General features: G+C 43.1%; 1 protein-coding gene across 4 annotated transcripts; it reads left to right on the top strand.

Moving 5' to 3' along the window:
* Nucleotides 1–3,631: 3,631 nt before the first annotated feature.
* LOC310843252 (potassium channel, subfamily K, member 16-like) lies at nt 3,632–28,889 on the top strand. Of its 4 annotated transcripts, none has more exons than XM_083736276.1 (6): nt 3,632–3,861; nt 13,963–14,163; nt 15,413–15,533; nt 20,947–21,110; nt 24,361–24,523; nt 28,350–28,889. In XM_083736276.1, exons 1-6 carry the CDS (start codon nt 3,730–3,732, stop codon nt 28,604–28,606), a joined length of 1,038 nt encoding a protein of 345 aa, XP_083592402.1. In that variant the 5' UTR covers nt 3,632–3,729; the 3' UTR covers nt 28,607–28,889. The 4 variants fall into 4 exon arrangements, with proteins under 4 accessions (XP_083592402.1, XP_083592401.1, XP_083592403.1 ...); XM_083736275.1 differs by lacking the exon at nt 3,632–3,861 and adding an exon at nt 4,342–5,190; XM_083736277.1 differs by lacking the exon at nt 3,632–3,861 and adding an exon at nt 10,057–10,214.
* Nucleotides 28,890–62,438: the final 33,549 nt, after the last annotated feature.

Below are 62,438 nucleotides of genomic sequence, written 5' to 3'. Positions count from 1 at the left end.
GAGCCGTCTTCAAATATCTCAAGGGCTGTCACATGGAAGAGGGAGCATGCTTGCTTTCACCTGATCTGGAAGGGAGAACTTATACCAATGGAGATTTGAACTAAACATCAGGAAGAACTTACTGTCAGAAAGAGCTGTTCAGCAGTGGAACAGGCTCCCTCGGAAGGTGGTGGACTTTCCTTCCTTGAAAGTTTTTCAGCAGAGGTTGGATGGCCATCTGTCCTGGATGCTTTAGTTGAGATTCCTGCATTGCAGGGGGTTGGACTAGATGACCCTTGGAACCCCTTCCAACTCTGCAGCTCTATGATTCCATGATTCTAAGGGGCATTTTCATCCAACATCAGGACAGACAAAGGGTCCCCATGTAAAGTGGGAGGGGTGGTGGAATTTTCTGGCTTGAGGACCACACTGGCTTCTCCCTTCCAGTGGGCACTGCACACCCTCACATGTGTGAACGCCTACGTGTACACACACACAGGCACAGAGACACAACCCCCCCCCCATGAGAGCAGTGGAGACCAGCTTAGGTGGAGATGGTAACTGCATGGGCATTCAAACTCCCCTCTCCCAGGACACCCCATCAGGGCGCTGAGCCGCACTCACTATTTAAATATATGTGGCATCGCCAAAAACAGTAGAGGGTTCTGAAGGGCCAGAAAAAAATTGTCTCGGGGCCAGATCAAGCTCCCAAACTGGGAATTGGCCACCACTGAAGTATAACCGTCCCTGAAATATGGAATTGCAGGAGAAAGCTCTTGGAACATTTTGAGAGGAAAGAATGTCCTGAGGTACTGCCAAGTGAAGTGTGTGTGAATGCATCTCTGGGGAGAAGGGATCTGTGCTTTTGCTTGGATCACTTTTTCCGTTCCACGGTATTGACTGTCCAGCCGCCACCAGAAGGAAAACCCCCTTCTGCGTATGCCTACCTTTTCCACCCCACTCTTTTTCATCCCTGAATTCGCAGCCTTTTTAGGGTCATAGTATAATCGGAGCGAAGTTGAAAATGAGGAGGACAGCCAAGATCTCTTGGCACTTGTTTGGACAAAGAGTGGGGAATTCTGAATGCTTAAGACCTCAGGCCTCCACTGGAAGACAAAGAAAAAAGCACACCATAAAGAAGATAGTCTAAATATAGCTTTGCTAGGGAGATATGCGCATATATGTGCACAGGTGGCAGCAACAAACGCTTCGTGCAGTAACAGAAGATGCCCCAAATAAAGGCAATTTAATAACGTGCACACAATCTCACAACCCGCTTGTGATGTGCCTAGCATGGCCAGGAGATAAAGGCTTGTCAAAGTTGGACTTTGATTTGAAAATGGTGCCAAATGTAATTTCTATACAGTAGTACCTCTGGTTGTGAACGGGATCCGTTCCGGAGTCCCGTTCACAACATAAGCAGAATGCAACCCGCGTGCGCGGTTCGCGATTCGCTGCCTCTGCGCATGCACGTGATATCATTTTGTGTGTATGTGCATGCATGAGTGCCAAAACCCGGAAGTAACCCTTTCCAGTACTTCCGGGTCACCGCGGGACGCAGCCTGAAAACGCTCAACCTGAAGCAATGCAACACGAGGTATGACTGTAATACCCAGAGAAACACACAACAAAAACATTCTATATGCATAGATAAAACATACTTTGCAGATGGAAGCCATTGTGGATGCTGTGCTAAATTGTTTCTTCTTTTTCCCCTTGAAAAAAATATGTGTTTTTTGGGGGGGGGGAGAGTTCTAATTTATTTATCCGGGTAAGGAGAGAGTTCATCTCAACCCAATGCAGAATTTGAACTATGTTCTGTTTCAACAATATTCAAAGAACAATGGTCCACAATATTGAGGGAACTTGGGCAAGTTACATCCCACATTATTCCCAGCTTCTTGGTAGCCTGCTGGTTCTTAGTGAGACGGAGTCACTCCCATACTCTCCAGCTTTTCTCCAGTGAAAATAGGGACATCCTAAGGATCATATCAAAAACAGGGATGGAAACTTGGAGAGTCTGCATCCCTTAACAAATGCACTCCATTTAGAATGCTTAGGAACACAGGGAGCTGTGTTACACAGAGTCAGACCAGTGGGCCATTTGGCACAATACTGTCTAGACTGACGCCAAGGAGCAATTCAGAATTTCAAGTAGGAGTTTGGAAATGCTGGAGGATGGACTCAGGACTCGCTGCCTGCTAAGCAGATGTTCTACCACTCAGTTTGGGAAAGGATAGAGTCTTCCATCTCAATGCTGGTGGTTGTGTAGCACCCTGCTTGTGGTTAACGCTTAGCTGGAATGAAATATTCAACGCAGCAATAGAGAAATTAAAATAATAATTTATTTGTCAGACAAATAAATGAGAGGCACAGTGGTATGGTTACCAAGCTCTGGCCTGGCCTCCTGCCATTCTGGCCAGCACTTATATTTCCTTAATCCAGCCCCCTTGCTCCTCCTGTGGCTGCCTCTGTCCAATCAGCCTGGTTGAAATTCCTATTGGCTGTTTGCTAGAACCAATCACAAAAGATACACCCACTTCCTTCTGTCCTTTTATGGAACACAAAGAGCTATATATTCTTCCATCTATAAATGACAAATAAGTAGTAATATATCTTACATGTGTCTCAACAAGGAATCTTAATTACCAGCTCACCTCTTGCCCTCCTTGCCCTATTGCCTTCCAAAACAGATAGTTAATCTTGAATTTTTATCTTCAACAGATGTCAAGGATCTTGAGTTCACATCAACATTGAAAGATCTCCTTCATTTGAAGGTTTCTAAACAAAAAGCCTGACAACTATATATCAGGAGTGCTCTATGGCGTCTCCTGTCTGGCAGGGGGCTAGGCTGGTGGCTGCTTAATTTCAGGATAGTTAAAACTCTTACAACTATATGAAATAAGAATCTAGCATTTCTTAAATCCTTTGCATAATTACATTTAAGCCAATATATTTAATACATTATCATAGGTAGCCTTTTAAAAGGAATAAGGCCTTTGTAAAGTAAAAAAGGAACTCAGTAAAAAAAAACAGCTTCAAAAGAAGCCTCTTCAGTTTACACCCCTCCTTTCACCCCTCCTTTCCAGCCAGCTGCTTTCCCATTAGCTCTTCCCAACATTTATTGCCCTTTAACTCTCTCAGTTTAAAAAAAGAAACAGCTTTAAAAGATTTCCTTAAAATGCTCTCTTTTTCTGCCAGCTAGATGCCTCTCCATTGCTCTTGGCCTTTTTAACCTTAGGAAGAAGATATGGCTCATTTTACTGGGAGGCACATGGTATCATTTTATTATTTACTCATTCCTAATTATGTTTATCTCTGCTATAAATCAGGGGGCCCCTTGTCTAGGAGGAAAAAACATTGCCAAGGCCTTTTAGGCAGCTGGTCTTTTGCCTGGCATGAAACATTTGAAAATCTTTAAGATACATGCCCTGATTGAAATATATAAGCTTTGATAAAAAATGCAGGCTTATGATTAGATGCCTCAGTTGAATGTTCAGCTGGAAGCACTCCCACAACGGCAACAAGGGGCTGTAGCCAACTAATTATTATTTTTCATTCTTTATTAAATTTATACACCGCCTTTCATTTGAAGGTCTCGGGGAGGTTCAGAAAAAAAAATACAGGGTAAAAGGACAAAACAAATAGTTAAAACAAAGCCCAAAACAAAACAATGCCCTCCACTCCCACAAACACATTTAAAAGGCCGTAAGAAGAGGCATACTAAAAATAAATAGATCTGAGTTCGTCATGCCCCTTATTGCAAATATTGCCAATGTATTTCACATCTGGCAACCAATGTGCTCCTCGGGTTTCAGATACAACACGGGCAGACAAGAAACAGTCTGGGACACAAATTTTCATGGCCCCCTAGCGGCTAAGGTGGCTCATTTACCAGAAGTAATGTAGTTTGTAGTTTGATCAGCATCGAGTTGTATATGGAAAATACTGACTGTCACTCGTGATTCATTCCCCATTGGGGATTTCACCTGAGGGAAAGGGAAACAGAAGGCTGGCGCAGCAGCACCAGGGAGAGAGAGAGCCATTGCGCCGTTGCATATTAAGTAGGGTCAGCGCTGTGATACGAAGTTAAAAACCCCACAGAAACGTGCAGATAGAGAACATCCAGTTTAATAAAGTACTGAGGTTATTTTATTGAAAGAAGAATTTTTTTCTGTCAGAAAATGGCCAGCAAGCACCAGGCAAAAGAGACTCGGGATGACCCAGTACAGGAAGCTGTTGCATCTGAGGAGAATCCTAATACTGAATTAGAAATGCTGAGGCTAGTATTAGAATTGGCTAAAGTTGAAGCAAAGAAAGAAAGAAAGACATAAAGTTGAAAGAGAGAAAGAAAGACATAAGTTGAAGCAGAGAAAGGAAAGGAAAAAGCAAAATTAGCAGCTGAACAGGCCAGAATTGCAGCTGACATTCGGTCAGCACAGATACAGGCTGAGAGAGATATGGCAGAGAGAGAGAGCAGATTAGCTCATGAGGGAAAAGAAGAAGAAAGAAATGCCAGATTAGCCCAAGAAGAAAGAGAAAGGGAGGCCAAGATGGCCCATGAAAAATACATGTTTCTTTTAAAAATGGAGGAAATTAAGCTGAGAGCAGAACTGCCACATCCACTGGTAGGGGTGGAGACTTTACCTCAGCTAATGTGAAGAGATTTCCCTAAGTGTGTCAAAGGCATTCCTGCTAAGTTTTGAACAGACCTGTAAGGACTTAAATATTCCTGAGGAAAACTGGATGCTGTATTTACACCCACAGATATGTGGAACTTTGAGTGAAATATACTCCGATTTAAGAGAAGATGAAACCTCTGATTATCTCACATTCAAAGAAAGAATGAAAGGGTGGTTTGTTTTAACTGCAGAGCAAAGTAGAAAATCCTTTCGTGACATTAAAAGAAAACCAGGAGAGACTTATGCCCAGCTGAGTATTGATAAAGCTCTGGACGGATGGGTGGAAGGAAGTAAAATCAAAACCTTGGATGAACTTAAACAGTTGATCAGTTTAGAGCAATTTTATAGACAGGTTCCTGCACACCTACGCTGGTTCCTTAAAGATAAGAAAGTGGAAACAGTAACTGAAATCTCTATCTTGTTAGATGAAATCAAAGGAGACTTAGGGGGAGCACTAGAACCCAGTCCCTTCAAGAAAAATAATGACTGGAAACCCAGAGAGAAAGTTGGGACTCAGAACGACAACCCTGTAAGGCGGACCGCTCCTACACAATACAAACCTAAAGGAGTAGTTTGTCACCACTGTCAGGAGGAGGGTCACAAATTTTCACAGCCTTCTAGTGGCTAGGGTGGCTCATATAATAAGTCAATCCTTTATTAGGCATAGCAAACCACACATTACAGTGGTGCCTCGCAAGACAAAAATAATCCGTTCCGCGATTCTCTTCGTCTAGCGGTTTTTTTGTCTTGCGAAACAAGCCCATTGACAGCTTAGCGGATTAGCGCTATTAGCGGTCTAGCGGCTTTTAGCGATCAGCTGTTAAGTGGCTTATCAGCAGATCAGCTATTAAGCGGCTTAGCAAAAGGGCGAAAAAAGCAAAAAAAACCCACGGGAACTCGCAAGACATTTTTGTCTTGCGAAGCAACCCCATAGGGAAATTCGTTTTGTGAAGCGCCTCCAAAACGGAAAACCCTTTCGTCTAGCGGGTTTTCCGTCTTGCGAGGCGTTCGTCTTGCGGGGCACCACTGTATCAAACAAACACCGTATACAAATTGTGCAAAATACGAGCTCAGCATAACAAGGTTTGTCCCAGTCAGATCTTTAACGCCAGAGAAAATCAATTTGCATAAATAATACAATATAACACTACCACATCACCAATCAATTAAGAACCACTAAATCTCTTTATAATGGCCTAGCCTTTCTACATGGACAGCACTCAAAAATTCAGCCACTAGTAAAGTAATTTGATCATTCCTGTCCGAGAGCAGGTCCTGAACCATTGGTGGCATAGAATTGAGCCTGTTGAGTTGTAAGGCCTCTAACAATTGTCTTCTGGCATAAATGCCAAAATCACAAGAAAAGAAAATATGCTCCACAGTATCAGGTTCCTGTTTACTACATTTGCAGAGATGCTCTGCTTCTGGGAGAGCTAAATATCTTCCTCTTACCTTGTTTCATGCTGTTAAGGTGCTGCAAGGTTCCTTGTTGTCTTCCCTGGAAACAGAATGGGGAAGCAAGCCATCTTGGGGTGTCGATGATGTTCTTAAGAGTACAGCACAGCACTATTTTCATTAGTGGGGTAGGATAGCTGAAAATAATTGTCAGGGACGTGGCTGAATCGAACGCTTGGGAAGAGTCAAACTCTGAAGATGAAGGAATGCCAGTACAGAGAGAGCCAGAGTCTGTCTCTGGAGACGACAGAATGCAGACAGAGCAGGAGTGAGTTAGCTCTGCACCCCCTTCACCAAGAGGTCCCAGACTCAGATAGAGCAGCAGGCTCAGACAGCTCGCAGGCAGGAGGAGGGGGAGAGATAGATGGCATTGAGGGGGCTGCTATGCAACCAGCAGAGAAACAGCGTTCAGTGGGCTCTTCTGAGAGCGGGAAGGAATCTACCCACCTTCTCCCCGAATCAGAAGGGCTGAAAGGGTTTAAGTGCAATAGAAGTGTAAAAGAGGAAGGTCTGGACTTTGGCACCCTTCGTGGTGTGACCGGAAAGGAGACTCAAAGTGACCGACTCGTAGCAAAGAGCGGCAGGCTCAGAGCCGTGCTCTGGGTATAATTTGTAAATAAGCGTACCATAAAACTGCCAGAGAGTCATAAATTTTTATCGGGACTTGCTTACCTGCCTGAGATCATTACAATAATATGCAGATATATTTCACATTTGGTAAAACTTGGGTTTCAGATGGGGGGGGGGAATTATAAGTTATTTAGGAGACCACTGTAAGCAGATGGAAACATTAGTAGAATTTTGATTTCACTTGTAGTGTAACAATTACTATGGATAATATGTTTTGATATAAAAATTTGAGTATGGAAGACTATATAGAAATAAATGTTTAAAATGGGACTCCATGGAGGGGGTGCGGGGGAGTCCTGAAATTTGGGAGCCAGAACGTTTAAGTTTCAAGGCGTTCGGCTTCCGAAGTTCCACTGTACTTCACTGGCCCCATGAGACCTGTCAATCCTAGTTATTAGGGAAGAGGATGGCATTGCTGTTGTTCCTTGCCTTTTCAGAGGCATTTGTCTTTAAACAGCTACCCAAATGCTCCTCTCTTCCCAGCCCTCAGATATAGAAAGGTTTTAAATGAGAGTCATAACACAGCGCAAGAAAAAGGGAGGACTGCTGTTTATCACAGGGATGGTGCTGCCAGGCCACACAGCACTTCATTAGTGCAAAGCAAGTTCAAGCTGGGTGCATTTCACAGAGATCAAATGCTGTGGATCATATCTGGGGAAATGCAATTGACCTGCAACAAGAGAGGCTAACTGGAAGAAAGATGGCTGTACCTCCCCTTGCAATTTAGAAACACCACAGTATTCCTTCTGGGAGAAACCGATTGCCTGGAAAGGCTCTGAAGGCATAATCCGATATTCAAGAGATGAGGAAGGGTCACAGTTTAGTGACAGAGAACATGCTTTAAATGCTAAATGTTCAAGACTCTATCTGTAGCCCCTCCAGGTAGGGTTGGGGAAGACTAAAAACCCAGGAGAGCTTCTGCCGGCCAGTGTAGCTGATGCTCATCCAGACGAACCAATTATCTGACTTGATTTAAGGCTGTTTCCTATGGTCTGGCAGCTGATGGGATTTAGGACAGTTCTATGAACTGGAACGTGTCCAGAGGAGGGCAACCAAAATGGTCAAAGGCCTGGAAACGATGCCTTATGAGGAATGGCTAAGGGGGCTGGGCATGTTTAGCCTGGAGAAGAGGAGGTTAAGGGGTGATATGATAGCCATGTTCAAATATATAAAAGGATGTCACATAGAGGAGGGAGAAAGGTTGTTTTCTGCTGCTCCAGAGAAGCGGACACGGAGCAATGGTTCCAAACTACAATAAAGAAGATTCCACCTAAATATTAGGAAGAACTTCCTGACAATAAGAGCTGTTCGACAGTGGAATTTGCTGCCAAGGAGTGTGGTGGAGTCTCCTTCTTTGGAGGTCTTTAAGCAGAGGCTTGACAACCATATGTCAGGAGTGCTCTGATGGTGTTTCCTGCTTGGCAGGGGGTTGGACTCGATGGCCCTTGTGGTCTCTTCCAACTCTATGATTCTATGTTGGTTGGGTCCTCCTGAATGTGAAGATGGTTCTCATATCTCCTCTTGTTCAGAATAAGCATACCCAGCTCCTTCAACCGTTCCTTATCAGGTTTGGCTTCTAGACTCTGGATACCTTTATTACTTCCTGTGATGTGGACACTATGCTTCTGTTGATATGTAGCCGAGAGTCACTTTGGAAAATAGAAGACACGGCGGAAACTGTCAGACTTTAAGAAATAGGGTTTATTCAGCTATTTAAACCTTCAGTCTGCATGGAAGGAGTCTAGATCTTATGGCATGTTCAGTTCAAGAGGCAGCAGTACAGGCATACAGCTTCTCTCTCCAAGATGGATCTCTCCTCCCCCCCTCTTTCTTCCCCCCAGAGACCCCTTGTCTTCCCCCAGAGCAGGTACCCTGGCAACCTACCAAATCCCCAGTCTTTGTTCACACCTAGGGTCAAGAGGGAAGTTCCCTTGTATTGTTAACAACCCCTATAGTACTCTTGATAGCCCTGGGTCAGCCAGGTTGATTTGCATAAACTGGCCCGGGAATTATCTGTCTGGAACAGCTCTGCAGCTTATGTTCTAATTCATATCCCAATTCACCAAAATCCTAGCATTTATTCATTCCGAGGGTTTAACAATAGCATTAGCTTTGCTGCTGCATCACACTATTGTCTCATGTTCAGCCTGTGGTCCACCAAAACTCGTAGATCCTTTTCACATATGCTGCTAGTAAACCAGATTACCTCCCCCCCCCCCCCTATATTTGTGCATCTGGTTCTTCCCATCCTAAGTGCAGAACCTGACTGTTAAAGAAGGACAGAACTTTTTTTATGTATGCCACAACAGCAGCAAGAATACTCATCGCAAAGCATTGGAAGACACAAGATCTACCCACCCTGGAAGAATGGCAGATGCAAGTAATGGATTACATGGAAATGGCGGAAATGACTGGCAGAATTCGAGACCAGGGAGAAGAGTTGGTGGAAGAAGATTGGAGGAAATTTAAAATCTATTTACAGAAACATTGTAAAATTTTTGAATGTTGATGACATTGGAATGAAATGAAGGGGTTCTAGTAATAAGGTAAAAGATTATGCAAGAGTGGATTGATATTAGATGAAAGTTTAAAGTTAAATATGTGAGAAAAAATAATTAAGGATAGACCAATAGGATGAATTTGCTGAACCAAGTCTCTAAGTGGAATACAAAAAAGGGAGGCGTGAGGAAGTCAGGAAAATAAGTTAACCAAAGAAGAGAGATAAAAAAAAAGAGGGATTTTTTGTTATTCTTTTTTCTTTTTTTCTTTCTATTATGTTAATTGTTTGTATTTTTGTATTTTTTGTATTTTTGTGTTTTGGTATTTTTTCCTGTGTTTTTTCCAGTTATTGTCTTATTCTGAAAACTCTAATAAAATATCATTATAAAAAAAACACTAAGTGCAGAACCTGACATTTGTCCCTATTGAAATTCATTTTGTTAGCTGGGGCTCAATGTAGGGTTGCAAAAAAGAGGACACATTTGTTGACTTCTGCTTTTAACTATGGATCACTATGATGACTCTGCCTATAAGGACAAATGCCCATGAGGACAAAGAGGACAAATGGCAACCCCCAATCCTGATTCTTTCTTCTGCGGCATTAGCTACCCCTCCCAGTTTGGTGCCATCTGATGAGCATTCCCATTGCTCAAAGTAGCAATAGGTCAAATTTGGCCCCTGTACATTTCTAAAATACTGTGGTCTGATCTTCCTACCAGCCTCTCAGACCTGGAGGCTTTCAGCAGCCCAGCAGGTACAGAGGGCATGACCTCACAGAGGACCAGGTAAGCCAGTCCACAAAAGAGAGTAATATACCCATGACCTCATAGAGCCCATGAAGGTGTGGTCAGGCTGCTCCTACCAAATAGCTACCGAGTGAAAGGAAAGCACTGAGACTCTCCCATCAGATATTGGAAGTCAAAGAAGTGGATCATTTAAGAGGATTTGGAATCGAATGTCCCTATCAGGGTGAGTGATGAGCCAAGCAAAGACCTCTCTCCTCCTTTCAATTCCCTCCTCCAAATGACCCCGGGGCTGGTTATGGATGTGGGAAAACACATTAGCTCCAACATGACAAAACCTCCTGGTTTTCTTCCTCCATGTTTCCCAATGAACTGTATTTCTTAAAAAAACCCAAACCAAACCAAACCTGGGAAGAGAAAGTGGAAAGTGTGTTTTGACATGCAGTATCCTAACACTCCAACCAACTTTCCCAAGAAGTAATTGAAGCAGTTGCTTTTTGCACAGTCAGTATAATCTTTTATTTTAGACACCTATACGACATGAAGAAGATTTTTTTTCGAGTTTTTCTAGCAACATATTCACATATGGTCATCTGAGAGCTTCCTTGCAATCATTTTCTAGAGACAATTTTTTTAAAACCATATAGAAGGCAAAGTAAAGAGGGGAGAGAGGAAAAACAAAACTGTATCCTTTACAGAGTTGTTATTCTAATTCACCAGATCTTAACCTACTACGTACAGTATTTGTAAGAATGGATTCAACATATCATTGAATTTGTCCACGGCAAGTCTGCTTTAAACGCAAGTTGCTCATATGTTGCAAGTTTGTATGTCTTAAATCCAATAGTGGAAGGGAGCCTCACTTTTATTTTTCCATTTCATCAGTCTCAGTCTTTTTAGTGATACAGTCCTAAATCTGGGGTCCCAAATCCTCCTTCCTTTATCAATATTTGATTTTTTTGAATCAATATTCTTGGAACTGAAGAGTCCCAAAGGCATTTTCTAAATAAATATTTAATTTTGTGAATTGGAATTCCTCTTAAGATATAAACTAGTCTAGGTATTATGTTCAGTTTAAGAGCATTGACTTTCCCCCACAGGGTCAGGTTCAATGACTGCCATTTCTTGATATCCATTGATACCTAATAATAATAATAATAATAATAATAATAATAATAATTTATTTATATCCCGCCCTCCCCAGCCAAAGCCGAGCTCAGAGCGGCTAACAACAGTAAAATAATACAGCATTCTAAAATCAATTCATTATAAAATCAGTTTAAATCAAATTAATGGCAACAATTGGGCTAGAGTTCTGTGAGGATTACCAAAGCGAGAGCCTTGGCCACAGGACTGGTGAAACAGCTCTGTCTTGCAGGCCCTGTGGAAAGATGTAAAATCCCGCAGGGCCCTAGTCTCTTGTGACAGAGCGTTCCAACAGATCGGAGCCACAGCCAAAAAAGCCCTGGCTCTGGTTGAGGCCAGCCTAACCTCCCTGTGGCCTGGGACCTCCAGGATGTTTTTGTTTGAAGACCATAAGGTCCTTCGTGGGATATACCAGGAGAGGCGGTTCCGTAGGTATGAGGGTCCTAGGCCGTATAGGGCTTTAAAAGTTAAAACCAGCACCTTAAACCTGACCCTGTATTCCACCAGGAGCCAGTGCAGCTGGTATAGCACTGGGTGAATGTGATCCCGCAGCGAGGACCCCGTAACGAGTCTCGCCGCGGCATTCTGCACCCGCTGGAGTTTCTGGGTCAGTCTCAAGGGCAGCCCCACATAGAGTGAGTTACAATAATCCAGACTGGAGGTGACCGTCGTGTGGATCACAGTGGCTAGGTCAGGGTAATAGAGGTAAGGAGCAAACTGCTTAGCTTGGCGGAGATGAAAAAATGCCACCTTTGTTATAGCCTGCAATCTACGCCTCCATGGAAAGGGAGGTGTCGAAGATTGCACCCAAACTCTTAACGGACAGTGCTGGCACTAATTGTGCCCCCGCAAGAGATGGGAGTTGCCCCCCCAAATCCCATATCGTCCTGACCCAGCCAAAGTACCTCTGTCTTCGAATAATAATAATAATAATAATAATAATAATAATAATAATTTATTATTTATACCCTGTGCATCTGGCTGGGTTTCCCCAGTCACTCTGGGCGGCTTCCAACAAAACACTAAAATACAATAACCTATTAAACATTAAAAGCTTGCCTAAACAGGGCTGCCTTCAGATGTCTTCTAAAAGTTTGGTAGTTATTTTTCTCTTTGACATCTGAGGGGAGGGCGTTCCACAGGGCGGGTGCCACTACCGAGAAGACCCTCTGCCTGGTTCCCTGTGACTTGGCTTCTCACAGCGAGGGAACCGCCAGAAGGCCCTCGGTGCCGGACCTCAGTGTCCGGGCAGAATGATGGAGGTGGAGACTCTCCTTCGGGTATACTGGACCGAGGCCATTTAGGGCTTTAAAGGTCAGCACCAACACTTTGAATTGTGCTTGGAAACGTACTGGGAGCCAGTGTAGGTCTTTCAAGACCGGTGTTATATGGTCTCGGCGGCCGCTCCCAGTCACCAGTCTAGCTGCCGCATTCTAGATTAATTGTAGTTTCTGGGTCACCTTCAAAGGTAGCCCCACATAGAGCGCATTGCAGTAGTCCAAGCGAGAGGTAACTAGAGCATGCACCACTATGGTGAGACAGTCTGTGGGCAGCTAGGGTCTCAGCCTGCATACCAGATGGAGCTGATAAACAGCTGCCCTGGATACAGAATTGACCTGTGCCTCCATGGAGTCCAGAATGACTCCAAGGCTGTGCACCTGCTCCTTCGTGACACAGTTACCCCATTCAGGACCAGGGAGTCCTCCACACCCACCCGTCTCCTGTCCCCCCAAAACAGTACTTCTGTCTTGTCAGGATTCAACCTCAATTTGTTAGCCGCCATCCATCCTTCGAAGAATTTAACTTCAACTGGCTCCCACGTAACCATCCAGTCACAGCTTCCAAACATCTGATCAGTATGTCTGGGGCCGAGTCAGGATGGCCATCCATCAACAGATAGAGTTGGGTGTCATCAGTGTACTGATGGCAGCGCAACTCAAAACTCCAGACAAGCTGGACGAGGGGGCGCATAAAGATGTTGAAATGCATCGGGGAGAGTATCACACCCAGAAGCACTCCTCACACCAAGGAGTGGCGCGATGACAATTCCCTTCCAAGCGCCACCCTCTGTCCCCGACCAGAGAGAAACGAGCGCAGCCATTGAAGGACTGTGCCCTGGATCCCCACGTCAAAGAGGTGGTCATCCAGGAGTTTGTGATCGACCATGTCGAAAGCTGCTGACAGGTCTAAAAGAATCAGCAGCCCCAACCTGCCTCGATCCAGCTGCCTACGGGGATCATCTGTTAGGGAGACCAGAGCCGTCTCGGTCCCATGACCAGCGCGGAAGCCGGATTGGAATGGATCCAGAGCCAAGGTTTCATCCAGAAACCCACCAAGCTGTTCAGCCACCGCTCTCTCAATCACCTTACCCAGGAACGGAAGATTCGAAACTGGGCGGTAATTGGATAGATCTAAAGGATCTAATGATGTTTTCTTTAAGAGTGGGCGCACTACTGCCTCCTTCAATTCCTCTGGGAATGTCATTTACGTTTTGTTGATGTTTAACGATACTAATTTAGATATTAATAACACACGGTTGACTCATGTTCAGCTTGTGGTCCACCAAGACCCCTGGATCCTGTTCACATGTACTGCTACTTAGCCATGTGTCCCCCATCTTCTATTTGTGCATCTGGTTCTTCCTGCCTAAGTGCAGAACCTTACATTCTTCCCTGTTGAAATTCATTTCATTAGCTTGGGTCCAGCTATGGAGAGTGCCCAGCTATGGGGCTATACTGTTGAGTCTGGGTCAAGACAAATAAGGACTTACTTACTAAACTATAGTTGCTCTTGTGTCTGCTTCTTCCTTGGCCCTCATTCCCACACAGGACAAGATGCGTGTCAGCAGGAAGCAGGGCATACTACTGCTGGCTGGCTACATGACTTACATAGTGATGGGTGCCCTTGTCATTGAGCTTCTGGAGAACGATCACCACGAAAGACTAGAAGAAGCAACGTTTCGCATGAAAGCACAATTCTTTTCGAACTACACCGCTCTCAGCCCAGAAGAGGTGGAGGTATTCATACAGGTAAGGCATTACTTTAGCAAGACTGAAATGACAGACCGTGGCAGGACACCAGAGGTTAAGAGGTCAAAAAGTATATATGGGGGGGAATACAGTTTAGGAGGTGGGAATTGAGGTGGGGACCGAATCAGTGGCCAGCATAGGGCCATAAGGACTCACCCTTCCTTCTGCATGTGAAAATTTATCCCCATGGAGGATTAGGCAGATTGTTGGAGGATAAGACAAGGAATGACTACTAGACATTATGGCTGTGTTCTGCCAACACTGTTGGAGGCAGCATGGGCTTCTCCACACTGAGCTTTCCTCCACTCTCTCCAGGCCTGGCCATAATTTAAAGCTCCGTGTCTGAGCACCATTTCGTTACTCTGGGGCTTTCCACATGAAAACCAGCTTGTGAACAGCAATCATTGAAAACCCAATTTGACGTTTTCTCTGATTCAGTTATAAGGAGCAGGTTTTTGTTAGCATTTGTACTGCATTAGTTGGGAAACATATTTTGCAAAGAATATACAGTGGTACCTCGGGTTACATATGCTTCAGGTTACATACGCCTCAGGTTACAGACTCCGCTAACCCAGAAATATTACCTCGGCTTAAGAACTTTGCTTCAGGATAAGAACAGAAATTGTGCAGCAGTGGCAGCAGGAGGCCCCATTAGCTAAAGTGGTGCTTCAGGTTAAGAACGGTTTCAGGTTAAGAACAGACCTCCAGAACGAATTAAGTTCTTAACCCGAGGTACCACTATATTGGGGAAAGGAGAACATACGTCATATAGCAGTTGCAAAACAGGTGACTCTGTTCAAGGTCACAGAAAAGCTGAATCATTGTCTGGTTAACTGCCTTGAAAAGTGTGTTTGTGCCTTAGAACAGAGGATGGGAGATGATGTCGTCTCACCATTGTTTTGTTGACTGAGAATATGGGAGAACCAATACTCCAAGCAGACTCTGTCCAAAAGAATTTATGAAGACAGGCAAGTCAAGCCATTTATGCATTGCTACAAAACCCTCTCTTGGGTTCAAGGGAGAGAAACCTCCCTCATTCCCCTCTAACGGCAAAGGCTCCTACTTGAGAGGTGCCAGAAATGAGTTCCAGAAAGTTCTGGCTGAAAGAAATGCCATGGTTGCTCGACGGATCCAGAAGAACTTCCCTTCTGAGTGCATAGCAATTTGGTTAGCAGTATCTAGTGATAATCAGAGGAGGGGCTATTCTTATTGTTGGAATATTCAAACTGAGTCTTGCCTTCAATTGCAGAAACTGGTAAAAGCTGTTCGGTTGGGAATAGATCCAATAGGAACCAAACCTCATGATAAACACAGCAGCTGGGATTTCGCTAATTCTTTCTTCTTCGTGGGAACTATGTTAGCCACAATAGGTACTGTCATTTGGTTCTGGCTTCTCCCCGAATATAGTATGCAGGGCATTCAACTGCTCTTGCTTAGATAAATTGTGTTAAGGTGCAGGCTTTGGTTTTGCTCTTTCATCATCCTTCACATCTCATCTTTGCCTTGCCCTTTCTGGCCAAATAAATAGTTCATTTATTATATGCCCAATGAGCCCATTCCCTGATTAGTTATTTATTCCCCACCCTTCTGGGGTCAACCTATTATTAAAACCACCGTGTGGAAAGTAGTTGGGCTAGCGAAACAAGTTCAAATCCCACCAGGTGAAACTGACCCCATGACAGTCTCCCAATGCAAATTACTTCTTTCAAGTAAGCTACAAAATACACTCAAGAAACCACACACCCTTTATGTCTAGATGAATGCCTTCAATGCAGAAAACCATGCACTGAATGAGTGGGCGAACCTACCCTTTTAGCACTGTTTATTCCTGAGCTTTCAAAACTTTTCAGGTTGGTGACACAGTTTTTATACATGCATCAATTTGTGACACAGTAATTGAGTTTTACTAGCAAACCGGTAGAGGGACGCAGGTGGCGCTGTGGGTTAAACCACAGAGCCTAGGGCTTGCCGATCAGAAGGTTGGTGGTTCGAATCCCCATGACGGGGTGAGCTCCCGTTGCTTGGTCCCTGCTCCTGCCAACCTAGCAGTTCGAAAGCACACCAAAGTGCAAGTAGATAAATAGGTACCGCTCCGGCGGGATGGTAAATGAGATGAGCGCCACAACCCCAGAGCCGGTCATGAATGGACCTAATGGTCAGGGGTCCCTTTACCTTTAGCAAACCGGTGGTTAAACTAACCCCTTTCCAGCATTCATACGACACACTTACACACTGCAGCCAACACACTAACTTGTCGCGACACACCATTTGGAAAGCTCCGGGTAAGCTTTCTGGTGTGAAGCACAAACTGTTGATTCAAGTGTGCTAGGGATAAAATAATCCATTCTTCGAGTGCAGGCCATAAAGCTGCGGCTTCTGAGACCCGAGAGAAGGGCTTATCTGTTTCTCAGCCTTTGGACTTGAGGTATCCCAGGAGTCTTCATTTCTTGACTCTTTCCACTTGCAAATTTCAATCAGTAGATACTATTAGTCTTCTAATTGGGTCTCTGATTATTCCGAGGTGCTTGGCAAAATCTTCATGGGATCTCAGCTGAAAACAACTCAAGTCTGGTCCTTACAAATGCATGGAGTATGTTGGTTATATATTTAAACTTTTCAGCATACAATAAAAACCAAACTAAACTCTTGCAATTGCTTATGCAATAACTGTGGGATGATACTAACAATCAATGGTGTGTTCAGCTATGTCTTTGCCATATTGAGTTCTGTTCATCTCTCCCTTAGCAGCCTCTGCTTTGAAAACTTGTGTCTGTCCCTTTAAGTAAACAGCGCATTCCATTCCAACGGTTTGAGGCTGAATCCAGACAAGACTGAAGTATTGTTTCTATGGGACAGGGGAAGCCACCCAGAGTGGCTGGGGCAACCCAGTCAGATGGGCAACACATAAATAATAAATTACAATTATATTATTATTCCCATGCTAATGGATTTAATCTCACTGAAGGAATGGAGAGTTAAAAGTAATATAAGATGAAGATTTTAAACTAAGCAGATCATCCTTATCCATTGGTAAACGTTATTGAGCATCGATAATTTAAGATAAGCTTTTTGCTTTGTTTTTCAGCCTCTTAATTAATGCCTCTTCTTACACCAGCAGCCAAATTGAGTTCTGTTTTTTTTTTAGATATAATTTTTATTAATTTTCATTAATAACACTCCAATATGGGCCACATTATTATGATATCAAATCATTGTTGTTTAGTCGTTTAGTCGTGTCTGACTCTTCGTGACCCCATGGACCAGAGCACGCCAGGCACTTCTCTCTTCCACTGCCTCCCGCAGTTTGGTCAAACTCATGCTGGTAGCTTCGAGAACACTGTCCAACCATCTCGTCCTCTGTCTTCCACTTCTCCTTGTGCCCTCAATCTTTCCCAACATCAGGGTCTTTTCCAGGGAGTCTTCTCTTCTCATGAGGTGGCCAAAGTATTGGAGCCTCAGCTTCAGGATCTGTCCTTCCAGTGAGCACTCAGGGCTGATTTCCTTAAGAATGGATGCGTTTGATCTTCTTGCAGTCTATGGGACTCTCAAGAGTCTCCTCCAGCACCATAATTCAAAAGCATCAATTCTTCGGCGATCAGCCTTCTTTATGGTCCAGCTCTCACTTCCATACATCACTACTGGGAAAACCATGGCTTTAACTATACGGACCTTTGTTGGCAAGGTGATGTCTCTCCTTTTTAAGATGCTGTCTAGATTTGCCATCGCCTTTCTCCCAAGGAGCAGGCGTCTTTTAATTTCGTGACTGCTGTCACCATCTGCAGTGATCATGAGCCCAAGAAAGTAAAATCTCTCACTGCCTCCATTTCTTCCCCTTCTATTTGCCAGGAGGTGATGGGACCAGTGGCCATGATCTTCGTTTTTTTGATGTTTAGCTTCAGACCATATTTTGCGCTCTCCTCTTTCACCCTCATTAAAAGGTTATTTAATTCCTCTTCACTTTCCGCCATCAAGGTTGTATCATCTGCATATCTGAGGTTGTTGATATTTCTTCCGGCGATCTTAGTTCCGGCTTGGGATTCATCCAGCCCAGCCTTTCGCATGATGAATTCTGCTTATAAGTTAAATAAGCAGGGAGACAATATACAGCCTTGCCGTACTCCTTTCCCAATTTTGAACCAATCAGTTGTTCTATATCCAGTTCTAACTATAGCTTCTTGTCCCACATAGAGATTTCTCAGGAGACAGATGAGGTGATCAGGCACTCGCAATTCTTTAAGAACTTGCCATAGTTTGCTGTGGTCGACACAGTCAAAGGCTTTTGCATAGTCAATGAAGCAGAAGTAGATGTCTTTCTGGAACTCTCTAGCTTTCTCCATAATCCAGTGCATGTTTGCAATTTGGTCTCTGGTTCCTCTGCCCCTTCGAAATCCAGCTTGCACTTCTGGGAGTTCTCGGTCACGGACTGATCTTCTCCAGTCCTCTGGCCACTGCTGAGTTTTCCAAATTTGCTGGCATATTGAGTGTAGCACCTTAACAGCATCATCTTTTAAAATTTTAAATATTTCAGCTGGAATATCATCACTTCCACTGGCCTTGTTATTAGCAGTGCTTTCTAAGGCCCATTTGACTTCACTCTCCAGGATGTCTGGCTCAAGGTCAGCAACCACACTACCTGGGGTTTGCGAGACATCCATATCTTTTTGGTATAGTTCCTCTGTGTATTCTTGCCACCTCTTCTTGATGTCTTCTGCTTCTGTTAGGTCCTTTCCACTTTTGTCTTTTATTCTGGTAATCTTTGTCCATGGAGTTTTCTTGGCAGGGATACTGGAGTGGCTTGCCGGTTCCTGCTCCAGGTGGATCACGTTTGGTCAAAACTCTCCACTATGACCTGTCCATCTTGGATGGCCCTGCACGGCATAGCTCATAGCTTCTCTGAGTTATTCAAGCCCCTTCGCCACGGCAAGGCAGTGATCCATGAAGGGGGATATCAAATCATACCAAATCATAATACAATTTATAAAACCCATTATACATTCCAAATTAAACACATTAGATGGCTTCCTGTGTTTTGATCTTTTGGAGATAATTTATTCCAAAGTCCCACACATAGTCTCATATGTAATCCAAAAATAACAATTCCTATCTCGATCCCTTCTTCTGTTGTTGTTTTTTTTGCAGCCGCCAGTGTAACAACGTCACTCGTATTTTGAAAAATCCATATCCATTAACTTGCAAGCGGCATTTAAAGCTTATAATTTTCTGTGTAAAATACTTTTCTTTTGTACTTCTTTTCATGTTATAATGCATCATCCTTTTTCCGCGCTGTCTCCCTTCGAGAGCGATTTTTCAAAGTGTGTCAGAGCCAGCACAGTCACCATCTTGTTTATCTGAACCAAAAGCATACTGGCATCATGCCATGATCCGGGTTGACATCTAGCTCTTTGTTCTTAATCTTCCCAACTGTTTTAACAAGCTGATGTCTCACCAAAGCAGTTGTAGATCCAAATTAACACTCTCCATAGAAGACAGTAAGGACGTGGGTGGCGCTGTGGGTTAAACCACAGAGCCTAGGACTTGCCGATCAGAAGGTCGGCGGTTCGAATCCCTGTGACGGGGTGAGCTCCCATTGCTCGGTCCCTGCTCTTGCCAACCTTGCAGTTCGAAAGCACCTCAAAGTGCAAGTAGATAAATAGGTACCGCTCTGGCTGGTAAAGGGCATTTCTGTGCACTGCTCTGGTTCACCAGAAGCGGCTTAGTCATGCTGGCCACATGACCCGGAAGCTATACGCCGGCTCCTTCGGCCAATAAAGCGAGATGAGTGCCGCAACCCCAGAGTCGGTCGCGACTGGACCTAGTGGTCAGGGGTCCTTTACCTTTACCTATAGGAGACAGTGCCACAAAGCATCACAGTATTTCACAGTCTTTCATTTGAAGAACTCTGCAGGCAAATTCTAAAGTCTTTTTTTTTAAGTCCCTGTTGCATTCCCTTTATAGTTGTACTCCAATAATAAACTCAGTCCACTAATAATTTCTTAATATGTCTTTAGTGAAGGTTTGCTGGATCATAGATCATCAAATATAATATAAATATAAAAAGAGAACAAAGGGCTCCCCTTCACTTACATAATAATCCTGTTATGGTGAAGTCCTCTCCAGATCAAAACCTTGGCACTCAATGGCTGATTTCATTTAGCAGGTTCCCATGTCTCCTTGTTCCAAAACATGCCTGTTCTTTAAGTGCCCCGGCCCTCGTATTCCGTCAGAACGAGATACAGTTAATGGACAACCTGCAAGTGAAGGCTCGCCCCTCCGATTGGGGGGGGGGGGTGTTTCCAGAAGGATAATTACTCTCATTTTTATCCTTGATTAAGTGCAGAATCGGGATCCGCTATTATGGGACCGCTGCACACCATGGCATTCCGTGCGGGAAGTCCCAATTTACATTCTGGATAAGAATTATTTAATAAGAATGAATTGGCAGATAGATCAGCCAAGTCATAATTGAGTCCATTCTCAAAATAACCTAAAAGGGAGGTTTGTCTGAGCAGATGCCCTGAAGGCTTACACTGAGGGCTATTATGGGATATCTGGGCACGATGGTGGTTCCTCTATCTAAGATGCTCCTTGCATGTCCAATTTCATCACCAAAGACATATCATCAAATACACTTCTAAATTTATCCCAAAAGAAGTAAGAATTTTGTAATTCGTTTTTTAATCCAATAACTGTGTCACAAATTTTGAAGAACTGAAAAATCTGAAGGTAATTGGCAAATCGACAGTCGCTGACGTCCTTTGCAACCCTTTCTTAATCTTTTAACAGGCTATGGAAACCTCTGTCCCCAAACAGCAGATGGTCAGATCTTTTGTGTTATTTTTGCTCTCTTTGGAATCCCCTTCAACCTCATCTGCTTGAACTATATTGGCTTTTTTGTCTCAAGAATCTGTGAAACCTGTGCAGAGAAAGTGTATTGGAAAGAAAACAAGGTAATTCATCTGCAGATAATTCTAATCTTACCAGTCACAAGACTGAGGGTGACATAGACTGCTGCTGCACTCAAGTCCTGTATGCAGGGTTCCTGTGGGTATCTGGTCAGCTTCGATGAGAACAGGATCCTCGACCAAATCCTTGCCTGATCCAGCAGGGCTCTTCTTCTATTATATTGCATATACATAAAGGTAAAGGTAAAGGTACCCCTGCCCGTATGGGCCAGTCTTGACAGACTCTGGGGTTGTGCGCCCATCTCACTCAAGAGGCCAGGGGCCAGCGCTGTCCGGAGACACTTCCGGGTCACGTGGCCAGCGTGACAAAGCTGCATCTGGCGAGCCAGAGCTGCACACGGAAACGCCGTTTACCTTCCCACTGGTAAGCGGTCCCTATTTATCTACTTGCACCCGGAGGTGCTTTCGAACTGCTAGGTTGGCAGGCGCTGGGACCGAGCAGCGGGAGCGCACCCCGCCGCAGGGATTCGAACCGCCGACCTTTCAATCGGCAAGTCCTAGGCGCTGAGGCTTTAACCCACAGCGCCACCTGCGTCCCTATTGCATATACATATGCATATATGATTAGCTGCCTCTATAATAGGAGGAAGACAAGAATAAATTAGACATGTGAATTATGCCCTCTAATTAAGTGAGGAAGATAAACTCTCGCTCTGCCTTCAAATAGGAATGAGAGAAACTCCCCAAATTATTTGTTTTAGCAGTACATATTTTTTGGAACACAGCTGTTTGCCTTTAGTGAAAATGGCTCCAGTATAAATTTGCAAAATATATCTTCTCAAATTCATGGAATTTAATGCTTCTTAATTCTCCAAAATGTTAGTGGGTGTGAGGGTGGGTGCAAAAATTGCTGAACAAAAATTGAATTATCACCTTTTGAAGCATAAACGTTAACAAAATGTACAACACAGGTTGGATATTACAAACTTGGAGATTACTTTCCCCTATAGTTCCATTTTTTTCAATGTTTAGAAAATCAAGTTTGCCAAGTAACACGGGTTTACGACAGACCAAGGCTTTTAGATACTTGCTTGTTTCTAAAATGAAGGTTTCTTATTTGCTTACAGCTTGTGGTTTGTCTGCAGGCACAAACAATGAGCCTGAGTTTGTATAAACATGCTAAGCCAAACCATGCCTTAGTTTGTGGCCAAAGCAGCCACCATCTCCTCTCCTGGAGCCTGTCTTGGAGAAATTTAAAAGGAGGTTCCTCGACTGTAGCTTCCCCACAGAGCAACCCAAAAGAAAAGGATGCAACCTCCAAGTGAAATGATAGGCCTTTATTGAAAAAGAAATGGGCATAGGGACAGCCTCACACATAAGAAGAAGGCTGCAAAGAACCACATCCAAGGCCATGTTCTTTATACATTTCTAGATTACACACGTTATGTTTATTCACCAATCCAAGGATCACAGCAATCTTAACAGGTGCAACCCCATGTTGTCATCCCGAACCAATTCAAATCATTTGGTTTATCAGATCAGCCCTCATCATAATGCCGTGTGATTACATACAACCATTTTTCTTTTCTTTTTTTTAAAAAAATAATTTTTATTAACAGGCCAATCAAATCACATTAATTCCAAATCACATTAGTTCTAAATTATACAGCAAATTAAAAAAAAAAAATTGTTGGGGGTACCCATACTTCGAGCTCCAAAAGGGATCCAAACATCACTCTTGCTGCTGCTTTAATTTCACAGTTCTGTCCAGATAGTCTCTTTATTATTTTCCTCATCTTCTTGTTGTTATCATATATTCCTTTCTTTGTGATCTCTGATAATCTTCACAAGCGGGTTGAAAACAAACATATCCTTTGTGGATTTTACACTCTCCAAGAGCCATATCACATAAAGGACAGACGCCATTTCCACACCTCCGTAAAAAACATTCCCACAGTCTGTCCGTTGATTTCCACAGGCCTGCCAATCTGTATCTCAGGGGGCCCTGCCAGGTCAAATTCACATTCCGATAACCATACATTCACATTCCAATGACCATGGTCCTCCTCGTCCTCCTGTGGGCAGGCCTGTCTTGACGCATCTCCATTTGTAACTGCGTCACAAAGCTTTCTTTCCATTCCCGATGTTCCCACCAGTCCTCTCTTTGATCAGTAATTCATTTCCACCCAGTTCTTAATCTCCTGCTTGTGATTAGTAATTTGCAACGATTCTTTCTCTCTGGGGGGGAGGGTTATTGGGTACTCACATAAGACCAAAAAAAAGGAAAAGTTTTTACCTCCCCCCCTTTCCGTTTCACTCCGACATACCGATCTTTTAATGATGAGTCTTCACTTGATTTATTGTCCAGCCCGTCACTCCGCATCACAGAGATCTCATTAATCAGCAGTCTTTACTCCCGATCTTCACTTGAAGTGTGTGCATTTGCTTCTTTTCCAATTATATATTTCGAGCTGATGCAAACCAGTGCGCGATCAGAGACAGTGTCCGGGAGAGCCGACCTCACCCGAGGGCTTCGTGCCTAGTGCCCTCACCCCCTTCTTTCGAATCCGGGGGTGAATTATGGACACAGCAGGCAAGGCAGTGCCCCCCATTCCCTTGGGGGGCAAGGGAGGCTGCATACTCCCATATCAGCCTCTTAATTACCTTGTGTGGGTCGGAGAGATGTTATTGTCGGCCATCTTTCAATGCGCCCCCTGGTGGCCCCCCACATACAACCATTTTTTAGTGTCTTTCTTTCTTAAGACTTTGACTAATTTTCCTGTTCATTACAAGTTTTCCAATTTCTTCCTCTTTCATTTTTTTTTTTTTACAAAACAATTGCCATGCCTAGCTGATTCTTGTTTTAGGCATACAGTGGAACCCATAGATTCTAACAGTGTTTGAGAACGGACATAAACTATGCACTTTACCTCAAAGCAGGGTAGTTCTGTATTGTAAAAGTTCTGTACTGTACTAAAAAGGCAGGTACAGGCCTTTTTAGTTCAGCCAGGCCGTAGACTCAAAAGAACATGGAATGATCAAAATACAGTTTTATTAAATTATTATTTTATCCAACACTTGCACCCTTGCACTGCCACACTAAACCGTGGCTTGGCTTATGTGTCATATGGAGAACTGGGTATTGTGCTCCAGATGAAGTCTAACTAGGGTAGAATTATTACTATTTATTTGTTAATGCAGCCTAAAATCCCAGTGCATGGCTGGAGGCCAAGAACACTGAGCTCTGTTGCATCAAACCTACCTTTTAAATTTTCTTTTTTGCTTTATCTTTCAGAAAACAGCAAAATATCTTTTCTTCTATGTGGTTTTGGGGATTCAAATGTTTCTTATTTTACCTTCGTTTCTCTTTCAATGGATGGAGGACTGGACTTATAGTGAAGCTGTCTATTTTACATTTATTACACTCAGCACCATTGGTTTTGGAGACTATCTAATAGGTAAGGCTTTCAAAATACTTTCATATTGTGGGCTTCACTGTTGTGCTGAAGAATATGAAAGCTCAGATCAGGTGTCATACAAAATGATGGTTGGCAATGATTATAATTTGGAACCCAAACCATATTTTAAGTTTCTCAAGTACAGACCCTCGAAGTATACCTATTTTCCAGGACCAGTTCCGGATTTACAGAAGCCATCCGAGTTTCTGATTTGATCCTGGAATGTCCTGCTTTCCCTAAGACGTCCCTATTTTCATTGGAGAAATATTGAAGGGTATGGAGATAAGTAAACTTTAGAAGACAACTGAAGGCAGCCCTGTATAGGGAAGTGTTTTAAAGTTTACTTTTTTATTATGCTTTTCTATATGTTGGAAGCCGCACAGAGTGGCTGGAGCAACACAGTCAGATGGGTTGGGTATAAACAATAAACTTATTGTTACTATTGTTACTACTATTATTATTAAGGACATCCCTATCCTAGAACAGATAATTCAACATTTGGTCTGTGAGCATTTAGAAAAGGATGCTGTGATTACTAAGACCCAACATGGGTTTCTCAAAAATAAGTCATGCCAGAAGAATCTCATTTCTTTTTTTGATCAAATTACAAACTTGATGGGTCAGGGAAATGCTGTGGACATATTATACCTTGATTTTGGTAAGGCTTTTGACAAAGTACTGCATGATTTTCTCCAGAGGAAGCAGGTAACATGTGGGTTGAAGAAGGTATGCGTTAGGTGGATTTGTAGCAGGCTGACTGACCGAACCGAAAGAGTACTCGTTAATGGTTCGTTGACATCCTGCAAAAAAGGGACAAGTGGGGTGCCACAGGGTTTTGTCTTTATAAATGACTTGGATGAATGAATTGAGAGGATGTTTATCAAATGCACAGACGACACCAAACTGGGAGGGATAGCTAATGCCGCAGAAGACAGAACCAGAATTCAGAATGACCTGGAGAATTGGGCACAATCTAACAAAATGAATAGATTTTGCACCATTCTAGCAACTGCAACCACTGCTGCCTGAGGCCAACAACTGGAACAAACTGTTGCCAACAAATGTTGGATGGAAATAATAAATGTTTCTACATTTCTATTATTATTATTATTATTATTATTATTATTATTATTATTAACAAGAATAATGTTATACAAATAAGTACACCAAGTTTTCTCATGTCATTTGTATATCACAAAAATAGCATAATAAATGTGGAGTAATATCTACAACGCATGGTTCATTTTACAGATAGGTAGCCGTGTTGGTCTGCCATAGTCAAAACAAAAAAAATTCCTTCCAGTAGCACCTTAAAGACCAACTAAGTCAGTTCTTGGTATGAGCTTTCGTGTGCATGCACACTTCTTCATTATTAGTGAACCAATTTCTTAGTTCGTGAATTGGTATTAGGAAGAAAAGAGGGGGAAAGAGGTGGAGGGAGGAATGGTAAGTGGGGTTGGGTGGGGTGGTTATACTTCTAGTCAAGTATGTTTCTGAGCACAAAAGTGTTGGTGCTGACCTTTAAAGCCCTAAATGGCCTCGGTCCAGTATACCTGAAGGAGCGTCTCCACCCCCATTATTCAGCCCAGACACTGAGGTCCACCTCTGAGGGTTAGGGTTAGGGTTAGGGTTAGGGTTAGAACCACAAAACCTTTAGAATACATCTGAAGGCACCCCTGTATAGTCAGATGGTTGGGGTACAAATAATAAAATTATAGTCAGATGGTTGGGGTACAAATAATAAAATTATTATTATTAATATCATCATCATCATTATCATTGAGCAGGAAGTTACAGGATGTGCACTGATTGGAAATTTGGTAGTGCAACCACACCAAAGCCTTGACAGGCTCAAACATCATCATGAGCCTAAACCATCACAAATAGTTCCAGTTACAGATAGGTAGCCGTGTTGGTCTGCCATAGTCAAAACAAAACAAAATTCCTTCCAGTAGCACCTTAAAGACCAACTAAGTCAGTTCTTGGTATGAGCTTTCGTGTGCATGCACACGAAAGCTCATACCAAGAACTGACTTAGTTGGTCTTTAAGGTGCTACTGGAAGGAATTTTGTTTTGTCATCACAAATAGGACATTGGTAGTTTCCTATGTGTAGTGGTAGAAATGTGTTTTAAATGTATGGTGTGAACATGACCTAACGAAGTTTAGATAAACTGAGTTGGCGAGTCCTTTCTCTCTTTTTTTGTAAAAATTTTTTATTCATTTTCCAATTAAAAAACATTATTAATAACAAATCAAACGAAATATTTCCACATTCAAAAACAAAATAGGAATTATATAATCCGAATTAATAAATTTCAATGGGACTTCCCGTGTTCTGGATTCAAGAGCTAAATGTCCATCCTTTATCTTTCTGCTGTCTTCTTTGTTACTTCACAATTTTCCAGTCCTGATATTGACAATTTCCTCTCTCGATCAGTCAGCCGCTGGTATAACTATCTTGTTTTATTTGACCATTCCTTATTTCTATAATCATGCAGAGGGCTTTTTCCACATTGTTCTCAGTCTTAATATTTTGAAGCACAGTCCTCCTTCGATGACCCCTCCTTTTTCTGCTGATTGTTGTTCTAACAGGCTCTGGACTTCCATCCAAGGTTGAAGTTCATTAGCGACTTCGCACTGTCTTTTGATCTTTAATGTTTCAAATGTATTGTAGGAGTGTACTTGGCAATCAGTAAGTCACACAAAGATTGTTCCGGTTTTCCCATAAAAACCCACGCCAGCTCTCCAGGACCCTCGGACAGCTGGCAGGCATCCAGAGTTCACCGCCACTCTCTTCTCAAACAGTAATACAGTGGTACCTCGGGTTACAGATGCTTCAGGTTACAGATGCTTCAGGTTACAAACTCCGCTAATCCAGAAATAGTACCTCAGGTTAAGAACTTTGCTTCAGGGTGAGAACAGAAATCGTGCTCCGCCAGAGCAGCGGCAGCAGGAGGCCCCATTAGCTAAAGTAGTGCTTCAGGTTAAGAACAGTTTCGGGTTAAGAGTGGAGCTCCGGAATGAATTAAGTTCTTAACCCGAGGCACCACTGAATTCCATGCAAGTAAATGCATCCTCTGTAAAGAACACCCCTTTTGTAATTCCAATAAAAATATATCTCCAATCTCCCCCCATTGAAGGAGACTTTTTCTGATCATATCCTTTTTCTTACTGTGTCAGAGCTTCTACTGTCGCCATATTTCCTCCTCATCCCGAGCTGATCTGGTCATATCTGATCTTGCTCTGCCAATTTTGATCAGGGCTCTTCGTTGAGGACTGCGATAACGCCAATAAGTCCAATTATTTTACGCCTCCTGCGTTTCCTTTGGGTAATTAATTCTTTCTTGGTGGGGTTCGCCAAGTCATGAAATACCAAATATAAAAGTACGGCAGCCGCTCACCTCATTCAACAAAACGACAAGAAAGGAGTCTTTTTGAAGTCCGAAACTTGGCCCCCAGCGACTGTGTAGTTTAGCAGATTTTTCTTTTAACTCGTTCCATCCATAACACGCCTGGATTTTTTTGCCAAACCTTTTAATTTTTAGGAAGCAGGAACTCCCGGCTGACGGGGCTGACGTTGGAGAGTTGCTAAATTCGTGCCTTGGACGCAGATAACCTACGGTCTGCGGGTGGTGCGGCGCAGCTCCCCCCTCCCCGGGATGTGTGGGTCAGGGTTAATTATTTAACCCTGAATTACTGGCACAGCTGTTTGTCTGATCTCTTGGGAGGCTGCCATATCTCATCGTCGGAAGCCGGAGGTCTGAGTTGGCGGGTCCTTTAAATCACCTCCTCACACTTTACTGTTGCTTTTCTCTGTGTCTCCAGGGAGGAAGCATGACAGGACATATTTTGTGGGCTACCGGCTCCTCGCAGCCACTTGGATCGTCATTGGTCTGGCCTGGATAGCTGTGCTGTTTGACCTTGTCTCCTCGTTACTTGAACCTCCAGCTCCAGTAAGAAGAAGAAGCAGTGCGCGAAGAGAGAGTAGTGGGGACAACATAACACTGTCCCAGAGGGGTCAGTCTGTTAGATTTTCAGTGACGGAGAGTACAAGTACATCATTGCAGGCTCGTGGAGATTGACATAAAAATCAGTTGTACTCAAGAACTTCCATTGAGCTTTTTATAATTATATGCTATTGTGACATTCTGCGTATTCCTTAAAAACTCACTAGTTGCTCTTTAAGTTATGCAGTTCCTAATAAACTGTGAAACAGCCATGTTTCGGCAACCAAGGGAGGGAGGGTGGCTATTACATAAAAATCAGTTTTATATACTGCTGTTTTTATGTTTACTTTTGGTGTCATCTTTTTGGAAAATAAATTGTTATTAAAAAAATTACATAAAAATCAGCTACACGCAAGAACTTCCGCTGAGCTTTTTATAATCATATGGCATTGTGACTTCAACTGATTCCTTAAAAACTGGCTAGCTGGTCTATAAGCTAGTACCATATTTTTCGCTCTATAAGACGCACCAGACCATAAGACGCACCTAGTTTTTGGAGGAAGAAAACAAGAAAAAAAATATTCTGAATCTCAGAAGCCAGAACAGCAAGAGGGATCGCTGCGCAGTGAAAGCAGCAATTCCACTTGCTGTTCTGGCTTCTGGGATAGCTGCGCAGTCTGCATTCACTCCATAAGACGCACACACATTTCTCCTTACATTTTAGGAGGGGAAAAGTGAGTCTCATAGAGCAAAAAATACGGTAATTCCTAATAAACTGTGAAATAGATGGGTTTTCTGCATCAGATTATAATGCCTCTTCATTACAGGATATGTATTGTGTTTTAGCAATAAGGAGAGAAAGGAAGGGTATTACTTGGTTTCTCAAAACTGGAATGTGTGCAGTGGAGAACAAGCAAGATGATCAAGGGTCTGGCAACCAAGCCTTATGAGGAGTGGTTGAAGGAGCTGGGTATTTTTATTCTGGAAATGAGGGGACTGGGAGAGATATGAGAGCCGTCTTCAAATATCTCAAGGGCTGTCACATGGAAGAGGGAGCATGCTTGCTTTCTCCTGCTCTGGAGGGGAGGACTCAAACCAATGGCTTCAAGTCACAAGAAAGGAGATTCCAACTAAACATCAGGAAGAACATTCTGACAGTAAGAGCTGTTCAGCAGTGGAACGAGCTGTCAGCATCGCCCTTGAGCCAGTGCCACTAACTGGACTCACACACTTCAGCCCCGACTGGGCTAGGCGAGCTGGGTAGCACTTCCAGAGACCACCTTCTGCACAGGAACAGGTCAAAGTGCTGTGGACTCACAGCTTAGACTTGTGAGCACCGGATTCACTCCAACAAGAAGACAGTCGTCGCACAGCAGAGTACAGCAGAGTATAGCAGAGTATAAACGACTCGGAGAGCAGCTCTTCTTTATTCTATCTACAACTATTATACAACTATATACAGAGCTTAATGAGGTCTAAGCATAAATGAATGCTGCACTACACTGAGTGTCTGCGGCTGCTCTTAGCAGCAACCTTATCTATACACACGATCTCTAACACTCAGTCTCTCTCTCTCCGACACACTGACTGACTGACTGACTGTTTGATGTGGTGCTGGAGCTGAATAAGTAGAGAGTAGAAAACTGCCCCTCCTCTCTGGAGAATCAGCAGAGATCATCAGGAGATTCTTGGATATGGGAGGGGTGAAATCTCCTCATCTCCTCACGAGCTCCCTTGGAAGGTGGTGGACTTCCTTGGATGGCAGAGGTTGGATGTCCATCTTCCTGGATGCTTTAGTTGAGATTCCTGCATTGAAGGGTTGGACTAGATGACCCTTGGAATCCATTCCAACTCTGCAATTCTATGATTCCATGATTCTAAGGGGCATTTTTATCCAACATCAGGAGAGGCACAGGGTCCCCACGTAAAGCAGGCGGGAAGTGGTGGAATTTTCTGTCTTGAGGACCACACTGGCCTTTGCCTTCCAGTGAGCACAGCACACCTTCACGTGTCCATGCCTGCTTGTGAACACACACAGAGACACAGAGTCCCCCCTCTCACCAAAGCAGTGAAGACTAGCTGAGGTGGAGGTGGCAGCTGCACCCCCAGTCATCAAAAGATAGATGGGCGTTCAAACTCCCCACTCCCAGGACACCCCATCAGGGCGCTGAGCCTCACCTACTATTTAGGTATACATGTCGTCACCAAAAATAGTGGAGGGTCCTGAAGGGTCAGAAAAAAAAATGTCTGGTGGCTAGATTAAGCTCCCAAACTGGGAGTTGCCCACCCCCTGAAGTATAGCCTCCCCTGAAATATAGGATCGCATGACCAATGTTTTATTTTAAAGCCCTATACAGTGGTACCTCAGGTTACATACACTTCAGGTTACATACGCTTCAGGTTACAGACTCCACTAACCAAGAAATATTACCTTGGGTTAAGAACTTTGCTTCAGGATGAGAACAGAAATTGTGCGGTGGCGATGTGGCGGCAGCGGGAGGCCCCATTAGCTATAGTGGTGCTTCAGATTAAGAACAGTTTCAAGTTAAGTACGGACCTCTGGAACAAATTAAGTACTTAATCTGAGGTACCACTGTACGGCCTAGGACCCTCGTAACTACGGGACCACCTCTCCTGGTACGCCCCATGGAGGACCTTACAGTCTGCAAATAATAACACCTTGGAGATCCCGGGCCTCAGAGAGATTAGGCTGGCCTCGACCAGGGCCAGGGCCTTTTCGGCCTTGGCCCCGGCCTTGTGGAACGCTCTGCCACAAGAGATCAGGGCCCTGCAGGATTTGACATCTTTCCGCAGGGCCTGCAAGACGGAGTTGTTCTGCCAGGCCTTTGGTCAGGGTTTGACTCCCCTTCTCTTTTTGTATAAGAACTCGAATAAAAGAGGCCTCCCAGCATTCTCACAGCCCCATCCATATAAGATCAGCGTAAACAGTTGAGCCATTTACTGTTCCCAACCCTAACCCTGTAGAAAGCCATCTAATTAGACTTTCATTTGATTTGACCTGTTTTTAGGATGTAATTTAATTATTGTTTGATTTTATAAATAAATGTTGTTGTGTTTATTATTATTATTATTATTATTATTATTATTATTATTATTATTTATTGTTGCATGCCACCCCAATCTCCAAGTGCTGCAAGCTTCCAGGGTTTCCTTACCTAGAGTTTGATGTGCAGCAGTCTTTGGTGTCTTCAGGATATATGGCTTATTTACACATTCTTCTGCTTCGATCACTCCTAGCAGAGTAAGATTGTCTTCCATAAACACAGTTTTAACAATGAGTCCGTAAGTGACTATGGAGGCCAGTTCAGGATCCACACATCCTTCCACAGTGGGGACATGGGTTTCTGGGTGGGAGTTGATCACGGTGTGGATTTGCTAAGCGTGCCTTCCTCTTAGCACGTTTCTCCCTTGCGTCCTGAGTTCGAGCGTCTTCAAAGCCCATGAAACCTTTGGTAAAGGCTGTTCTCCAACTGGAGTGCTCGCAGGCAGGTATATACAGCAGGTACCCCACAAGACGAATGCCTTGCAAGACGAAAAACCCGCTAGACGAAAGGGTTTTCTGTTTTTCAATGCGCTTTGCAAGACGAATTTCCCTATGGGCTTGCTTCGCAAGACGAAAATGTCTTGCGAGTCTTGCCATTTTTTTCACTTCCCCCCCTTTTTCTAAGCCGCTAAGCCTTTAATAGCCGCTAATAGTGCTAAACCGCTAATAGCGCTAATCTGCTAAGCCGCTAATAGGGTTGCTTCGCAAGACGAAAAAACCGCTAGACGAAGAGACTCGCGGAACGGATTATTTTCGTCTTGCGAGGCACCACTGTAACCTGAGGCTAAGATGGAGGGGCTCACAGCATCAACGCCCCAGAAGGTCCTGTTTCTCTCAGTCACAGACCAGAAATCAGACAGGGCTCTGTCTCTCACAACTCTACTGCCCCAAATTTTGTCTTACTCACTACCAGCCAGGGAGGGAGGGAGGGGATCCATTTGTTCCCCCTCACAAAGCCACATCCTTTGTCATACTAATGTCCATACTCAGGCCCATCAACTCACCAAGATGCTGGCCTGGCTAGTCTACACTGGAGTCCTCCCTTAGATTTTAACCGGGGGGGGGGGGGGCTGGACTGGACGACCCCCTCAGAGTCTCTTCCATCTCTTGCTGGAACCACAACCCAAGGAATTAGATGCAGATATATAAAGCTGGCAAGACTCACAGCATTCATAAGGGAACGATCGGACCAGAAATTATTAAAAGAATGGGGATGTGCTAAAGAGTATATGAAAAAAACATTGTTCTGGAGTAAGCATATCGGTATGTAATGAATGATGCTTTGCAGGGTTAAAGAAAGAGAAAAATGGTGTAAAAAGTATAAAGATAGAAGTAATCCACATTAGACTCAACAATTTAGAAAGAGTAAAAATTTTGAGGTCTTAGAACAGAGGAAGGAAGTCAATATGTGTATATGTAATGACTAGATTAGAATGAAGATATGGTTTTATTTGTAAATGTGTGCTTTTTCTTTTGTTTTTCTTTTGTGTGTTCTGTTTTTCTTTCTTGTTTGTTTAGTATTATTTTGGATACAATGTTTGTAATTTTTGTTGTAATTTTGCATTGAAAATAAAATTTATTTATATGTATATAAAAAGCAATTAGATGCGACTCGGGCATCATATAGACTAACCTGCTAAACTCAATGTATTCATGTGATTTGCTTGCTCAGGACTACGTGTTGCATATAACCCTTGCATTTTGAAAAAGCTCCACCAAGTCTTTGCCGTTAAAGTTGAATGGTTATGAGCCATTATGCATAACAAGGGTCTAAACCTAAGGCCCGGGGGCCGGATGCGGCCCAACCGCCTTCTCAGTTGGGCCTGCGGATGGTTTGGAAATCAGGGTGTTTTTACATGAGTTGAATGTGTCCTTTTATTTAAAATGCATCTCTGGATTATTTGTGGGGCCTGTCTGGTGTTTTTACAGGAATAGAATGTGTCCTTTTATTTAAAATGCATCTCTGGGTTATTTGTGGGGCCTGCCTGGTGTTTTTACATGAGTAGAATGTGTCCATTTATTTAAAATGCACCTCTGGGTCATTTGTGGGGCCTGCCTGGTGTTTTTACAGGAATAGAATGTGTCCTTTTATTGAAAATGCATCTCTGGGTTATTTGTGGGGCATAGGAATTCGTTCATTTCCCCACCCCCCCAAATATAGTCCAGCCCACCACATGGTCTGAGGGATGGTGGACTGCCCCATGGCTGAAAAAGGTTGCTGACTCCTGTTCTAACCCAATGCCTAATTTCTGACTTGTCACATGGGGGTTACTTTATTGGCCCGAATATAAGCCACACTCCCCACCCCCCAAAAAATTGCGACCACGAAAAGTTAAAGTGTGGCTTATATTCATGACCTTACGGTATGCAGCCAGGAGAGCGGAGCAAACAGGGCCAGGACTGGTGAAGCAGTGCTGCCCCACACGTTATTCCCCCTCCTCTCCCCCAAGGCCAGAAAGGGAGAGAGCGAGGAAGGGGAAAGGCAACACAGTATGCCCCCCCCCCCTATGCAGCCAGGAAGGGAGTGGCTTATATTCAGGTATTTTTTCTTTCCCCTCTCCAATTTTAAAGCTGCAGCTTATATTCGGGCTAATACGGTATTCTCAAAATTCTGCTGACTCCTAGATAGTATATCACTACTACAGTGAGTTCTTGCACAGACCCCTCCCCCCATCCCTGAAAATAGTCAGGTTTCATTTAAGATGCATCCCCCCCCCTTACCTGGGAGTAAGCCCCATTGAATCTAGTGGGACTTACTTCTGAGTAACTACCGTATTTTTCTCTCTATAAGACGCACCAGACCATTATGTTAATTTGGAATGTGCAGAATATATATAACAAAGAAAGGGAAGGAACTCAAGTTTTGAAATGTTAAAATGATTGTAAAACTATTGAAATGTATAAAACTGAAATAAAATCATTAAAAAAGAAAAAAAACTCTTTTGTGTGTGAATTGTCCCCAAAACGTAGCTCAAAAGCTTCATCTTTTTTTCAGAGCTTTTGCAAAAAAAAAAAGCTCAACAAGTGTCCAGATTTTCACTTTTTAAAACACTATTTTATATAATAACGATAATAATAATTACCAATTTCCCAGCTGAAATCTCTCTCTTGTACCAATGCACTCCTGAAACTAATAACCTGTTATTAGCTCTGCTGGGAAAAATAAGAGGTATAATATGGGTCCTTGCCTTTTCTGCCTCCGTGGGACTATCAGCAGCTTAATGAGGTAAGGGACTAATTCCCTTCCAGAAAGCAGCTTGGGCGAGCCAAGGGTTAACCACCTCCCTCGCCAATTTGGTCCTCCCCTGCAGGTGATGTGAAGCTTCATTGCTATTTAAAGGCTGACTTCCCAAACTGCTGGCCTTCACTGAGATGGGCAAAGGCTTGGGTTGGTGGGGTGTGGATGTTGCGGGCGGAGGGTCCCTCTATGCAGAAATCTAGACAACATTTATAAAAGCACATAACGCTACTGGTGGTTCTTAAAAGGAAAGGGCTTTTGACAGAGCAGTGCTGCTTTGCTGCCTGTGAAATTTTTGCTTTTAAAAAAAATATATTATTTTAATTCTACTAGACCTCGCTTGCTTTTGAGCTTTTCTTTCACGTTCTTAGTTTTTTAGGTTGGTTTGTTTTTTTGCAATTTATCTGTTTTAATTTGCCTAAGCTGCCTTGAGCCCCCAGTGTGGGAAGAAGGTTGGGATATCAGTATAAGCAACAATTATAATAGATGTGAAGATGAGGGAAGCTTTACGTTTATTGTTTATTTAAGCATCTGCTTTGAATGCAGAAGGTTTCAGGTTCAATCCCTGGTATCTCCCAGTGAGGTTAGGGATCTCCCTTGTCTGAAATTCTGCTGTTCCTTCCAGTCGGTGCAGAAAATGCTGTTTTGAGTGCATCTAATTATTATTAGTTGAATTTATATACCTCCCTATACCCAGGGGGTCTCAATGCTTCTAACTGAGAGCACAGGAAAATGACTTATTATACAAAGTTTGCTGGTCTGGCTTCTCTTCAGTTATACGGATTTTATTTTATTTTTTAAAGAGAAACCATTATTCAAGTGAGCTCTGCAATTTAGGCCTGCAGGAAAGCCCCAAACTGAGGCAAGATTTGCTGTGATGTTAATGTTCTGAGCTTGTCCACCCTCTGTTTAGGATGTATATTAAATAAAACTATATAAAGACCAAAATAATAATCTAGCATGTAAAAGAGCATGACCGTACCAAGTCTCATCTTATGTTTCCGAGCCTCAAGTTTGAAGTTGAATTCCAGAATACAAACCGACCTCGCTAGTTTTAGCTAACAAAGAGAGGGAGGGCAGGGCGGGGTGGGGGGAACCCACCACCCTTCAATGATATAATTGCATTTATTCATGTCTGTGCAGAAGCAGGTCCCCATGAGTTCCATAGGACTTACTTGCAAGCAACACAAGTGCAGCCTCTTTTATGTGATGAAACACAGTATTCCTGTGGTTTCAGATTAACGCAGGATGTTTGCAGAAACAGCCTTCTGGCAAACACATTTTTTTCCTGCAGCAGATGTGTTCTTGCACTATCTTGTTTGCATTATTTTGCAGATAAAATGCAGTCTGGGCTGCAGCCTTGAAAAACACAAGGTGGGTGTGGAAATGGCAAAGGAAGGAAAGTAAGAATAAAAATTCTGAGGAGGAAAGCTTAAGAACAGTCTGGCTAGCTCGAGCAAGATCCTGCATTTTCCAAGAGTTTATTCAAGTGAATCGGATGAGGAGGGAGGGCGGTTTTCATCAGTTTTCACGTTGCTAAATGCAAGGTTTTGCAACTAAGGCTTTTGGGTGGAGGAATTTTTAGCATTCAGTCTCATTTTGAAAGTTATTGGCTGCAGCTGCTTATTGCAAACAAAACACGAAAAACACACCAGCCGAGGCATTTGTAGAGGGTGGAGAGCACAAAAAAGAATTTAGTTTGGGAGGATCTATGAGGTGTGTCACTTCCTAGGCAAACAGCAGAGAGGAATTTGAAGTTTGCTACAAGAATATTGGGTAGTGTTACAAGAAATTAAGCAATAATTGCTCCCGTTCTTTATGCTGTAAAAACTCAACCGTGTGATACTGTTAGCCACACAGGATGGCTAACATTGGTTTGTGGGGCTCAGCTTTTTGAATGGTTTAACTGGTCTTTGAAGGGCGGGGCTGGTGGGGATACTAGTTTAGCACGGATTTATTTCCTGTGTCCTCTCACCCTGAGATTGTAAACCATTCCCTGGCTTGGAATCTTTGGAAGGAAGCTGAAAACTTCGTAGACTTTTAAAACCTTGCAACCCTAGATTATTTTCAGAGTTGAGATTTTCCTTTTATCTCATTTTTATTAAATCTCCAAAACATTTATTGTCTTATAAATTCCCCTCCTCAACAAAATTTTCTTTGACTTCCCACCCTTCTTTTCCGATGTTTGCTTTTTGTTAGCTGTTTTACAATACATATGTTTTTATTACCTGGACTTCACTATAATTCAATCTTTCAGTAATCAGTGGGAGATCTCCCCATAAAATTAAAAACTGTGTTTAAGTCATTTTGCGTTTCTTAGGCTCTAACCTACTTAAGGAGGCTGTGTACCTCTTACCTGTGTCCAAGAGACAGGTAATTTAATGCTGTAAATCGATTTTGTGTTAAATTTGCAACTTGAGTGTTGAGTTTCCTAAATTATAGCAAGAAGGTAGTGACTGTGTTAAAATCCAGTGAAGCTAAAATCCATTTGGATAGATTTATTCGGACTGTATTAGCTAGGGGAAATGCCTAAATGAATCTTGGGCCAGGAAAAATAGAATTTGTGTTGAATACCAGTTACATGCAAACATTACAATATGCAAGATTAAAATTAACTATAATTTGACCAATCCTGAATCCTGCATTGGTCCACTGGAATTCCCCCAGCTGTTTTAGTTTAAGAGAAGAACAGAACTACCAAACCTGAGTGAAATTGCAGGACGCAGCCTCTCATGGTCTTCAATGCACATTGCATAGATCAATTTGGTGTCAAGCATATGAGCCAAGAAAATCCAAACAAAAAATTATTTCTGGGGGGAAAGTGGGTGAAATTTTAAGACTTGCCAAGGAATAGGCAGAAAACATTATTTGCATATGAAATAAAATATATATATATGCAAGAGTGCAATCTTTTCCAAGTGGTTAATAAGCTGGAGTTTGAGCCCTAAACAACTGGTGCAGAGGAAAATTGCCACCAAAAACTTCAAACTTGGAAGGGGGGCGGGGACAGGAAAAAGAGACTTAAAACAACAATCATGTTCCATTCTTTAAAAATTTGGGGGCATGTCCACCACATGTGGAATAAGGTTCCTTCATTTTGTTTACATGTCCAACACATATTGCTGTTATTTATTTTTGCTAATCTGGTTGGGGTCAGGTACCATCTGTAAATCATTTTCCTGGTTTTCTTTTATCAGATAGTATGTGGTGAATTTTAAGTCTTTTTTCCATAACTCTTCCCATTTTTCTGTCTCAGATGGATAGCCAAAATCATTCTATTATCACCAGGTTGTGCATTGCTTTCCTTTTGGGTGAAGACAGAGGCAAAAGTAGGTGCTGAGCCGTTTCATCCAAGAGCATTTCTTTATCTTCTCCAAGCAGAAGACCTACCACTCGCTTGTTCTTGCTTTGAACATAGCCAAAGAAACTCTTAATTATTGTTTGTAATCTCTCTTGAAAGCCTGAGCTCATTCTGAGCTTTAGCCACCCTGGCACTTGCTACTTCCACGTGATTCTTCAAGATTTCCCATTTCTTACACATTCCCTTCTTAACTCTCGGCTTATCTGTAAGCTCCTTATGTGCTGGTGGGGCATAAATAATAAAAAGGATTTCTGACCATGGGATCTGTAGTAATGCTCCGGCCACTCGCCTCCTCACCTGTCCTACCACCCAGCTGGATCAGGTTTAGAGAAACGGCGGTCGGAGGCATATACTTTTTACAGGACAAAACTCACCAAAAAAGGTAGTTGCTGCCACCACTCCCTTGTACCAGGGGTACCAGAAGGCTTCACCCAAGGGAGAAGGTTATCCTTCCTAGTTACCGGCTGCCCCACCCTTCAGTTGCTTCCACAAACTGCAGGCAGAAATTCAACAAATTCAGTAGGTGGCTGATTAGTCAGGCTCTGGATTCAGGCTTTCCCTCAGAATGGCACACAAGACAAAAGAAAGTTCTCTTTTTAATTTTTTTTTTTAAAAAAAACAAGATTAAACATACTTAAAAGCAGGCACATCTCTTATATGTTTCAAACAGGAAAAAACAATAACATTGTAGAATATGGCTAGCTAACATACTTAGAAAGTGAGAACAAAGGCAAAGTTAGAATGGTTTTAAAGTCCTCAGTGGAATCCGCATCTCAAAGATAGTAAGAATCTTCATCACAAAGACACGCATGTGAATGCAACAAGGCGACTGTCAGGATGGCAACTGACAGAAGGGCGAATTGCGGATTGCAGAGAGTGCCTACAGCTTCTTTCCTAGGGTCTTTATTTCTAAAACCTCACGTGGAAACGGAACTCAGATACAATCAAAATTATTATGTTTAAATTCACCAATGGTCAGCTTGTTGTTTAGTCGTTTAGTCGTGTCCGACTCTTCGTGACCCCATGGACCAGAGCACACCAAGCACTCCTGTCTTCCACTGCCTCCCGCAGTTTGGTCAAACTCATGCTGGTAGCTTCGAGAACACTGTCCCACCATCTCGTCCTCTGTCGTCCCCTTCTCCTTGTGCCCTCCATCTTTCCCAACATCAGGGTCTTTTCCAGGGAGTCTTCTCTTCTCATGAGGTGGCCAAAGTATTGGAGTGGGGGGCGGGGCGGTAGGGAGTCCTTTATTTTTCAGTTTTACAGTTGCATATTCTTTTCCATACTATAATGGAATAATCCAGCATTTCATGTCAGTTTTTTATACATCTTATTTGGCTGCATATACATGGATTCCTTCACCCAATTTCCCACTCTTTATCTTTCATGTCATCAGCTGTTGGGTCACAAAGTACCCCCTACCTGAAATGTATATTTAAGGTGCAATTTTTATAAATATTCCCCTAGGTACTCCCACTCACTGCTTGTCAATTTGTTTATTTTAATGTCACACTGGCAAGCTCTGCATATTTAATTAGTTTGTATAGTAATTATTCTTTCTCTGGGATTTCTCTTAATTTCCAATACCTTGCATGTACTATCCTTGCTGTTGCTGTTGTGTATAAAAATAGGTTGTGGCCTTTCTTAGGTATTCATTCCCAATTACACCTAGAAGAAATGCTTCTGGTTTCTTGGGAAGGATAAGTTTGAAAGTTTTCAACTCATTGTACACCATCTCCCAAAATTCTTTTGCCCTTTTCCATTTCCACCATGGATGAATAACGGAACCCTTTACTTCCAGACATTTCCAGCACATTGCTGATTTTGGGGGTACATTTTAGCCAGTTTAATTGGTGTCAAATACCATCTATGCTTCATTTTATACATATTTTCTCTAATTTGGTAACATGCTGAAAAGTTCATTGTTGAATCCCATAATTTCCCCCACTGATTCATTTCAATATTATGCCGAATATTAATTACCCATTTGGTCATTGTTTAAATTTCTCAACTTCTCTTTTATGTCTATCATAATTCTAGAAAAAGCCAAGAATTAAACATAAAATTAAGAATCCTGCTGCTGCAGCTTTTCAGATTTCTTTTTCTCCATGGAGGAAGCTCCCCTTGCTTTAGTTAGGTTAGACTCCATTTGTAAAGGCTGGTCCAAAGTCCATATAGTCCAGAATCTTTGTCAATTCCTATTCCAGTCACGAGCTGACTAGGTCATATTTGCCATCCTGTTTTAAAAGCTCAAATTCGTCTTGCGTGTTTCCCACACATTGTGTGACCACCCAGAAGCATTAATGCTCTACCTTTCACCTGGAGGATTGGGGCACAGAAGAGTAAGCTAAGTCCCAGTGCGACACTGTCGGAAGTAATGTTAAATCCTTTGCTACTCTCCTCCCCCTGGCTCTCACTTAAGAGAAACCTAGATTTTGCCCCGGTTTGAGGGTCACATGCCTCTCGCGCGGTGCCTGGCCTACACTTGTGTAGACTGACTGACAATGTGGGGGCTCCCCTGCCCCAATGAAGCGGTGACCAAAAGGGGCTGACCCCGTAAGGTGGGCTGCGTTTCCTCAGCCAACAATCAAACACTACCCTCCAACCTTCAAACAATTCCACAAAGAAAAAAGTTTGAACTGCGAGTCCACGCGCTAAACTCTGCCCCTGGAGCCTACCCCCCAGAAATGAGACATGATAACAATGTATGGGTTTAAATTAGGCCACAACTTTAGTTAAGTTGTGGGTTGACATAACAGACGACACAGCGATTTCTCCAAGTAGCTCTTTATTTCGTAAGCTGGAATAGAACTGACTGCAAACAGCTCAGCCGGCCTGCTTTTATAGGCAGCCGGCTGTCAACATTGTAGCAACAACAGCCCAGAGTTCCTGCCTAAAATAACTGACGTGGACCTGAGTGAAAACTATCTACAGACCTGAGTGAAAACTATATACAGTATCCCCCTGCTGGCCCAGGGTGAAACTTCACTACATAACAACTTTATTAAATTTCAGGTGTAGGAACCTTGGCTTAGGCCTTGGAAGGTATTCCTCTCAACCCAACAGGGGCTGAGGAAGTGCAGGGCACGCAGGTGCAGTGGGAGGATGTTGCGAATTCTTTGTGGCACTTTAGCAGAAATGCTCAAGAGTTCCAGATTCTTCAGTGCAGTATATTAATTGTGAGATTATATATATATTATATATACAGGCTATATCTACAGGCTGTAATATATATACAGGCTATATCTACAGGCTGTAATACACGAGCAGTTCATACAGTCAGAGTACCTGGCTGCACCTTAAGGCAAATAGGAAGACTCTCTCTTTCTGACCACACGCCTCTACACCACCACCTTTACTGCTGGACCTCTTAAACCGATGACAGACAATCAACTGTCAGCACCTTACTGCTGAGTCATTCTGACCCAGCAGCTCCATAGAAAGTGTTGCAGGCTGATTTCATCAGCCAGTTGCATCAGCTAGCAACCTCAAGACTGCAGCCTTACTATCTCACATAGCATTCTGTGGATCCCAACAGAGGGGACTGTTATGGAAAATCTAGGTGCGAGGCTGCTCTGCCACCTAGCTCGTCGGATTAAGTCCACGGCTTCCTGCGGAACAAAGGGAGCGCAGCCAGAAACCGGAGCAAGTTGGAGAAGATCCACATTTATTGCGCAACAGGTTCAAGGCAAGATTGAACTCCGAGGATGGGGTGTCAAGAACTTTTTAAACTTCCCACCATTACCCAAGATACAGTTCAAAAGCATCATCACTACATCACAATTACATCAGAGACGGGGTGGGTTATACAGGATTAACATATGGGCAAGGGAGGGGGGAAACATGCAGAGTTGGAACATGTATTGAAGGGCACATTTTAAGTACTGACGATAAGGAAACAATGGATCTTAGTTTACATAGTCTGCCACCTGGCCCAGCCTGGAGGAAGGGCTAGGTTCGGGTGATTTGGCATCAATGAGGTCCTTCCTGTGTGTACATGACCTCCCGCTCGAAGGATTATGGAGGGCACTGGGTGGTTTCAAAGTCCTAAGGAAATGGAGCAGATTGGCATTGGAAGCAAGAGAATCGAAGGTTCGGGCGATTTTCTGTGAATTTTTATGTATTTTAGCCCTTTAAAACAGTGGCAGTCCATTTTGTATCAATTTTGATTGGCTTAGCAAGTTTACTAGGTGTCTGTCCATTATTCTCTCTCTCTTTTTTTACAATAATATTTATTAGTTTTCAAGAAACATAATATACAGCAACACAACAACATAACAACAATATAGAAATAAAAAAGAAAAAAGAATAACAGACTTGACATACCTAAACAGAAAAAAAGAATCAATTATTTAAGATCCGTTTTCATAAACATTTTAGATGACTTCCTCTAATCTCCTCCATCTGAATTTCCTCTTAAATCGAATGTGAGTTTCCAATATCATTATTTCATAAAACAATATTACAGTTATATTCCACTTTCTTTATCTTTCTTATAGTGCATTTTCTTAATTATACATATAAATCTAATTTTGTCCTAGGCCTAGTTGGTTCTTTCAAGTAGTTGATTTATAATTTGAGAAAATTGAATCTGCAAGGCTTTAATTTCTTTTTGTATCTGTTGGCTTTTAGGCTTTGATCTTAATTCCTTTTCTTTCTCATTTATTTGGGAAAGAATTTTTTTCTTTTCTTCCTTTTGAATTTTTTTCCTTATAGCATTCTGTTGTATGAGGAAACCTCTCATAACAGCTTTGCTAGCATCCCAAACGACTCTTGCTTCTACCTCTGTATTTATATTTAATTCAAAATAATCCTTTAGAGTCTTTTGGGCCTTTCCCACCACCAAGTCATTTCTCAACAACCCATCATTCATCCTCCATCTAAAAGAACCCCGCAGATACAGTTTCATTTCCAATAACACTGCATTATGATCGGAGCATGTCCTAGGACATATTTGAATTTTGGATACCCTTGGAACTATATCTCTAGTAGCCCATATATGATCAATTTGTGAAAATGTTGGGAAAAATTTGAGAAAAATGTATAATCTTTTTCAATTGGATTTCTTAGTCTCCATATGTCCAACAAGTCATATTTGTCCATCATCTCAAAAAACAATTTTGGGAGTCTGCCTGCATCTTGTACTTTTTGTTCTTGTGATTTGTCCATTAATGTGGAAACTACTCCATTCAAATCTCCCATCAATATTATTTTATAATCCAAATATTTGTTAAGCTTCAAGTCCAAATTTCTAAAAAAAGTCCACTTTTCCGTCATTTGGTGCATAAATTCCCAATAAAAGGTATTTGTCGCCTTGTGCTGTAATTTCAACCGCAATGTATCTCCCCTCCTCGTCCTTAAACAAAAACTTGGGGTTCCATTTTTCTTTAATGTAGAACACCACTCCTCTTTTTTTTTTTTTTACCTTTTTTATTCTGTAAAATTTTTCTATGTAATCTAGTAACATGAGTTTCTTGTAAGCATATTATATCCAAATTGTTTCTTGCCAAAATATGAAAAATTTGGCCTCTCTTTCTTGAAGAGTTAAGGCCATTCACATTCCAGGAATAAATTCTTAAAGACATCTTGATTTTTTAGGGTCCTTTAGCCTCTGCACCCAGAGGGAGAGAACTTTCCAAACCAAGCTCTTTTGCGTTTTTCTCCAAAAACCTCTCCTTCTCTCCTACAGTTCTGATCCTCCTCTGCTTCCTCCCTTGAAATTTGAAGGAGAGTCCCTCTGGAAATTCTCACCTGAAGAAGATATTTTTCTTCTTTAGAGTCGTTGTCAGATCCGAATAGTTGCTCCTCAAAGATAAAAAGTATTTTGGGATTTATTTAAACAAAATGACAGCCCTACCCTCTGTCTTTAAGCTTTTTTTATAATGATGTCCCAATATTGTGTGTTTTTGTTCCTTTGTTTTGAAAATCACCATGCAGTCATGTGTAATTTTAGAATCCTTTTTAGGACCAAATCTGTATGCTTTATCAATCCACAAATTCAGCTCTTTTTTTGAAATCCCCCAATAAATTCAAAATTCCCCAATGAGCCAAGCCTTCAAGTTGTCCTGTTCTTTCTGGGCTTCCTTGTCTTTTAGCTCCAAATACGCAATCGAAGTTAATGCCTGTTGCTGAACAGACTAATTCCCGTATTTTTACTGTTTCCAGTTGTGTAATTCTGTCCTCATGCGAGGTGATATTGGACCTCAGTGCTTTCAAATTCTTTCACTTCAGAGAAATCAGTCCTCAATTCTTGGATGGTTTTCTGATTCCCTCTAACTTCTGTTCTAATTTCCATGAGAAGGTTCATTACTGATTCTTCAAATGTTGGTGTTTTAGAATCCCTTCTAAGTTTACTTTTTCCTTTTTCTAACCTCTCTGTCTTATCTGGTTTGTCAGCACCATCTATAGTTTTATTTTTTCAAGGTCAGCTACAGTCACAAGAGGGAGCCAGATGGTTAAACAGGCTGTTTCCAACTACAGAAATCCCCACTCCAGAGTAAGAGTCTTTCCTGTCCACAATCTTTCAGTTTAGTAAATAGGATACAAGTCTTTATTTTCTCCTTTAAACAGTCCCCAAAAGTTAAATCCAGGTCCTTAATTTAATTGCAGAGGGTAGAGGATACAGTTCCAGATATTTTGCTCCTGTACTCACAGGCCGCACTGTAATGGCGCTTGCAGTCTTAGGAACTAAAGCGTCAGGCGCTGCCCCACCCTTTCCATCCGGATCCGGTTTTTTTCCAGCTCCTGAACTTTGCTGCTCCGCCTCCCAATCCTCCGCTGGTCGCTGGATCATGCACACCGCAGGGGTTAATGTCAGAGCTGGAGGCTTTTTATCACTCAATTGAGGGCAAGCTGCCTTCACATGGCCTGGTTTTTTTACAATAGAAACAGTCCCGAACTAGGAGCAAGTTTAGAGCGATCCCCTCTCGCTACAAAGGAGTCTTTTGCAGGCATGGGAGTGACTTTACTTTAGTCTTTGGCGGGAGGATCAGATCTCCTGGCTGGAGCTGACACCACCGGGTGATTGGCAGATAGCTGTGATGAGCCTGTTGATGACTCTTAACGACTGCAATAGGTCTTACAGGAAAAAGCAAGAGTCTGCTTCTTTAATTATAATGTCTGGGTTGTTTCTGAGATTATCTATGGCTCTCCTTTCAGCATGGTTTAGATTTTGTTGTAAGCGATGGTGTTTTCTGGTCACATCTGTTTGGATTCTGTGGCGGAAGCAGTCAATGTACATCTGAATTAGTAAATTCTGCCCCTAGCCTTTTATTTTTCAAAATGTGCTTATGTTTTTTGGCAACGTGTGTTTCTTGTAAACAAATTACAATATTTTTTTTTCTTCAGTACATTCTCAACTTTATTTCTCTTAGATTTCTCGTTTAAACCATTCACATTCCAAGTTATTAATTTCAAAGTCATTTTTTAATATATTCAAATCAGCCTTAATTGTAACTGAGTTCAAATTCGGGTGGTTTTGTCAATTAGGTCCTCTTCCTCTTCTTCCCTCTCTTCTCCCTCTTCTGCCTCCTCTTCTTCTCCTTCTTCCCTTTCCCATGCCTTTGCATCACCAATTTTTTAAAACACTCATAGTCATTTGCCTGGTACAAAGGGAGATAGCCCATCAGCTCGGCTAGCTCCCCACAAATTAAGGAGCGCAAAATAGGCATGTACATTTTTAAGGGCACCCCCATATCCCTGTCGCGAATTCCTTGTGGCGCTTTAGCAGAATGCTCAGAGTCCCAGGTTCTTTAGTGCAGTATTTATTATTGTGAGCTAAATATATATACAAATATCTACAGAAGCAGTTCATATAATCAGACAGAGTACCTGGCTGCACCTTGAGGCAAAAGAAGACTCCACAGTCATCTACACCACCACAATTACTATTGGACAGGCTTTACTTTTAAACCGGTGACAGCCAATCACATTACTGCTGAGTCACCCAGCACTTCCACAGAGAGTATTGCATCAGCCTGTTGCAAACTGAAGCCTGCAGACTTACTCACACAGCATCCTGTGAATCCCAACAATCCCAGCAGGTCATTTCAAAGAGAGTTAAGTAACTTGAAACATTGTGGGGGGTTGGTACTTAGGAAACGCCCGCCAGTTAAGGTTGCTCAAAGCAAGTCCCGGAGGAGCCTGTCTGGAAATTGCTCCTTGTGGCTCTGGGCTGTAATCATACCTTGAAGCATAACGATAACGAGGTGCCTGTCCATCCGGACGCTGAAGTTCCTACTCTGCGTATCCACATGAGGGTTTGGGGTGAGGTTCGACCTCCTCCTCCTTATACCGTTGCACCGCCCCACAGGTTTCCCAAGCTCTTACTGGTGAGTAGACCCGGACTGGGCTAGGCGAACGACGTCTCACCGATCTGCAACTGTCACGGGATGGACGCTCCCAGTTGCCGTCCTCCACAGATGCTTCCCGCATTTGTTGTGGCAAGTCTTGATACTCATAAGCCATCTGACTAGTTCTTGGGGCCATAATGATGGACTGGCCCATTCTGGGAAATTTCCCCTTTGTGCTGGGCACACCTGTAAGAAAATTAAATGGCAACAGTAAGTAAAAGCGTGCGGGGATGAATGTAGCCCGTTAGCCGTGGAAAACTAATGACCCAGCTCCTTGATATGGGCGGGGTCCCAGCCCTGGGTTGCCACAGAAGTGGCGGCACCAATGCGCAAGGAGTGGCCAGAGAATTCCTGAGGGTTGCCGCCACAGGCTGCCATGACCTTATGTAGGACTGCCGTGAACTGGCATCATGTCAAAGGGCGCGTGTCTGTGTGGATGAGGTTGGTCACCCTCTGAGGAACTGGCAGGTGTCTCGCCACAGGCAGGGGCCCTCTCGCTCTGAGGGGGCCAGGGTTAATGTGACCCCCTTTCTTAACTGATCAGTTTTCAAAGACGGAAAAAATCTCGAGGGAAGTATCCCCTCTTTCCCTCCTGCTCCTCTTGAGGTTTTATCCAGCTCGGGGGGGGGGGGCAGTTATTTCATTTAAATCTCCCATTAGAATTTTCTCTTCAATGTAATCCATCATATTTTTTCTTCTAGCAATTCATAGAATTTTGGTTTCTTATAATTGGGAGCGTATATTCCTATAAGTATTCCCGATTCCCCCAGGCTGTTATCTTCACTGTTACTATCCTTCCCTCAGTGTCTTTGTATATCAATCAATCAAAATATTTATTCTGCTTTACGCCCATCATGAAACACAACAAAACAAATCAATAAAACAGCGGACTCGTACAAACCACAAACAGTATAACACAATTCACAACTCACAAGGACAGATATTAGCCATTCATAAGAAAAGTTTAAGATTAAGATTAAAAATTTTAGGCACTACACTAAAATCAATATCTGATGTCATTATAGAAAATTCTTATAACTATCAGCTAACATTCCATTCCGTCTCTTGTACGAGAGGACGGCTGTTAGGAATTTGGCAACCTGTAGGGTAATATAAGGATCCACATCTTGAAGAACCCAGGCAAGCTGTAGGTCTACTGCTTTGTCGGCCATAGGCTGGATTATGGAGTTTAGTATACTGGCACGGGCTGAACTGTACAAAGGGCAGATAAACATAACATGATGTAGAGATTCAGATGTTTTCATTTCACAGGCACACATTGAAGGGACTTGGCCCTTAGTGAATCTGTGTCTCAGCACGTTTGTTGGAAAGACATTGAACCTAGTTCTAATGAAGGCATATCGGTGAGACGCGGCCGTAAGCGATGTTAAGTAGGACAGAGCGCGGTAGATAGGGGTTATGCCAAAATTTAACGGCGAGCAGGCTCCACCACCAGCTACAAAATTTTTGTATAGCTCCGCATCATCCAGCCTTTGATTTATACACCTTTTTGCCACATTTAGATCCAGTTTGAGCAGATCAGTGGGCGAGATCTCATAGGACAGCAATTTGGCATGGATTTTTCCTGACCACAAATTTGTGAAGTCATCTCGCCACATGCATTGAATGAGATAGTGGTTCGGGAGTTTATGCCATAGGGATATCCAATAAATCAAAACTCTCCTCCATATAACTAACTCCACTGAGGGGATCTTCATTTCTAAGCGAATAGCCGCATTACTTACACATGTTGGTAATTTTAGAAGTTGGCGTAAGAATTGGCTTTGAAGTGACTCTAAAGGTGAGAGGTTTGCAAAGGCAGCCCATAAAGGTGCAGCATAGGCCATTGTGGCCATCACTTTGATGCTATACACTTTCAAGGCCGCAGGGATGAATAAGGCCCCCTCATAGTAGAAAAAACGGAGGAGGGAGTGTGATAGAGCTTTTGTCTTGTTTTGAAGATATTCAACATGCGCTTTCCACCCTAAATTATATTGAAAATAAATTCCTAAATATTTAAATTTATGTACTTGTTCAATTTTCGTGCCCTCCAGTTTCCATGAATAAAGTTTTCGACTCCTTGAAAATATCAGTACTTTGGACGTGGTGTGGTTGATAGACAGATGATTAGAATGGCAATATGTCGCAAAAATCTTTAGTGCCCTCCTTAAACCCACTCTGGAGTAAGAGAGTAGTACCGCATCATCTGCGTAGAGAAGTAAAGGACAACGGTAATCTGCTATACGAGGGGTGTGGATAAATTTTTGTGAGACAACTAATGGGTTCCTCATATCACTGATAAATAAGTTAAAAAGAAGAGGCGCTAAAATACAACCCTGGCGTACACCCTTATTTACTGGCACTGGGTTAGACAGGTCTCCAGCAGGGGATATTCTCACCCTGGCCACGGTCCCGGCATGAAGTTGGGAGATAAGCCACAGGAGCCTTCTATCTATTCCCCGACAGGCAAGTTTATCCCATAGTAATTTCCTTGGAATACTATCAAACGCAGCTTTCAAATCTATGAAAGCTGCGCAAAGTTGGCCCCGTCGAGGTGTCGAGTATTTACGGGCTAAGTGATAAAGAATAATTGCCTGGTCTGTTGTGGATCGGTTTAATCTAAATCCAGCTTGCTCATGTCCAATCAGGTCAGCCTCAACTGACCACTTCATCAACCTAGCCAGCAAAAAACGGGCATATATTTTCCCAATGGACGATAGCAGACTGATGTTCCGATAATTCCGTGGGTCACCGGGAGGGCCTTTTTTGTAGATAGGAATTATAATGGCCTCCTTCCACATTCCTGGTATTAAGCCTGGGGCATTTATTGCATCGAACGTTTTAGCTAAAATCCCTGCCCACCATGCAGAATGAAGCTTTATAGCCTCAACAGGGACCAAATCTGGCCCAGGGGCCTTATCAGTTTTCAGCTCAGCTATCAATTCTAGGATTTCAGCAGGGTCGGTATTGGGCCAGACAGGAAGGGGATTCGAAGGTCTCCAATGAGTGGCCGGAGCTTCTGCCACTGAGAAATATTTTCTCAGGAACTGCTCCCATGTAGGGGCCGGGATCACCGTTAAGGGATATTTTGTGTTTCTTCCCTTTATTAAGGACCAAAATTTCCGGGAGTTATGAGATTTTGAGGCAGAAATTATAGTCTGTCAACGATTTAAATGCCATTCCCATTTGGCCGATTTCTGGGCCTGTTTGTATGCTTTTTTAGCCAGGGAATAAGATGGAGGTAAGGCCGGAGCGCCGGAAAGTTTATAGTCATTATATATTGTATGTAGATGGAGTCTGGCTAGTTTGCAAGCAGAGTTGAACCAAGGGGCGCCAAATTTAAAATCATTTTTAACTCCATAGGATGGAGAAGTAAAAAAGCGAGTTAAAAGTTCTATCAGGCAAGAAAAAAAATTCATACAGGTAATAGGATCACGCGGGACTATTCCTACATCCGGCTGATCACCAGAAAACTTTTCTCGGATAAAATCCGTATATCTATGAGCGAGGGCAGGGGACCATCTAGTCCCCTTTGTTTTAGTGGAAGGCTCCACAATCACAGGGATTGGGTGGGAGCGGTCGAGCAACTGCCAGTCAACACATAACTTGGTTGTCAGGGGAAGATGGTCACTAAATTGGGCATTATCAATTTTAAAAGAGGTGACATTCAAAAATAGATCCTGGGAAACCAATACATAGTCGAGAACACTGTTTGATTTTAGCCCCAGGTGGGTGAACTCTCCTGGTATGTCTGGAGGACACCTGCCATTTAATATAATTAAATTAAGACGTAGAGTCATCTGATATACCATCACTCCCGCCTTATTGACTTTTACATCCTTTGATATTCTAGAGGGGGTGTATACTAGATCGTAAGTTAGAGCGCCGGGGTCAACCCACCACTTAGCCTCAAATCGGGAGGCTCTTAAAAAGTCTATCTGAGGTTTAAAATCGCCTCCAGTAATGGAGGGGACATTGGGATATTTAAGATAACAAGAAAGTAAAAAATTCCCGGAGGGAAATAGACATTTGTAACCAGTAAAGAGAAGTTTCCACCAGAGATCAGTCCGGTAATAGCATAAGGCGGAAGTGCATGCACTAGTGAAAGTTTAGCCCGAAGTTTAAGGGAGATACCAATTGTAAGGCCACCTTTAGGGCGGCCACCATTCGTTGACGGGCTAGCAGGCAGACATATAAACTCAAAGCCATTTAACTCAATTTCCTCCTCCACCCATGTTTCTTGTAATAGTATAATAAGAAAGGAATTAATATATTTTTGGAATTCTGGATCTAATTTTTTACTTTTCCATCCAGCAATGTTCCAACTTAATATTGAAGGAGTCTTTGTATAAGAATTTTGGTTCCAAATTTGGTTTGGAATACACAACCACTCCTCCTTTTTTGGTCATATCAGAGGAGATGAATTCTAGCACCCTCCTCTGCTTCCTCTTTACATGCATCTCCTGTAGGTATATTGCATCTAATTTTTGTTTTGTCAAAATGGGTTCTACCTTACATTCCAGGTTAATATCTTTAGACTCATCCTTTAATATTTAACAATTTCAGTATACTATTCCTAAAAAGAAAAGACACTTTTGCACACGACCCTACGGGTAAGAAAACCTATGGGAAATTGTTTTTGAATAATGATATTGGAAAACTGCTACATTTAGTTACAAGGAAATTCAGATGGGAGGGGCTGGAGGAAGTCAAGTAATATGTTTATAAGGTTGGAAGTTTAATTATTAATTTGTATTGTATTTGTGTATTTGTTTAACGCTGCACCAGGCCTCTGCATTCCAAAGTCCGCATTCCGATGCTCTGAGCAAAATAGCAGAGTTTAGCAGTGTCCAGAGAAATCAGTCTTCTGTGCTTCTGTGTGCATAAACCAGAGTCTCACACAGAGATACTAAGAAACTAAAAGCAGTTTATTTATAGGAAAGCGGTCCATTGCCTAACACAGCACACAGCATCGTGAGAGACGTCTGCTTCATGTAAAAGCGAAAGCAGAATAGAACAAAGGACTGAGACTCTCGGAAGTGATGCAGTCTCCCCACCCCACAGTAAGCAGGACGTACACTCTGAGCTGTTTAACCCTGTAAGCTCAGGTTCTCCTCACAGTTATATCTTTTGTTGTTATTTGTTGTTATTTATTTTATTTCTCTTTCTAGTTTTTTATTGGTTTTTTTTTTTTTAGTTTGTGTTATATTTGTAAGAAACTTAATAAACATTATTGGGGAAAAAGAAAACCTGTGGGAAGCCAAAGGGCTCAGAGTTAATTATTTAAATTTACTGTTATTCCTTAATCGTTTGACTGCTTATTAACTTTTGCTTTCTAAGTCTTCTACTGAGGCTACTGACTTCATATTTGGTTCACTGTTCCCAGGTTTCCCCCCCCCCCCACACACCTAATTCTTTCCAGTATTTCCTCCAAAATATATTCGCATCTTTAACCGTTCTGAACCTCCGTCTTTTACCTTTAAAATGAAAGGCGATACCCTCTGGAAAAACTCACACCTAAATATTACCGTTGTGATTTTTTTAATGCCGTTGCGATAAATTGATATTTTTCTTTTTTAATAAATGATGTGGGATTTCCTTTATTATTATAATTTCATTTTCCTATATTCTAAGTTTCCGTTTTTCAGTTCTTTTTAAGATTTTGTCCCTTATTCGGTTTGAGGCAAATGTTACTAAACAATCCCCTGGCCACTTGTTTGCTTCGGCTTTTTTTCCAGATTTCACTCTAAATATTTTCTCTGTTGCTGTACCATTAGTGCGCACTCCCCCACTTCCCTACCTGCCCTCCAAGTCCGGCAAGGCCTGGTTGAGAGAGGGGGGGGGTGTGCAGAAACTTTTTTCCCCCAGAACACAAAACAAACAGTTGCTGCCACCACTTCCTTATCTTAGAACAGCCCAGAAAAGCAACCTAAGGAAGGAGATTACTCTTCAGCTTTACTGGGCTGCCCTGCCCTGTGTTGCTTTACCACAAATACACGCAGAAATTCAACAGGTCTGATAGGCGACTAAGTGGTTATGTGCTGGTTTAGCTTCCCTGGCAGAAGGCACAAAAGACAGAAATACGGTGGAGTCTAACTCTTCCCAAACCTGAGCGACTTTATCTGCAAAAAACTTTGCAAATTCATTGCAGGAGATCATGTGGCCCGTACTGGACCCTGATGTAGCAGGTGGTTCCGCTAAATTGAGGACCACCTGAAAAAGTCTCCTGCTGCTATCTTCTGCAGATGCAATAGAGGCGGTGAAGAAAGTCTTCTTCGCCGTCGCTACCGCCACTTGGTAGGCTCGACATTGAGCTCTAACCTGTGTCCGGTCAGATTCGGAATGAGTTATCCGCCACCGGCGCTCTAGCCGTCTCAACGACTGTTTCATTGCCCTCAGATCCGTGGAAAACCATGGGGCTGTCCGGGCTCCATGCAATTGGAGAGGGCGCTTCGGAGCCAAACAGTCAATAGCCCTGGTTAACTCCACATTCCAGCGGGCCACCAGGGAATCAGCTGAAAGGCCATCAACATGGGATAAAGCATCCCCTACCACTCTCTGGAAACCATTTGGATCCATTAAGTGGTGGGGGCGGACCATCCGAATTGGTCCCACCTCCCTGCAGAGGGGATGGGTCGCAGATAAGTGCAGTTGCACCAGGAAGTGATCTGACCATGGCACTTCTTTCGTTTCGCTTTTACTTAGTGTCAGATCACCAACATCCATAGAGGTAAACACCAGGTCCAAGGCATGTATGCGGCTATGGGTTGGGCCAGACTTATTCAGGGACAGCCCTATGGAGGCCATGCTTTCCATGAAGTCCCGAGCGGCCCCTTGTAAGGTCGTGTCGGCATGGATATTAAAATCCCCTAGGACAACCAAACTAGGTGTCTCCAGGAGAACATCCGCCACAACCTGAAGCAGCTCGGGCAGGGAATCCTTGGTGCAGCGGGGAGGTCGGTACACCAAAAGGAATCCTGTACTGCCCCTATTGCCCAACTTCCAGAACATGCACTCAGAGAACTGGGTCTTCCCAATAGGACGCCTGGTGCAAACTAATGACTTCCTAAAAATCACTGCAACACCCCCTCCCCGCCCACAAGGTCTGGGTTGCTGTGCGTAAGAGAAACCTGGTGGACAAGCAGCGGCAAGGACAGGCCCATCTGCTTCATCCAACCAAGTCTCTGTTACACATGCCAGGTCAAGTCCTCCATCCATGATCAAGTCCAAACCATTGTCTGAGGGATAGTCCTCAGACAATGACTAAACCTGCCTCCTCTGTAATGACGTGGTCTGGTCTTAGCATAACTCCTCCTCCTACCCATGATCACTGAGATCGGTTGTCCCAGTGCATCCCCTCCATGGAACATGCCTCAGCCATTTTGTTGGCTGGGACCCACTCCCCGGCAGCCCTGACCCCTCCCCTTAAGAACAAAATAAAACCTTTAAAAAACACGCAATAAACCACAATAAAACAATACAAACAAAAAACTGTAAAAATTACAAATACATCAAAAGCAAACAAATTCCCAAGCCCAACCAAACATCCATCCCCCCACATACAAAAAATTCAAAAGGGAAAAAGAAAATTTTAAAAGATTTTTTAAAGAACTCTGCGCCCCTCCGAGTCCTCCTGGACAGCAGCAGCAGTAGCAGCAAACATCCTTATGAGGCCTGTCAGGCCCCGCCCTGGGCCAGGTGGTGAGTGGCAAGAGCGGGGCCCTCAGGCACTCACACAGGGGAGTCCTCCTGGGCAGCAGCAGCAGTCCTTATGAAGATAACTTATTCACACTCTTAAAGACAGAAGGTCTGTAATTAAAGAAACAGATACACTTTCCCAGGATTCTACAGCATTTGGCTCTCCCACAATGCTCTTCTTTAACATGAACCAAAGTTTTTTTTTAAAAAATCCATAATGCTTTTTATTAACGTTTTCCAAAAAATGAAAAAACAAAAACAAAAAAGCAAAATAAAACCATCTTTACATTCATTCTTAATATCATCTTATTAACATTGCGTTAAATCACGCCTCGACTTCCTTCCTTCCCAGTTGTGGTTTTCTTAATATACATCTTCTCTTACAGTTTCTTTTACTTTTCTGTATACGTCACAAGATTTGTGTTAATCCTGCTATACATTATATATATGTTACAAATTTGCCCCATTCTTCTATAAACTTTGCCCCTTTTTGGTGTCGAATTTTATATGTCATTTTCGCTAATTCCGTGTATTCAAAATTTTTTGCCTGCCATTCCGTGACTGTTGGGATCTCTGATGACTTCCATTTTGGGGCTACAAGAACCCTAGCTGCCACCATAGCGTATTGAAATAACTTTTGATCCTCCTTTTTTATTTCGTCTCCTATTATTCCTAATAAGAATGCTTCCGGGTTTTTTGGGAAGGTATATCTAAAAAGTTTCTTTAATTCGTTATATATTAGCTCCCAAAATCTTTTCATTTCATCACATACCCACCACATAGGAAAGAGATCCCCGTCCTTAAGTTTACATTTCCAACAGGCTTTGTTTCCTGTTTTGTACATTTTCACCAATTTGACCGGGGTGATATACCACCGGTACATCATTTTTTCAAGGTTTTCCCTTAAAGTGGAGCATGCCGTAAACTTCATCCCTTTGTTCCACAGCTTTACCCATTTATCATATTCTATGTTGTAACCGAAATCGATTGCCCACTTTACCATCACTTCTTTTATTAGCTCATCTTTAGTATCCCACTCTAATAACAAATTGTACATCTTAGATAAAAGTTTTGATCCTTCCAAAATTTCTATTTGATATTTAGATTTTTTTCTCGCTAATTCCTAGTTTTTTATCCTCATTCCATAAACCATTTACCTGGTGGTATTGTAACCATCCTGTCAACCCATCTTTTAATTCTTCATATGTTTTAATTGTTTACTGTACGCTGTTGTTGGTAAACCTGATATCCCAAATCGTTTCCTACCAGGACAGAACTTTTACACACCTTTGGGTCATGTACCATAACTAGCAGGTTTCCATGGAACCCCTTATAGGCTACTGATACAATAGCAGTGAGCTGATAAATCTCATTCACACCATAGGGGCTAATCTTTAAGGGTTTAGCCTATTTGTATAGGCATAACCAGATCACGAGACACACTGGTAATATCAGACCCAGTGTCTCTGAAAGAGTTCACAGCAATTCCGTTGATCTCAATGGGCGCTGTAAACTTTGAATTAGCCCACTTCACATGAGGCTCACTTGGATTAGCTCCGGTACCTATAGGTCCTACTGTAACAGCATTTACAGGGGCTGCAGCTGTTTCAGAAGCCATAGCGTCAGGAGTTGCCCCACCTTTCCCATCCAGGACTGGGCTTTCCCCAACTCCAGGTTTTCGGGGTTCCTCTTCCCAGTCCTCCTCCGGCCGCTGAATCAGACGCACGGCAGGAGTTGAAGTCAGAACGGGAGGCTTCTTGTCGCTCAATTGGGGGCAAGCCCCTTTCACATGCTTTTTGCAGTAAAAACACAATCCTGAATTTGTTGGGAAGCCTTTACTTTGATCTTTACTGGGGGGGGGGGCAGACTTTCCAGTTGGAGCTGCCGGTCTGTACCCACCACCCGGTCCCCTGTTGGTTAGATGAGAACGATTTAGCCGAAAAGATTTTGCAAGCTCTAGCTGCTGATAAAGTTCGTGGGGACTGGTCAGCAACCAAACTTGCAATTTCTGGGGATAAATACCGCATAAGTTGCTCAATTAACAACAGCTGTTTAAGCTCTCCAAAATCACACACCCCCTCGGCTGCAAGCCAAAGTTCAAAGTTCTGTTCCATTTTCGCCGAGTACACAGCAGTATTGTCTGTGGGACCAGCTTTCTCCCCTTTTTGGAAAGCCCTCCGATAGTTCTCAGGATGCAGTCCATACCTTTGCATGACCAGCTTTTTAAAGCTCTCATAGTCGTTTATTTGGGATGAGAGGAGGTCACCCATCAGTTCAGTAAAGTCCCCACAGACTAGGGAACGCAAGATTGGCATGTACATTTTCGGGACGACTCCCATATCTTGGCAAGTTACTTCAAAAAGAGTCAGATAACTCAAAACATCAGTAGGGGGGCTGATATTTCGGAAATGCCCTCTAATTAAGGTTGCTCAGGGTTAGCCCTGGAGGAGACTGTCTACGATAGTCTCTTCCCCTCTCGGGACTATAGTCATACCTTGAAACAAAATGTTGAGGCACTCGTCCCTCTGGACAAAAATGTTCTGCCGCTGTTGTGTATCCACGTGAAGGTCTCTGGAGAAATTCCTCCTCCTCCTCTGCCACATACTGTCGCACCAGCACACGCACCTCCCGAGCTCTTACCGGCGAGTAGACTTGACCTGGGCTGGGTGAACGCTGTCTCACCATCCGGGGACTGTCGTGCGCTGAAAGTCCTCGACGGCAGTCTCCCACAGTCGCTTCTTGCAGCTGGCGTGGCAGGTCTTGATATTCAAAAGCCATCCGGCTAGCTCTTGGCCCCATCAGAATGGACTGGCCCATCTTCGGATATTTATCCCTGCACCGATATCCACCGTGCACTGGGTCTCGCACCCACTCTACAGCACCCGCTGAAATATCCATCTCTTGAGGCTCTGCATAAACAAGATAGTTCCCTTTAGGACGCGTGGAGGCCATCCCAGCATCCACTTCCTCACGAGGTGACAAAGTTTGGGTAACTGGCGTGCCCCTCGCTCTCTCCAAGTTACAGGTCTCACGCCTACCCCTCCGGACAGTACTTAACTCGCTGGCATCCACCAGCTCTGCCTCTGAGTCGGGGTCTCCCGAAAACCAGGAGGCGGATTCCGCTCTGGGACTTAAAGCTTGGGGGGGGGGATTTGTTTCTGAAGGGAGGGAACTGCCCAAAGATATGCCACATCAAGTCAACTGCCTTATGGTAGGCTAGATCATTTTCGCCTAATTGGATAACTAAAGTATCTGGGGGGCCCTCCGTTACCGCTCTGGCTCTAATCACGGGCAACATTACGGCCCAGTGCATTCCCCTCTGAGAGATCCAGGATATATTGATGTCAAGCGCTAAGTTAAGGCGTGACCCAAGACCAGAATTGATGGCGCGGACTCTGGCCCAATGCACAATGCTGTGCCCGGTTATCCAGATGCGCACCCTCCTGCAAGAAAATTGAAAGAACAGGCCAAGGTCAGGTAACACCAGGTAAGCAGTCATAATTTTTTTCTAACATAGCGCTTATAAGCATCCGATTTCCAGTGGCCCAGCTCCTTAATCCTCTCGGCAGTCAGGCCCAGGTGCATTGCCGTGGTGGCCACTCCTATCCTAAAAGAGTGTGCCACAAAATCCGCAGGGGTGAAGCCACATTCTGCAACTGTTACTTTTTTCCTACCTGCAGCCTTGCATCATAGAGCCCAGACATAGGTTTGCCACCTCAGTGAGAATGAGGCCACAATCCAACAAAGATTTGTAGGTTTAGGTTACTACAATTTCAATTCAATTTAAAATCCTTTATTAGGCATAGCACACCACACATTAACAAACAAACATCATATACAGACTGTATAAAATACGGGTTCAGCGAACACAATTTATCCCAGTCCTATTCTTAGCTCCAAGAAATAAATTGATGTACATAGATAATATAATACAACACAGCAACATCACCTACCATTAAAAACACATGACACGAGTGAACTGGTGCTGCATTAGGGGTGAGCCATCTGTGTGAATCAATAGTGGTCCTACTGAATTAGCCCTCAAAAACAAGAAATGCCTAGTGTCCTTAACCGGGCATGGGCCTGATTTTACGGTTGCCAAAAGCCGAACCAAAGCCCCCCTCCCGTACTGATCTGTTTTGGAACTGCGTATCCGCAAGACTAGATCCTCCCATGATAGCGTGACATCGCTTAATAGCAAACCCTGGGAGGAACCTTGCTGACCCTCTTCATATACCACCTCACCAACGCGAAGTGCGCCGAAAAAGGCGATGGAATATGCCGCTGAGAATAAGCGGGCCTTGTACTTAGTCCAGCAAACAGTTCTCAGCATTTTATGAATCTGGCAAAGGATATCAAATGATATTGGCCTTCTCGTATCGCAGCTGGGGGGCTGCAGTCTGCGCCAGTCCTCCAAGGCCTTCCGCGTGACAAAATCGGCACATGGGTCAGAGGAATAAACTGCCTTGCAAAAGAATGATATTGCCGCCTGTAGGTTGAGGGTTTTAGGGGCGCGGCCCAAGCGTCTCAAGTGTACTAAGTAGGAAAGAACCTCTGACTTGACGGGAGGGGAATTGCTTCTAGCAGCGTAGGTTTTATTGCAGAATTTTAAGAAATCCGACCAAGCTTTCTTCCCCCCCTTTTTTTATGACTTGAGTATATTGCTATTAAATTATGTGGGGGTTTTTTTTGGTTTTTTTATTATTAGTTTCAGTTCACTATACAACACCAAACACTAATAAAACAAAAGAAACAAAACGAAAGAACAAAAAAGAAAAAAACATTGCAATAACAAAAAACACCAACAAATTAAACATACAATAGCTAAATAACACGACAATAGTTGACTTCCCTTCAATTCAGTTTTGGACTATGTTACAAAAGGTTTTCTTTCTGCAGTTTCACTTTCTTAAATATCTTTACGTCGCAGGCGCTATATCGAGCCTACTGTGATTTTTAAATTTCTTACACCCGTTTCAATATATGTCAAAAATTTATTCCATTCATTCTTAAACTTTGTACCTTTTTGGTTTCTTATTTTTTGTGTCATTTTTGCCAATTCTATGTATTCAAATAATTTAATTTGCCAATCATTTACAGTTGGGGTTTTTGGTGTCTTCCAATTTTGTGCTATTAATATTCTAGCAGCTACTGTTGCATATTGGAATAATATTTGGTCTTCCTTTTTAATTTCTTCTCCAATTATCCCCAAGAGGAAGGCCTCAGGTTTTTTTGTCAAGGTATATTTAAATATATTTTTTAATTCATTGTAAATAAGTTCCCAATTTTTTAAAATTACCTCACAAGTCCACCACATGTGGTAAAAATTGCCTTCCTTAATTTTACATTTCCAGCATGTTTTGTCTCCGGTTTTATACATTTTTTCTAATTTTACAGGTGTGATGTACCACCTGTACACCATTTTTTCCATGTTCTCTCTAAGTGTTGTACAAGCTGAAAATTTCATGGCATTATTCCAGTTTCTTCCAACTATCGTATTCCACATTGTATCCAAAGACTATCGCCCATTTCACCATTACTTCTTTTATTTCTTCATCCTTAGTATCCCATTCTAGCAGCTGGTTGTACATTTTGGATAGGAGTTTTGAATTGCCTTCCAATATTTCTACCTGGAATCTGGATTCCCCCCCCCCCCGTTCATCCCGATCTTTTTGTCTTCGGTCCACAAGGCATTAATTTGATGAAATTGAATCCAACCTGTTAGTTTATTCTTTATCTCTTCATATGATCTGATCTTCCATCCTTTTTCTGTTTTTACTAACAGATCTTCATAAGTCCATCTTTCTCCCTCAATATTTATTTTTGTTGTTGTTAAGATGTCGATTGGCGATAACCACCAGGGAGTGCTTCTTTCCAATAATTTTTTATTTCTCTCCCATACTTCCAACAGTGGCCTTCTAATAATATGACTAGAGAATCCTTTGTGGACCTTTTCCTTATTGCGCCACAAATATGCGTGCCAGCCGAATCTGATGCCGACCAAGCTTTCTTATAAGATCTTAACGTGGAAGGCGCCACCGAGGCTAATACTCCCTGAATCACTTCTGGTTCCCAAGACTCCATAAGTGCTCTGGGAACGGCTGAGGAAGCTGTTGTGCGTCTGGGGCTAACAAGCGGAAGCGGTCCATCTGAAAACGAGATAGGGCATCCGCAATGTCATTGTTAACACCAGGCACAAATTTGGTGGAGAAGTGGATATTGAGCTCTAAACACAGGAGAACGAAGGAATGAAGAAGGACCCCCACCCTTGGAGACCAGGCGGCCTGCTTGGAAAGGACTGCTACTACTGCCTGGTTGTCGGTGTGAAAGCATACTAAATTCCTTAGACCACTACGATCGGAAAGAATTCCAGGAAGGTTAGGTCTCAGGTAATGGGGCCTCCCTGCTAGGCTGCGGGCCAGCGCTGGGCACACCATTGCCCCCTAAAATAAACACTGAACCCAAGAGAGCCTGACTCATCCGAGTGTACCTGGAAGTCAACTTGCAGCGACATGTTATCCTGCCACAAGGAAATTCCATTATAATTTTTCAAAAACTTCAACCAGACTTCCAGATCGGATTTTACCTCCTTTGATAGGCGAACCCTGTGATGAAGGGATCACAGACCTGCTGACAGCCTCGCTAGGCGGCCGCAGAATGGGCGACCAGGGGAAACCACACGGCAAGCAAAATTTAAATGACCTAATAGTGACTGAATCTGCCTGAGGGTAACTTTCCTTAGGGGGAGAAGTTGTCGAATGAGGTCCCTGAGTGCGATCAATTTTTCTCTGGGCAGTTTAGAGGTCTGGGCAACAGTGTCCAATTCAATACCCAAGTAAACCATAGTTGTAGCTGGGCCCTCCGTTTTGTCTGCGGCTAGAGGGACGCCTAACTCCCCTGCTAAAGAAATGAAGGCTTCAAGAAGTTCCGAGCACTTAGATTCACTATCAGCTACGAGGATAAAGTCGTCCAAGTATTACGACACACCCTCAGAGACTGTTATAAAGCGGAGCGCCCAGTTCAGGAAGGTACTGAATGCCTCAAAGGCTGCACATGCCACTGAGCAACCCATGGGCATTGCCTTGTCCATGAAATAAACCCCCTCAAATTTGAAACCCAGCCACCGGAAATCCTATGGGTGTACTGGCAGGAGTCTAAAAGCAGACTCAATGTCACATTTTGCCAGCTGCGCACCTTTTCCAAATTTGCGAATCAGTTTGACCGCTTGGTCAAAGGAGGCATACCTCACAGAGCAAAGTTTCTGTGGTATCGCATCATTGACAGACCCTCCTTTTGGGTAAGAAAGGTTGTGAATCATGCGAAACTCACTGGGTGCTTTTTTGGGGACAATGCCTAGAGGGGATATGTGAAGACCCACTATGGGAGGGATGGAAAAGGGACCAGCTACCCTCCCTGCTTTAATTTCCTTACTAATTTTCTTTCGGGCTACCTCAGGCATCTCCCTCACTGATTTTTGATTTGGTGGGTCACCTGAATTGGGGGGAAAGCTACTGGGATCCTAAAACCGGTACTAAAACCTTCCCACAGATACAATGCAGCTATTCTGTTGGGATAAAGATCCAAAATGGTTTTTAACAGGGTCAGCTTGATGGGAGAGAAAGCCAGGCCTAGATCGAAATTACTGTCGGTTTCCCTGAGGTCCAAATGGAACTCCATGGCCACCTCTGGCTCCCTGGTTGAAGAAGCCTTGCCCACCCCGAAAGAGCTGCCTCCCTTTAATGCAGGCAGTGGCTGGGTGGTTTCCGAGGCATTTCTTGCACTCGTGGCTATACTTGCAGATAGGCCGCACACAAACCCCTTTGTTGAATTCCCAGCACAGCTGTCTCTGTTTTGCACTGGTCTTCCAGGATTTAGACAACTCCTGGGATTTCTTTTCTACATAAGGACCAATGTCAGTAATTCTGGTCCCTCAAGTCCCAGCGCGTAGAAGATAACAGAAGCATTTCTGCAGAAATCTTCATCATAATTTAGTGCAGCGGTCTCCCCCGCCAATTCCTGCGCTCTCTGAACATGGGCCAGATAAGCAATTAGATGCATCGCGTGCTTGGGATAAGCCATGCTGACCACACCCATGAACACCTGGAACCTGTCCATCCAATTTTCAAAATTACGTTCGGCTCTGGGTGTTCTGTACCTACGCTTCCCATAGTTACGCTTCTTTTCCCCTTTATCCGTCAACTTAGCTGGTGGTAACAATGTGAATATGTCGACAAAGTCACCATTAAGAATCTTAT

The sequence above is a fragment of the Podarcis gaigeae genome (genome assembly GCF_964106915.1).
Source record: "Podarcis gaigeae genome assembly, chromosome: 1".
NCBI lineage: Eukaryota > Metazoa > Chordata > Lepidosauria > Squamata > Lacertidae > Podarcis > Podarcis gaigeae.
This window is presented reverse-complemented; position numbering and strand designations above follow the sequence as displayed.

What these genes read in the sequence shown, in the direction of transcription:
- LOC310843252 (XM_083736275.1), top strand. Translation starts at nt 4,726, where the DNA reads ATGCTGTATTTACACCCACAGATATGTGGAACTTTGAGTGAAATATAC. An exon ending in AACTATGTTAGCCACAATAG is followed by an intron (nt 15,534 to 20,946) that starts GTACTGTCATTT and finishes ATCTTTTAACAG; the next exon opens with GCTATGGAAACCTCTGTCCC. An exon ending in TTTTGGAGACTATCTAATAG is followed by an intron (nt 24,524 to 28,349) that starts GTAAGGCTTTCA and finishes CTGTGTCTCCAG; the next exon opens with GGAGGAAGCATGACAGGACA.